The sequence below is a fragment of the Echiichthys vipera genome (assembly GCF_963691815.1).
Source record: "Echiichthys vipera genome assembly, chromosome: 9".
Lineage (NCBI taxonomy): Eukaryota > Metazoa > Chordata > Actinopteri > Perciformes > Trachinidae > Echiichthys > Echiichthys vipera.
The window spans coordinates 12,089,794-12,140,797 of record NC_139834.1 but is presented as its reverse complement, the minus strand read 5'-3'; the positions used below and the strand labels follow the sequence as shown (position 1 = coordinate 12,140,797).

General features: G+C 38.8%; 2 protein-coding genes across 4 annotated transcripts; both read left to right on the top strand.

Annotated features, from left to right (window-relative positions):
* Window positions 1-23,553: 23,553 nt before the first annotated feature.
* On the top strand, window positions 23,554-34,477 carry cdh26.1 (cadherin 26, tandem duplicate 1; the record flags this gene model as incomplete). The annotated part of the gene is made up of 17 exons (XM_083920505.1): window positions 23,554-23,589; window positions 26,104-26,163; window positions 26,497-26,589; window positions 26,693-26,848; window positions 26,946-27,093; window positions 27,740-27,909; window positions 28,029-28,157; window positions 28,253-28,438; window positions 28,580-28,851; window positions 29,128-29,273; window positions 29,385-29,615; window positions 29,699-29,920; window positions 30,380-30,504; window positions 30,624-30,764; window positions 32,262-32,339; window positions 33,218-33,289; window positions 34,259-34,477. 17 exons carry the CDS (start codon window positions 23,554-23,556, stop codon window positions 34,475-34,477), a joined length of 2,484 nt encoding a protein of 827 aa, XP_083776631.1.
* A 4,773-nt stretch (window positions 34,478-39,250) lies between these two features.
* On the top strand, window positions 39,251-49,362 carry LOC310951587 (cadherin-2-like). 3 transcript variants are annotated; one of them, XM_083919888.1, is made up of 20 exons: window positions 39,251-39,339; window positions 39,750-39,869; window positions 39,977-40,123; window positions 40,371-40,515; window positions 40,622-40,791; window positions 40,945-41,076; window positions 41,171-41,353; window positions 42,174-42,490; window positions 42,596-42,738; window positions 42,829-43,053; window positions 43,155-43,382; window positions 43,765-43,883; window positions 44,412-44,495; window positions 44,630-44,728; window positions 45,436-45,489; window positions 45,628-45,687; window positions 45,870-45,923; window positions 46,077-46,136; window positions 46,325-46,408; window positions 46,521-49,362. In XM_083919888.1, exons 1-20 carry the CDS (start codon window positions 39,304-39,306, stop codon window positions 46,794-46,796), a joined length of 2,736 nt encoding a protein of 911 aa, XP_083776014.1. In that variant the 5' UTR covers window positions 39,251-39,303; the 3' UTR covers window positions 46,797-49,362. The 3 variants fall into 3 exon arrangements, with proteins under 3 accessions (XP_083776014.1, XP_083776013.1, XP_083776015.1); XM_083919887.1 differs by having other exon boundaries at window positions 45,613-45,687; XM_083919889.1 differs by lacking the exons at window positions 46,077-46,136; window positions 46,325-46,408; window positions 46,521-49,362 and having other exon boundaries at window positions 45,628-46,013.
* Window positions 49,363-51,004: the final 1,642 nt, after the last annotated feature.

Genomic DNA, 51,004 nt, shown 5'->3' with positions numbered 1-51,004 from the left:
CTTCCCCCTCCTACCTTCTCTCATCTATAATTGATTGCTCCCACTGTACCAACTTCATTTGCTGGCTGTGAATAATGAATGAGACACAGAGTGGAGGCGTTTCTTCTTCTCCGCTGGTTTGATACCCGATTAGCCATTTACAGTGTATCTGTGCTATCTGTGACCAGGCCTGGGGTTCCTGATGTGTGCCACCAAGTGAGGAAATGCTGCCAAAAAAAGGACTGAAAAACTGGAATCAATCCAGTCGATTAGCATTTTTTAAGACCAAGAAACAAGCATAATTTATGAACAAGCAACAGGCATGTTGCTTATGGTGAGTGCTTAATTCCCATTATAGCAATCTCACCCTCTGTAAGCATCTTCACACATGCACACATGGGTGCACATACAACATACTGTACCTCCCACACATTCACATACTTTCAACACATGCAAATCCAACACGCACAAAGACAAACTGATCTCTGTCGCAGTGAGATGTGCCCTTTTGAGGTGCATGCCATGTGATGTACATACCTCCTCGACACAGCTCAGTGGACTTTCAAGCAGCGTACAACACGCGCACTCACTCACTCACACTCAACTCACACTTAACCAGGATTATTAATAGCGTGTTTCAGTTCCACAATGTGCTGGAGAAGTGCAAGCAAAGCAATTCAGAACTCTGGGGCCAAAGATGACGTGCTGTTTTTTTTTTTTTTTTTTTTTTTTTTTTTTTTTTTTTATTATTATCTTGAGGGAGGTAAAGTTACATCAACCAGAACAGCATTTCACACTTGCTGGAAGAGCTGACATAAGTGCCCCCCCCCCCCCCCCCCACACACACACACACCCCGCTGCTCCTGTACCATCCTTCCTTACTAACCCAGGCACATGCCCACACACACATATCTTCATTCATGGGAAAAAAAGAAGGATATTTGCTGACACAGACATGCATGCAAACACATAAAAGAGCCACATTGTTTGCAGTCTGCTGTTGGAAAAAGTTGTGGCTGACAGAAGGGGCTCGGTGTGGGCAACAGAGGACTGAGGACACAGCAGCTGTTCGACTTTCGGCAACCTGATGGACTGAGTGTGTTTGTGTCTGGAAGGTCATTGATGGTGAATACGATGAGAGACAAGATGATGGGGGTGTGGAGGAGGAAGACAGCAGTAAAGAAAATGTGGAGGCTGCGAATGAGAATTATATCTATTGTGATTCCATCTTCAGCTTCAACAGAAGTGAAATGTTTAAATGTTTGCAAAGCGCCAATATCCTTTTCTTTCAATTTCCATCTCTCATTTTTCTCCTCCCTCCATCACCTTTGCTCTTCTGTCTGTCTCTTTCTCTGGCCACACATATTCACAGTAAAAGAGACAACCCTAACACAAAGAGACCCTGAGTGTCTGTCTGAACCGTATGGAGTTAAAGACAGCCTGAGTCTGAATAAGTCTTGATCTGCAGAGGTAGATACACAAAGGCACAGTTATAAAGAAAGGCGGAGGAAGGGTTGCAAGAGAAAAAGATGAAGAACACAAGGGAGTGTGAGTGCGTGAGAAAGAGATGTACTGTAGGGAGCTGGAGGGAGAAAGTAAGAGAGAGACTGAGGGAGACTAGATGAGCATGAGATTGTGTGAGAGAGATAAATAGAGACAGAGCGAGCAGGAGGAGGGGGAGAGTGTAAACAGCAGAAGGTTCACTGGGTTCAGTGTGCGGTAGAGGAGCTGAAAGATGGGCATCAGAACTCGAAGCCCAGGGGGCTGGATAGTGGTGTGTGACTCACATACTCATGCACATATTTGCTTGCACACACACACACACACACACACGCACACGCACACGCACATGCATGCACACACACACACACAAAACATTTAAATGCTATTTTATTTCCAAACATGAGCTATTACACCAACCGTGACACATAAATAATATGCCATTGGAAAAGTGTGACACATTGACACACTTTTTTAATTTTGTTTTATTTAATTTTATTTAATTTTATTTTATTACAGTATCACCCCACAAATGCTCCTACAAGTTCTCATTAGTATGTTGAAAAATACATTACAATACTTGCAGAAAATATAACATAAATGCCTTTCCACAATGGAATATGCTGTGTTTTTTGTTGTATTGACACACAATCTGACATTTTCACAGACAAGAAGTAAAAAATATAGTTGGCCTTTATATTTAGGGGTCACCCAAACAATTTTACTGTGCGGTTTGCTTTTTTTCTTATCTGACAATGACTAATATCCACAAGAAAATACTTAGTTCACTGCTGTATATCAGTGGCATTGCTCAGCGATACGAGTCAAACCGATACTGTCAATCCCCCAGTCCAAGCAGCCTGTTTTCTCCACATGAGTCATTAGATCTCATTTTGACAGTGAAAAACACTGCACACGCTTGCAAAACTGACATCACAAACCATCATGTTAACCCAAAACTGATCTTTCCAAGTGCACACTTTCACAGCTCATCCACAGAGACGCAAAACACAATCATAGAGAGCTGTGACTATTCCAAATATCAAACATTATTGAGTGAACAAACATACACATTCAGAGTGAGCAGAGAGAGGATACACAACATGAGACATTACATATAATAGTGAGCTCAGTGCTGTTAGAACGTTTTAATGACATAACAGCTAGATATACTGTAACGTAAAGTATGGAATGTGAAGTATTTAGAACGCATTGCTGCTTTCACAGAAGCTGCCACTCAATATGTTGCATTCTTTACTCTCTCTGCCGAGACAAAAGCTCTGTTTCACACAAGAGGTTATGCATCTAATAGCTAAAGCAAGCATCCTCACAACTTTCTTGTCACACAATGGCTAATTAACACCTTGACAAAGCTCTGAGCTCCTTTCTCTGAGAACAAAGGCATTGCTACTGTCACCTCTCTGTCCCGCCACATTTAGCAAACAGCACCTATAGATACTGTCTAACGGGGAGGCTCAGAGGCACAAGTTGGAACACTGGCAGGCAGGTGTGCACATCCGTGCATTTGGCACTTGAATGTCTGTTGCTATGGTGACCCCAAGAATATCCCCATACAGCCCAATGTGATATTTTTAATAAAGTCTGACTATCTGGTGCGGCTGTGAAAATGTGATGTCAACTTTTTTTTTTCTTGTCTGTCACTGAGGTTTAGCTGTGTGTTGTTCACAGGAGAAAATCCAGCAGCTTATCTCAGCAGACTCTGTGTATTGCTCCACCAAAGAGTAACGTGAAGGCAAAGGGAATACTAACTATAGTGACTGTGAGAAGTGTGTGTGTAGATGTGAATGCATGTATCAGGGATTCTGTCCTTATGTGTGTGCATGCGCAAATGTGTATTCTTACCACAGTATGACTCACAAGCCACATCAGAGACTATGCTGCAGAGACAACACAGTTTCAAAAGGGAAGCCAGCACTGATAAAGCTGAAAGAGCAACAGGCATAACATAATATCACTAACTGTCACTGGAAATCCCCTTTTGTTCACCTGAATGAATTAAACCTGGGAGTATCTGAAACCTGAAATGCAAATTGTGAAATGTGATTACGATTAAGTTTCATTGCCCAAAGAAACCTCTAATCAAAAGCACACACTTCGAAGACAAATCTGAAAAATACTTGAGCTTCCTGATAATGACTCCAAGTATTAATGATTCTTATTTATGGCATTTCACTTACAGAGTCGGCAACATTTAGTGTTGCAAAAAAAATGTTTGTTGTGCTTGTAGCAGGTGATCCTTTACTTTGAGCTAATGTGTAATACATAATATCTACCAACAGATGTCAATATTGACTCAGCAATGAGGAAGATAAGGAACCTCTACAGTGGTGTTAGTATCACTTGTCAATAGTCATATCAGTTCATAGATGACCATAGAAAGAAGCCATGAAACCTTCCATATTATATCTCTCTATCTCCTTACATAGCCTATATGACTTTTCCATGACATTAGTGGTTAGACTAGAGCAGCCTCCTCCAGCTGAAGTGTGATGTAACTGGCTGTTAGAAGCCTCTTATTAGGGAAGGGGGAGTCAAGACCTGCAAGAATCCATGCTGCTAAGTGCCTATTAACCCCCTATGTGTGACAGTTACAGTGTGTGTTTGCAGCAGTATGTGTATTTGTGGGACTATGTGCATTTTTTAATGCTGTGTTAATATGTGTGAGTCTGTGTGTGCGCACTTAATTACAAGTTAGTCCATGCTTATGTACGCTGTTGTCCACGCTTGCATTAAGAGATCTCTTAACAGTGGCAGCAAGAAGAATAGGTTTTTATTTGCAAACAGCGAAGAATGGATGTTATTCTTTTTATTACATCTTCCTAATTATATGAAACCACAAATTTCTTTAAACTTAATCGATGCATTAATAGAGGATCATGGGTGGTAATATCAGCTTCTGCTGCTATTAACAATAATGTACTTTCTAATGAGTCATCAAGCATAAATGTTTTCAAGACATTAGTTAAAGGCAATGGGTTTTTTCACCTTTTAATTAGACAAAGCAATGAAGGAGAATTTACATAAGCTAAAGGATTTTCCACAACCTGGGGTATCAAGATGTATTGATTACTTATTATTTATCCATTAATGAATTATACCTAATTTGCAAATTTGTGTATGACTCTCTATCCATCTATACTACTGTTAAAGTTTGGGCTACTGAGGTGAGGTTGTGTAAGACAGTTTCATGTCACATGTCATACACCATCGCAAGACTGAGCAAAGCAACAAGACACAAGGTAGTTATACTGCATCAGCAAAGTCTATCCAAACACAGATTTCAAAGCAGACAAGATATGCTGTTCAAACTTTTGAAGTAGAACAAAGAAACAGGCATCGTTGAGACTCGTAGTCGCAGTGATCGGCCAAGGAAACTTAGTGCAGCAGATGAAACACACATCAAGCTTATTCACCTTCAAAATTGGAAGATGTTCAGCAGTGCCATAAGCTCAGAACTGGCTGAAACCAGTGGGACCCAGGTCCACCCATCTACTGTCCTGAGGAGTCATGCCAGAAGTGGTCTTTATCGAAGAGTTGTGGCCAAAAATCCAAACCTCCAACGTAGAAACAAGGTCAGGAGACTCAACAATGCATGAAAATATAGGAACTGGGGTACAGTAAAATAGCAGCAGGGTCTCTGGACTGATGAGTCATAGTTTGAAATATCTGGCTGTAGTAGAAGGGAGTTTTTTGCCGAAGGGCTGGAGAGCAGTACAATAATGAGTGTCTGCAGGCAACAGTGAAGCATCCTACATCCACAGAATAGCTTTGGTTAGTTCTCCAAGATGCTTGGAACAAGCTACGAGCAGAGTACTTAGTTTACAGCATTCAACAGTAATCTATCTATCTATGTATCTATGTATCTATGTATCTATGTATCTATGTATCTATCTATCTATCTATCTATCTATCTATCTATCTATCTATCTATCCTCTTTTCCTCCAACGCCACCATGAGGTTGATGTATTGACAGCTTGTCAAATATTAGATGAATTGCTGTAAAACCTTTTGCAGTAATTCAAGTCGCCTAGAAGATACATTCTAAGAAGATTGGTGATCCCTGACTTTTAGTCTGGGGCCATCATCAGGTCAAAATTTCTTTTTTGTTTTCTTTTTTTGCAATATTGCAAAAAAAAAGTTGTGATATTGTAGCATGCTAATAGAATAAACCAAGATGGTAAACATAGGTAACATTATACCTGCATCTGCATGTTAGTATTTCCACTATGATTAGGTTAGCATGGTACTGTTAGCATTTAGCTAAAAAATGTGCCAAAGTACAGCCTGGCAGAGCTACTAGCATGGCTGTAGCTACTTAGTCTAGAAACTGTGTCATGGATACTAAATTCATTGACCACTCTGATAATAAGGCCATTACTTAAACTGTATAAGTAATTAGAAAATGGTACTATTTAAGACAAAAGTAAAAAAAAAAAAACTATATAATGAAAACATTAACATGACATGCAGTGATGTAACACAACATTTAAAAATATTGAAATGTATATATATATATATGGCATATAACATGGTGCTAGAGTTAGTTAGTATATTTTTGATTTTATTTTTTCTTCAATTATGCTGAGACACACTGAGGTGATGTATTAGGATGCAGTACATCTTCTCTTATCACGGTACGCTTCTTAAGCTTTCAACCTCCAACAAAGTCAATATATAAATAAAAATATATAAAGCAAAGCAGTGATGACTGAGACAGGGGGGATTAATCCTGGTATATTCCTAAATATTATGTAAGAAGCCGTAGCACTTCCTGATCCTGTTGACCCCCTCGTTGTCAGCAGTTGGTACAGGCCACAATGCCTTAGCCCACTATCACTCTCCCCCCATCCCTAAGCTGCACAGTTCTCTACAACCCTACTGAGCCTGTCTGAGAGAGAGAGCAAGACAGCGTGTGTCCATCTGTGTGAGTGTGAGAGAGACACACACAGAGAAGCAGCCAAGATGATAGTGTGAAGCAGTGAGAGGGAAAACCTAGAAAGAACAGCAAAGGCGAACAGAAAGGGGGAGGAAGAGAGCAAACACAGCAAAAAGGCAGAGCAGACTAGAAGAAAGAGGGGAGGGGGATTAAGTGTAATGTGAATGGACTATCTTTGATAGGGCCAAAGTCAAGAGATGCAATGACTAGATGACCAGTCACTGCACATACACCAGCATCCTGTCCTGGAGCCTTGACAGGAGGGGACAAGAAACATCCAAACACACACTGAAAGGAAAAACACTCTTTTCAACCAGTCCCTCATCCACTGGATCATGTCGTCTGGGTCAACTAACCACAACAAGCGTCTGGCATGTAAGTATCCAACAGCGTATGTGTTAACAAAAATATAGCTGAAGAGAAAGTGGTATTACACAGACTTGCTGTGAACTACTGTATATTGTAACATGTTTAGGGATTTACTCTGCATTGTTGTAATTAAACACTTTATGTGCTTGTTTCTCATTCTGTGCCGGTATTTACCACATTCATTTACACAATACATTCCTTTAAGATATCTTTGAATATCGCGAGCAAGGGAAAGTGTTACTATAAACTGATGCAAAAGGATACATTCCCTACCACTGTTTGAGCTCTACATGAATCACAACAAACAGTTAAATCTTCACGAGAAATGTTTCATTCAGCATAAGTAAGCTCTTTATTAACATAACAGATCAATGTTAGCTATGCATGTTACACACGTGTGTATATAGGTACTGCATGGCTTGAATCAAGTCTCAATAGCAACTAATCTAATTGCCCAATGTTATAATAACAGCCATGTGCTTTCTTTTTTTAACTAAATTAGCCTGACAATCTTGATAGTGGTGCAGCACTGTTGATGCTGATGAGGTTTAATCACAGTGAAGGGATAACAACTACTTCTAGGCTGACTAAGCTACAGGAAGGTCTTTATATAGAACAGGAAAGACAGGCTAACTGTTACCTGCTTGCCAGAGAAACATTGTCTTGCTTTCTAATTGAACATATGACCTCACAAGAGCTTGAGAGAAAATAATCTTTGCTTCTATAATGAATACATTTCTGTGGGGTGCATGTGAGTGTTTGTTAATGTGTTCAGCGCTACATATGAGCTCCGTGTAGACTACTGAAAGCCCTGTTATGACTGACCTATATTAGGAGTATTGGGCATTGCTGGAGGTCATCTTTGCATTTAGCACAGAGTGAAGTGCCTTAATGGCTTTGGGAATGGAAATGGGACTGGCCTGGGAATACACAATCTGATCAGACACTTAGGGAGCAGGCAGTCCGACAGGTGATAAATCACATCCCCTCATAGAAACCTAAAGATGAGAGTAAAATAATGTAGACTTGATTTAAATGTGTTCATGTATAGTATTTGTAGGTAGAGCTTCTTGCAGTATGACGTAGTATGACGATGGTGACGGTGGGTATAGTGGAAAGAGGTGGTATCATAAACAAGCTGTCTGGATTCACTTTCTACTTCATGACTGTGTGTTTATGGATATGTGTGTGGGAGCGGTGAGGGGACTGGGGAAGCATGGCAGGGGGAGCTGGCTGTTGTGGTGCAGTGATCTCACTCATAAATGATTTATGCTTGATGGACTGAGGTGGCCACAAGGCCAGCATAGGAGAGCAGTCAGCTCAGTAAATAATAGCAGTAATACCTAAAAATTATGTGGCTGCTGTATACTGTTGAGAGCCGGGTGACACTATATTCGTCCCCAGGGGGAATTACAGTAGGAGCTGCAGGAGAGGAGGGGTGGAGTTTGAGATAGATGGGCTGTCAACTGTGATTGGCCATGCAGTGCAACTGCCTTACTAGCACTCTCACTCGCACGCACAAGCACCCAATCTCTCTGTTCACTGGAAACAGAAAGATGATCATGGGATTTCTTTCAACTTGCCACAGGGGGACTGAATGCTTCATCATGTGACTCTTTGGTTCAATGGGAACATTTGTTCTCTGTTACAGTTCCCTGGAATCTTGATGTATTGCACTATAAGAATGACATAAAGCAGCTAATGACGCATATATTGTGTTGATGTTTTTATTATGGAAAATATAATGATAAGTTAGCCAAAAAGAAGACGAGAGAGAACATGCATGTTGGAGCAAAAATAAAACAACCCGAGAGAGATTAGCATGTAATTTTCCTAGTAGTGTGGATTATTGAGAGCAGAGCAGTGAAAGCGGCAAAAAAGATCAGGCCATGAAAGAATAATAAGAAGGATGAAAAAAATCATGTGCTTCAGCTCAATTGTCACCTCTGGCCCTGGAACACCCAGCCCCACCCATCTCTACATCTTATGTCAGATTCCTTGACATAAAGAAGTGTTGATGATCTGATGATTGGTAACGAGTGAAAATGCCTGAACAAGAAAGAATTAGGATGGTTGATGAAAGAGAGTAAACAAAACCAAGAAGTTTCCTTGCAGTTCTAAAGCAAATGAAATGCCTTCTATCCACTATACGTGTGTGTTTGCCTTGACACACAACAAATGTACAAGATGCATGGCGTCACTTTAACCTTGTTTTTGTCAGTATGAGACTTAGTTGAGGCAGGCAGACGCAGTAAAGCTATTTGCCTCAAATCACTGACACTACAGCTACTTTATACCGTGAATAATGCACAGCAGGCTCAGGTTGCATAACATCACTTTCTACTTTCTTTGACAAATTCCCTTTCTTCCTTCATTCCTTAGTCAGCCAACACAGCAAACCTACATTCATGTACACACAACCTAGGCAGTAAGCTGTGTAATCATGCACTACAATCCAGTAGGAGTCCAGTGTTGTAGGGTGTGCAGTTGGAGGATTGCTCCAGCATTATGTAACAGTAAGCCCTAGGTAATTATGTTTCAGTGTAGGTTGAAATGGTGCAGGGATTTCTGGGTAGGGGGGCATAGGTCCTGTGACAGATCACAAGTGTTACCGAATTTCAGAGGGCCGCTTTAAAAGGAGCTGTACTCAAAACACTGGGGTTGCTTCCACACAGCTCTCACAGACCGTTCCCAAATACGTAAAATACCGACATTTTTTGACAGCCAAATGTATTAACATGCATGCACGGCCGGGAAACACACAAGAGAGGAACTCGGATTACAACACACACACACACTCACAGAGGGAAAGTGAGTTAAATCACTGCTCAAGATGCCATTACTCCACTACATCTCAACAAAGCAAATCATTGTGTGCTGCTAAATTAAAGCTCTGAATGTTGAGTACAGCTCCTTTAAAATACTCTGAAGTTTAACTCAGTTTGTGGCATGCAAGATTTGTCTTTCTGTCTCAGGCCAGAATAAAATTCTCTCTTACATTTTTCCAAATAGTGCCCCAGTATTAACTGTGTTGAAATGCATCTAAAAAATAGCATGTAAAACAGGTCAACATGTCTATGCCTTTTAAGCTTCTTCTGCCCATCGAATGTCATCTGAGAAATGAGTCAGCAGTTGGAAATCTTTTTGAAATGTGCCACTCATTTACCTAAGGAAGACATAGGCGTCAGCCATGTGCCAGTCATATTAACCTAAGGAAGACATACTGTAGGTGTCAACCATGTGCCACTCATATTTACCTAAGGAAGACATACTGTAGGCGTCAACCATGTGCCATTCATATTTACCTGAGGAGGACATAAGAGTCAACCAAGTAGCTACCTCCAGTACTGAAGCCAATGAGGAAGTGCCAAAAACTGCAGTTCCTAAAATGGCCACTTGAGGCTGGCTCCTATAGAGAGTCAATAGACCCCCATGTTAAAAAATTTCCAACTTTGCAGCAGAAATAAACATGTTTGCAATCTGAGAAAATAAAAATAAAATAATTTAATTTCCCCATTCATGACTAGAGGGGTTGAATGTTAATATAATTCACCCGTTTAAATTATTGTAAGGCTTAAAATAACACATAAAGGGCATGGCTTCATTTTGCCCCCCTAAACTTCATCCACCCTCCACCTCTTTGCCCATTTTTGGATTAGTTGGAGTCAGGCTTTATATACATATAGGGAAATGGACAGTTCACTAAATGCTGGTATCTTTTTTGTAGCCTTTACAACCTAAAACACAACCAAAGTGGAAATAAATGAATTAAACTATGTTTATCTGCTGCTAACTAGCATTAACTAGAGCCAGCCACAGAACAAACTGGAAAACCCATGGTCATCCAGGCTTTAACTGAAGTGAATGGGAGACATATTGAATTTACTCAGAGGTTGGTGCTGAGGGTGGGACCTTTCAGTATAATGATGCTCTGGTATGACATCACAATCTCATTTGTGGATGAGGCCTTTAGTCCTCAGATTAAACCTTCATACTGCAAACTCCTTATTTAAAAAAGGAGTTGTGGTCCCTTAACTGAGATTTTAATTCCTCGATCCTGCGGTAAGGGTAACAACAGTGCTACTGTGTCCCAGTGTAATCATCAGCAGATTCACTTTGAGATGGAAACCACTGCTAGGACTACCTTTGCATACAGAAGTCATAGTGATTTATTAATTATTTGGTTTTCTTTTTAAATAATATAGTTTTCACTGTCCATCAGCTGTTTTAACGAAGCCATGATGTGTTTTAGTGCACTGTCAGCAGTCACAGATATCTGGTAAATCGGTGTGGAACCAGTAGATTCCTCTTTTAGATGCAGCGACAATGCAGCCATCCCAGCTGTCCTTGAACCCAACTACAGTCAATTCTTTCCCTGTGACCTGTACATGAATTTTGTAACTCAGATAAGGGTAAAGCAGCAGCCTTAAATAAGAATGTGTTTTCCTTGTTTAACACCAAGACTACAGTATTTCATGTTTCTACAGGCTCTGTGCTCTACAGTGTCACCTAGGATATATTGGCATTCAGTGGTTATACTTGTTGTTATTCATTATGCAACAATTGCTCATTTTCTCAGGATGGGTTTATTTTTTCTTTGGACTGCCTTAGATAAACTAAAACTTATTTGAAAGTGGGAAAAATACTTTACTTGATGAGCCAAACTGCCACATAAGGACCGTTGTCGGTTAATAACACTTGTCAAAGCAAGGGATTCCCCCTTGGAGGCTATGAACACCATCTGGGTCTCAAACAGAGCATGGTAGTAATGTAGCCTTAACCAATTTGCAAGGAGACCTCCTACACGTCTTCCAAATCAGGATGGTAGAAAACGCAGAGGTTATGTGGATGAGTCAGCCTTTTACATACATGTTTTTCTCGCACACTGGGGCAGACGGATGGAGACATGCAGCTGAGCTTGTGCGTGGGCTGGGCATGTCCACTGGCAATTTGAATAGCTAAATTTGATTTTTAGAGAAAGAGACAAGGATAGAGAGAGGAAGAGAACATACTCACGGAGAGAGAGAGAGAGGCCGGCAGGCAAAGCTGAAGTTTACGTAAGCTGGAAGTTTCATCAGAAGCCTTGTTATTGCTGTGACTGTTTGTAGTAACTGTCTCAAGCTGCCCACTGCTACCAAATAATGACTGCTGAACATAAACACTGGCAGGTGGCAGCAACATAGCATGGCAAGGGTTTTTCTCAGGGTTGGTATGCTGAAGCCAAGGGTCTCCCTACAGAGTATTTCTTTAAATCAGATGACATACCTCAATCTGCAATGCCAAATACCATACAAGAAAATAATCACAAATAACTCAGTCGCGCTATTGTTTTTTTAAAAGCGGTGTGCAATCTTGCTGCACTAATGAGGCAATGGACTGATGTAGTAACATATCTATATTTCTCGGGGTGTTGACTAGATCTTGTGTCTTAAAATTATTGTAAACTAATTTTATTTTTGTTTTTTGGACTTCTGGTCGATCGAGACATGGCATTCAATGACATTGCAGGGGGAATTTCAGTGTCATTTTTATGTTTTATAAACCACACAGTCAGCAAAGATTATGAGCAGCCCTATTTTTGCCAATTTCAGAATTATATATATGAAAACACGCATATGGGGAACAAATTGAATGGACCCCTGACATCTTCATAATCAATTAATCTGCCGTTAATTTTTTCAATTACTTGATTAGTCATATCGGATTCTTGTGCGGCCAACAGTCAAAAAAACATACATCCTCAGTTTTATGTTACATGTATGTTTACATTTATGTCTGGACATTGGTTTCTATTTGACAACCCTGTAAGCTTGCACTCCCAGGGGTTTTACCAACTGAAATATCAATCAGAGGGACTGTGAACTGCAGAGTGGTTTTTCCGGAGATTGAGCTGTCTGAAAATGCAGGATGGGTCACATACATAGATTAGTTTGTTTTCAAACAAGAAGAAAGGTAGCAATCAAAATGTCTGTAGATGAAGATGAAGTGAATGTTGTTACTGTACATGCTGGATCCATCTGCAGGCATCATGTTAACGTTTTGGTCATGGAAGCTTGATTGATGTTATACGCACTGGGTGACAAAATGAGCATAAACTAAACTCAGAGGCACACACACACACACACACACACACACACACACACACACACACACACACACACACACACACACACACACACACACACACACAAGCTCACACTAAAACAGTGATGACATGAGTCAAAGTGTCAGCTCATGGAGCCCAGTGGGAGAAGGCACAAAGTGTGCTGAGGAGGATGCAGCACAGTTACACAACCACAGCTGGTCAGCGTGGCAGAGGTCAATGCTGGCGGTAGACCTAAGGACAGATGTTTTCTTGTTTTTCTTAACATGTCTGCAGTGTCACGCATTGAAATAAAAATATAACCCAGTAACGTCACACATTGGTAGCTCTGGGATCTTCAGAGATTTGCAAGGGTTTGCAACAGCTGACTCTTCCTTTTCTGTTCCCTTTCTGTCCCAAATGAGTCCGCAAACACTGAGAAAGGAGCATCTGCAGCTGAAAGATGGTGCATGTTGATAACACACACAACTGAAGGCCAATCAAAAGCTACTCTGAGAACACACATGGTTTTGGCATACCAACCAACATCCGCGAACCATAGCACTGTTGACCTTTGAGCAGTTTCCATAAGCAATGATATGTACTGCATCATTTTAAAAACAGGGCTGCTATTTTTTGTTTTGTAAAAAAACGCCTTTACAACTTATATATATTCAGGCGGCAGTTTATTGGATGTTAAATGTGTGTCTTTCGGATGAGTGCTTGACACTTTAAATGCATACACTGACTTGGTCTAGACACCAAACCTTTTACCGGCTTTGTTAATAGTTTTACCTAAGGCAACAATATAATCATAATCACAATCATAATCATAATCATAATCATAATCATAACCATGATCTTAATCTTTTAAAGTCAGTTTGAGGTAAGACACTACAGGAATACAGAACATTGTTTGTTCATACATGGTTAATTTTGAGATGTTGGGATATTTTGTTTCCATAACATGTCTTCTTTCAGATGTGTGGAAAGAAAATATCCGTTGGGTAAAAAGACCATGCAGCCATATGAACTACAGTAGGATGGCTGCAGTACATTTCTAGGTCTTTCTAGGTCAAACACAATTGAATTGGGTAGAGTTCTATTTAAACTAACTGTTTATTTATGTGTTATTTGTTTTTTTATGGCTTGTTTGGGTGGTCAGCAGAGAAAGACAACTCTCAGCGGGTGTTGGACAATGATTCTACGCAGCACCTGAAGCTGAGGGAAAGACAACGCTTTTTTGAAGAGGTCTACCAGCATGACATGGACAACTACCTGCCCTCTGCTCACCTGCAGGTCGACTGCAGGAAACGTGAGTGACTCTCCGGTCTTGGGGGCATAAATCCTTTTTTTGATTGATGGAATTTACATACTGATGGGCTTTTTTTTTTCAAATCTGCCTTACTCTGTAGAAGATTTAATAGCCTATATGTCACTATTTATTAACACTTCTGACATGAACATCGAGTATTTTATATACATGCTGTTCTGCCTGTATATGCAGCCCCCATGGGAAGTATCTCTTCTATGGAGGTGAACGTGGACGTCCTGGAGCAGATGGACCTAATGGACATCTCTGACCAGGAGGCCCTTGATGTGTTCCTCAATTCAGGCTCAGGAGCAGATGAGGGAGCATTAGCATCTCCACTACCAGGTGACCTGTCTCTCATCAATTAGATGATTATCAGTAATCAATTTTCACATGTGGTTTTTAGAAATAAACGGCCACTATATGTGTCATTAAAAGTGCCAAAACCCAGAATATCAAGATTTATGATATTCTAGACTTCTTTTGTACATTTATAATCACTATTTTATTTAATCTTTAAATTAATACTAATATTTCAAGCAGCTTTGATGGACAAAAGTAAAATAACGTTGCTGTCTGGCAAAAACCACATATCTCCATATTTTGACATTTTTCTTTTTCTTCATAAATCAGTGCTATTGGTCAATATTTACGCCTGTGTGTGAGTTTGTATAACGTTTTAACGAATGAAAAGTATTAAAAAGAGCTTGTGGCTAAATCTTGTAACACCATTGGATCCTAAAACTGTCAGCAAGGTTTCTGCCCGACAGCAATGATAAGTAACTTCATGCATTTAAAAATGGAGGTGATTCTTTATATATATATATATGATCTAGGTTTCTAATGTGGTTTCACCCTAAACAAGAAGAGCCACTTTCTACGACACCAACAACACAACTGTAAAGTTAGCTGCAAAACAGCATTGCTTTTCATTAGGGACGGTTAATTTTTTTTATCCAAATCAATCCTAACCTCCATGCTTTCAGGCCCAGAACTTTGCCTAACAAATATTGTAATCGATTTCGTAGTTACTGTGGTTAGTTTTTGTAGGGCAGCAAATCAATCTTATACGTTGTATATGGAAGACTGAATAGTGCTGGGAAAACTCTGCTGAAATAATGAGCACTGACAGAACAAGTGCACACATGTCCTAACAGCTTCTGTTCACAGAGGGTGAGGATGAAGAAGAAGAAGATGAGGAGGATGAAGATGCAGAGGTTGTGTACAGGGAGCATGCACCTTTGAAGCTCCAAGATGAAGTGCACCACGGTTCAAAGTCTCGCATGTCCTCTACATCATCTGGTTCCAGTGAAAGCAGCGGGGGTGGAGTCGACACACCTGTGATCCAGTCGGACGATGAAGAAGTCCATGCCGACACTCTGCTGCTGACCTCTGTTCCCCATACCAGGGATGAAGAAACGGAGGAGGAAGATGAGGAGGAAAGATGCCTTGCAACTAAATCTCCTTAAAGACTGTGTTTTACGCTATGTAGAGGTATATAGAGTTTGTGAAAAGAGTCCAACATATCTGTCTCAATGCAATACATTTTTTTTTGGGGGGGGGGGGGGCTTGGCATGGTTGACCTGGTGGTTGACCTGGCTGTGATTTGCTGCATCTTTTGAATGTTTCCCTGAGAACATTGGACTTTTATTTACAGTACAACTTCAAATGTATGTTTCCTAGTAGGTGTTAAACTCTCTATTCGATTTTTTGTGGAAACTCTCAGTCTTGTACCTCAAGTTTCTTAACATATGTATGCAGATAACATAGAGTAATCTCACTTACATGCACTAACGTGTTCTGGCAGAAATGCAAATTGTTAATTAAAGTTTTGTTCATATCACTGCCCATTTTGGATCTTGAAAGCACAAGAGCCGAATGGCCATGTGAAACTGCAAAAGATCCTCATATCTAAACAATCATAGTGCAATTAATAATGACTCCTAAAATGACCCGCAAGACTGGTCTATTTAACGTTGTAAAATCGCAGCATGGTGGCAGTTTAAAACACGTAACCGTGGTGATCACATGAGGATATCTAAATTTGTGACTTTTGCCCAGTACACAGTGTCCTGAATGAAAATCCTGTGTTTGTTTGACCCATCCTCCGCCTCTGCTTCCTTACACTATACTCCTGATTTGCTTTCCTTGATATCTATGTAAATATGGATCATTATAAGCTGCTTGCACAATCAGCCAAGATGGTAATGTTTTTCTAAGAAACAGGAAGGCTGGAGAGCATCTTTGCTTTACATACTTTCTGGGTAATCCATAAGTAAAGAGTAAGTCAAGTCCAAGTCAAGTCAAGTGCAAATACAATAAGTAAAAGAGAAATCCAAGACATTCTATCAGAAGCGATTAAAGCCTAGTAACTTTTACTACATCTGAACTCTATGGACCTTGGATTTTCCTCTTCTTTATTGGCATTACATTACAGTAGATAGCAACCATCTCACTGACAGCTCCATGAGGGCAACCTGACTGGACTGAGTTCAAAGAAGCAAAGATGCAGTTTAATCATGAATCTTCTTATGGTGTTTCAGAAGATCAACATGAGGCAGAAATCAGGCACAGTGAGCAAAACCCAACAAAAACTTGAATTTATTTGACAACGTCATCGTGAATCCATTGTCATGTGCATGTACAAACGATTTACAGTATCATGAATGGAACCGTGTTTGTAACTGCATGCCATTTTGTTCTTGTTACTGACTGCACTACATGTTTTCAATTATGTAACTACAGAGTGTTGCATTACTGTGATAATAATACCAAGTTGTTCCTCTCCTTTATGTTGAGTGTCGCTTGGGAGTTGGTTATATTTGACGACGGGGCGGTTGAGTGATTCAGCTGACAAAGAGTTGTTTTTTTAGCATAGTGTATCTGTTTGTACAGTATGCGTGTGTGTGTGTGTGTAAGTGTGCATTTGTGTGTGTGAGAAAGAGTGCATGGATGGTAAATATTACAATACAACAGGTGTTCCCCTGGTTTAGCCTATGGCTACTTTCAAAATAACCTTTTTACAGTGTTAATCATAATGTGTATGCCTTTCCCTACTGAACTTAATAAAAGTTAAACAGGTTAAACCACTGAATCTACTGTATGTTTTTATGTTGCCTGTCTGTTTCACTTACTGGCTTTTAGTTTATCTTCTTAGAGTATTTTGTGTTGCTTTTTCTCAACCTTTTTCTAACATGATAACAGCAATATTGCAATACTGTGTCAGGGTTCTGAGGAGGACCCAGAAGCAGATCGGACAAAAAGGCAGTGTTTAAACAGTTTATTTGATAAGGGTGAGGTGGTGAAGAACAGAGAAGCTGGCAGGCGAGGTTTGGATCCCAGAGGTGTGGAAGGTCCAGAGAGTGGCTGGCAGACAGGCGGTGAGGCTAAGCGGACTGGGCTCCCGGGCTGACTTCCTGGAGTGATTCCTGAGGCAGAGAGACACGGTTAATTGCAGACACGGATTGCAAGGGACCAGCTCCAGCAGGCTGAGGCAGACAGACAACCAATAGTAGCACGACGAAAAATGGCTGGAAAATGCGGTAGCATACACAATACTTCACAGCGATCCGGCGTTCACTGCATGTGTGGCTGCTCCTTAAGTACTGCAGGGGATTGATGAGGAGCAGGTGTGTGGGTGATCTCAGCCAGGTGTGTGAGCAGCCAAAGAAGGACACGCCCCCGAGCACTGTCAGGAAAGTGACAAACACCACAAGATATAACAAAACACCCAAACAGACCTCATGGCCGGGGATTCGTGACATACTGTGCTATTAAAAAGCCAACTGCAGGGTATGGCAGCCACCCCAACTGCTATAAACGCTATGTTCACATTTTTTTCAGGCCATGCCCTTCTTGTTTAACACTTCAATGATCTTGTAACATCGGATAAATTTATAATGATAACAAGAGTTGGGGCCTGTGTCATAGCATTTTTTTCCTGAGCACCAGTGTCTTTTTTTCAATTGTTTCCAATGAGGAGAAAGTGTATGCAGCAGCTTAGAGAAAGGTGCTAGACCTTGCGTCTTTTGCGACCGCACCAAGTGCTAAATTGAAAATTTGGGATTTTTTTTCTTCAGAAAAGTGCTAGTTTAATCACAGTAGGAAACCTATCACAATAAACTAATTTATGGGAGCAGATCAAATACACACTCATTGTTGCTGGTGAGTGTTATGCTCCATTGGAGATTTTAATATTCATGTGGATGTCGATAATAGCATGCTAATTGGCTTATTGTTCTAACATCAGGACCTGTTAGTAAGGGTGGACAGCTAGAAGTTTCCAGGAAGAACTTGTGCTTGTTATATTTGACATTAGGTGCATCAATCTATATGTAGACATGCAATAAATACCGCACACCATGCTTTTGAGCCAGGGAAGTTCCTTCACTGCAGCAGCCTCAATAGAAAAAAAAATGGAACGTTGAACATGTTACCAGCAATTCAAACAATGCTGAGAGGTTTGTATGCTATATACTTAAACATACTTACTTACTTATTCTTTTGCTTGTGTAATTGTAGCCTAATTCAGTGTTTTCTTGAGAACCTGATCATTGATTTAAGACATAGTTTAATATTATTGTTATTTATAAACCTTTAAAACTGACAGATGACAGGTTCACCCTGTCAGTCTTCAAAATGACTCATATCAACATCTGAAATTTATGAGTGCCCAACATGGAATCCACAGGAAAGGTTTTATTGTGATTCTTCTCAGAATGTAATTGGTTGTTTTTGAGCTTTCTTTTTCTTCTAGTTTTTCAAGTTTGCCTCTATATCAATCTGTCTTAAACTGCATTTTCTTTTATACCACTAGGGTTGTTCGCTCGTTTTGCACAAGAATGGGTTGTGTTCGCCTGTGCTGAACTGCTGACAAGCTACAAGACCCTGCATTGGGCCCAAAATGGTTTGATTTTTCATCATCCACTCGATGACACAAATTGTTTCCCTAATTCTCTGCTTTGCAAAGTGCTTGCACATTATCTGTAATCATACACCAGTGAGTCCAGACTTGCTGTTATACGTTTGGGATTTTTCACTTATAGACACACAATTAAGAAAATTCCCAAACATAGTGGGAAACACACCGAAACATATGTACCCTGTGCAGGCCAAAACTTATTAAGAATATTCTATAAACCATCTTCAACTATTGGCCTTCAACTCTGGTATGCTAAGGATGCATGGAAGGACATACCAGATGTTTTTTTTCTTTCCCCATGAGTTTACCAAACTCTTTATCTTTGACCACATAATTGTGTTAACCAACCTTTCCTGAAGCCAAGCACTAATATGTTTTCAAACCCCAGGCCTGAATAAATGTTCATTCCTGAACCTGAAACCTTGGGCTTACTGTCGACGAGCTTGCATAACAGGACTACCAGCAGGACTAATCTTCCAAGAGGCACATTCAACCTTTTACTCCAATATTTTCAAAAAAATTGTCCAATGAGCTCCTACACCACATGTGTCGAACTGATCCAGTAAAGGGCCGCTGTGGTTGCAGGATTTTAATCCAACCAAGCAAGAACACACCTGATCCAACAAATCAACTGTGTGAAGGCAATTCAGGTGATTGAGTAAGTCGAGTCATGTGTGTTCTTGCTTGGTTGGAATGAAAACCTGCAGCCACAGAGGCCCTTTACTGGATCAGTTTGACACCCCTGCCCTACACATTAGTGCACAATTTCACAATAGTTAATCCATTAATTGTTTACAGTTCTACAACTTTGCCACCCCTCATTTTTAATCCATACGTATAGCTCCAGCAACTCCCTCCCTTTATCATTGAGGTCATCCAAGGTGAAATTGAGGGCATAATCTGCTTGATGAAACAAGCCTGGTATGCCTTTGGTCCTTAAAACTACAAATAGATCGGAAGATTCTACCGGCTTGAGTATCTGGAAATTTCACAACAAGCACCAAGGTTCCCACAGAAGAAAGGAATTCAATAGAACTGATTTCTGTAAAGTCTTAAGTGAAATAACCATTGTTGCCATCAGAAGAATGGTCAGTCAGACTTTTATTATATTAGGCAGCACAATCGGCTTAACACACAAATGTCATTTACCAAAACTAATGGCACATAAACTGTGTGGACAATGACCTCAACAGAGCATAATAAACCTTTCACCTACAGGCTTAACAAGTCTTTAAGGTGACTTGAAGCCAAATCAATCAGATCTCTCCTGTGAAATGACTGTGACAAGAGTTTTTCTTCTCATTAAGCTGTTGTGTTGAAATGAATTAAAACGTTACCAGATTCCCACACTGTCACTAACAATAGCAGAACAGGTTTGTTTTTTCTTCCTTTCTGAGAAGACTAGAACATCTTTCTACTGGACTCATAGTTGACTACAAACCATCTTCTAATGCAACGTCAAATCAGACCAGGGGCCTCTGGGGTGGGGGCTGGGTGGGAACTTGACCTTCATATAGACAGGGTTCTAAAATAACTTTTTTGATCACCAGCCAATGTGGCTGGTAACTTCCTAAAGTTATCTATCTATCTATCTATCTATCTATCTATCTATCTATCTATCTATCTATCTATCTATCTATCTATCTATCTATCTATCTATCTATCTATCTATCTATCTATCTATATATATATATATATATATATATCTATATATCTATATATCTATCTATCTATCAAGCATACAAGTCACTAGGGTCTCCTGATGACTTCGGGCACTCTCACGGTCCTCTACTACCTCGACCTAATGACTAGTTCCCACCCCGGAATTGTTTGTTTTGTTTTGTTTTTTTCACGTACATGCATGAAAAAGTCATTCTCAACCCGCCAGCCATCTGGCATTAAATTTTATTTTCTTCATTTCTCTGTCAATATCCTCATTCTCTGCCTCTTTCCTCTTCTCGCCCCCAGAAGTCTGTCCCAACCACCGCGGCATTAAGTTTAATCTTAACTTTTTGACTATACATTACTAACATTAGCTAACTCCCTCCTCTTTAGTCATTTAGTTAAATCTTAACTTTTGACTTTACTTTACTAACGTTAGCTAACTCCCTCCTCTTTAGTCATTTAGTTGAATCTTAACTTTTGACTTTACTAAGGTTAGCTAACTTTTCCTGCTTCGGCTCCGTTCGTTCTTCTTCTCCTATGTGTTTTCTGTTATTATCCACACCCTCATTCTTTCCTGTCTTAACCACTTGCTTAAATGATCAGAAGCAATGAACTGTCTACAGCTGGTTCAGAACAAAGCAGCAAGACTCCCCACAAACAATTAAAGAAGAGAACACATCAACCCAGTCCTGGATGAATCCCACTGGCTCCCCATTCGCTATAGGATTCAATTTAGGATTTTATTGATTATTTTTAAATCCCTACATAGTCTGACTCCATCCTACATTTCTGAACTTCTAAAACTCTCTAACACTCCGAGATCCCTCAGATCAGAGAATCAGATGTTGTTAAACATCCCAAGATCCAGGCTGAAAACAAAAGGAGATCATGCTTTTTCTGTTTTAGCACCAACACTGTTGAACAAACTCCCCCTCAACATCAGATCAGCTGAGTAGGTGCCTCAATGTCTAAGGTTCTAAATACCCACCTGGTCAGACAGGCATTTAATAATATTTTTATGTCTAATTTTAATGTATATTTTGTTTGTTTTTACATTTTTCCTTTTTCTATAATGTTTATTTTTTTATACGGTGTTATGTTATATGTTTACGTATGAATGTATATTTACAGTATGTGTGTACCAAAAAGGTTTGTGTGTACCATCCCTTTGTGAAATCCCTATATATATTGCATTTTCTGTGTACAATGCGCTGTTATTTTGTTAAGCACCTTGTAACCCTGTTTTTGAAAGGTGCAATAAAAATAAAATGTATTATTATTCTGAATATGTTAGATGAGTAAATATAATAAAGGTTTGGTAAAGTGCAATATATTACAAGATCAAACAAACTACATGAATCAGTGAAACCGAGAGATTACTGAGAGGGAGAGTAGCGTGAATGTGTCCTTTTGTGTGCATGTTGTGTGTACTGTATGTAGGTGATTGTTTTAACACTCAACCACTACTGCAGAGCAATGACCTCTGGTGGCATCCATGTTCACATAGAAAAAATAATTGGAGAATCTGTGAAAATCTACCAACTAATGTTCCATTTAGTGAGCTGGACGCAATAACTTATTACTTTGCTGTGAGTAATCTAATTATTTGAGCGATGAGTGTCTATGTCTATTCAGCACGATAAAAAAATGCAGACGTTTCTAGAACGTATGGTGTGTATATCAAGCTTGTGTATGGGAATACGCATGTTGAAAAGGACAATGTGTACCTAACGTATGTGACTGACAGCTGGGCTTGTTAAATGAGTGTGAGAGTGACAAATACATAAAGGTGGGTTTCAAATGTTATTTCGGTCACCTTATCCAAAACCTACAGGACCTATGGAATTGAGCTACATTTGCATGTGATGTAGGCCAGGCATAAATAAAACATGGTAATGTGAGCTACAGAGCTACCTGAGCTGAGCTCTTTTTCTAAGCACAGCCACAAAGCCCAATAAAGTCCACCTTATTGTATTGACCAAAACACTCATTGATAAATCATATTTAAATAAACCAGCCAACCTGCTGCCTGCAGGCAATGTGGGCTGTCTTCTGTGCACTCTTATTCAAGCTGACTTTGACCGTTTTGGAGTACTCCCACAAAGGACATCACACAGTGAACTAAGATGAGGACCGTTTTCCTGCTTCTGTTGGTAGGCATGCGTTTCTACAATTATTTATAGTTTTAAGAAGGCACCGTGCTGTTTTAACAAGCAAAGATTAGCAAAAACAAAGCAAATGTTTAAATACTTTCAGTGCAAAATATTTTTGACAGAGTTGTTGTGCTTGTGATTATGTTGCAACTTGGAAATAACAGCAGAGAATGTCTACATACATAAACATAGATCTTATATTTTCAGCTATGTTAAAAGACTGAAGGCAAATGCGTATGGATAAAGTCATCAAACAGTTCTATGCATTTTATGATGGAAATACAGGTTGTGGACATGCGTAACATCAGCTCCTTACAGTATAATGAGTCACAACGTTTAACAGGCAAGAGAAAACATTATAAAGAGAGTTGTTCTCCTACCGTGGTCTCATCTTTTGCAGATACTGTATGATGCAACTAGAGAGTTTCTTTCTCTTCCTTAAAAGCAATACTTTGCTCCTGGTGCCTGAATTATTTAACCATTATATTTTTGGTATGTCATTGTTGCTATTTGTTGATACACACCTATTCTAGCTAAATGATGACTCATAGCTAGGCAATTCATTGCTGCCGACGCCAACAGTTCAAAGGAATTTCAATAAAAAGAAGGCGACTATGCTCTACAGCGTCCCTGGTTCAGGTACGGCTGGGGTTGGACTGTCAGCTATCTTAAAAAACAAAAGTTACTCAAGGTTCACTGAGTTTAATTTGAATTTTTGGAGGAATTGTTTGGTCTCTGTAAATCAAAACTTAGTCATGGAGTGTGGTCTAGACTTGTGTTTTATGTAAAGTGTCTTGAGATAACATTTGTTATGATTTGGCACTATAAATAAAATAAAATAAAATAAAATAAAATTTAAAGAGGGTTTTTTTATTAAAGGTTTAAGAGTTAAGGCGAGACCATGAACAGCAGTCCCTGGTTATCATCCGGGCAGGGACCTTTGTTGCATTTCCCTCGCCTTCATTTCCTGTCATCTCGCCACTATCATTATTTAATAAAAGCATAAAACAACCGAAGCAATCATAGAAATTAGGAATAAGCGTAGTGAGGTACGTACTGTCGCTCAGTGGTTAGAGCAGGCGCCCCATAGGCATAGACTGAAAGTCCTCGATGCGGCAGCCCCGGTTTGGACTCAGATCGGCAGGCCTTTGCTGCATGTCATCCCCTCTCTCTCTCCAGCCAGTCTCCTATCTGTCCTGTCATAATAAAGGCATAAAACGTCTAGAAAAATATTCTTTAAAAAAAGTGTAGTGACACATGCTTTGCTATTGAAGTAAATTTTGTTAGATGATTTTCCATTATAATTTCCATTATTGTCTTATACACAAATTCAGAGGTAATTATACATACAACCCAGCTACTACTGGTCTTGTACTAAAATTAATATTATGCTCAAACACTGCATTTTAACATATCACATCGAACATAACTACCCACATGAACAAACAGTCTTTTGTTATATGCAAAGTCAGCCAACCTGCTGCCTGCAGGCAATGTGGGCTGTCTTCTGTGCACTCTTATTCAAGCTGACTTTGACAGTTTTGGAGTACTCCCACAAAGGACATCACACAGTGAACTAAGATGAGGACCGTTTTCCTGCTTCTGTTGGTAGGCATGCGTTTCTACAATTATTTATAGTTTTAAGAAGGCACCGTGCTGTTTTAACAAGCAAAGATTAGCAAAAACAAAGCAAATGTTTAAATACTTTCAGTGCAAAATATTTTTGAAAGAGTTGTTGTGCTTGTGATTATGTTGCAACTTGGAAATAACAGCAGAGAATGTCTACATACATATACATAGATCTTATATTTTCAGCTATGTTAAAAGACTGAAGGCAAATGCGTATGGATAAAGTCATCAAACAGTTCTATGCATTTTATGATGGAACTACAGGTTGTGGACATGCGTAACATCAGCTCCTTACAGTATAATGAGTCACAACGTTTAACAGGCAAGAGAAAACATTATAAAGAGAGTTGTTCTCCTACCGTGGTCTCATCTTTTGCAGATACTGTATGATGCAACTAGAGAGTTTCTTTCTCTTCCTTAAAAGCAATACTTTGCTCCTGGTGCCTGAATTATTTAACCATTATATTTTGGTATGCCATATTTGCTATTTGTTGATACACACCTATTCTAGCAAAATGCTGACTCATAGCTAGGCAATTAATTGCTGCCAACTTCAACAGTTCAAAGGAATTTCAATAAAAACGTACGGCTGGGGTTGGACTATCAGCTATCTTAAAAAATAACAGTCACTCAAGGTTCACTGAGTTTAATTAGTCATCTCGCCACTATCATTATTTGATAAAAGCATAAAACAACCCAAGCAATAATAGAAATTAGGAATAAGCTTAGTGATGTACGCACTGTCGCTCAGTGGTTAGAGCAGGCGCCCCATAGACATAGACTAGACATCTGTCCTCGATGCGGCAGCCCCGGTTTGGACTCAGACCGGCAGGCCTTTGCTGCATGTCATTCCCTCTCTCTCTCCAGCCAGTCTCCTATCTGTCCTGTCATAATAAAGGCATAAAACGGCTATAAAAATATTCTTTAAAAAAAGTGTAGTTGACACATGCTTTGCTATTGAAGTAAATTTTGTTAGATGATTTACCATTTTAATTTCCATTATTGTCTTAAACACATTTTCACTCTTTGTAGGATTTCATCAAGATCTCATAAAAATCTAAATTGGTATTATATTCTCAGTGCTATAACCGTAACTAATGTACCACAGCCTACACTGCACATGCACTGCTTCAGGCAAATAAAGAGAAATCTGTTGGTTGTCCTTGTTAAAGTGTTCTAAGGGTGCAGCTTAAATGAATGAGAAGCTCTAAGTTGCCCATACATGTGAGGGGCTCTCTATGTGGGTTTGCTCTCACATGTGTTTGCTCTTTGATAGGCTAACCCAAAAGGGTGTGTTCATCTTCTTCTACCCACTCCACAGGATGAGTGGGTATAGAAAAAGGATGAATGGACACATCTAGGTCTTTTATCGCTGAAGCAATATGAAATGGAGAGAGACAGAAAGGCAGACAATGAGACAGTCATAATTTAACACTAAAAGGAAAATTGAGTAAATGAGTAAATGAGCAGTGAATAACGTGTGACAAGGTACCTCCTTAAAAGAACGAGTATTATTATCCATTTTTCTGTTGTAGGTATCATTGATAGCCCTGGCAGAGTCACAACGAGGCCACCACATGAGGCGTGACAAGCGGGTAACTGATTCATGTTTGGAAATGCTAATAGAGTCTTGCATGAATGTTTTTAGATTGACCCAGAGGCTAGCATCACTCTGGTTCCCTCTATAAAAAGGAGATTTTTCCATTGGATTTTTTTTGTCTTAACTACAGCCATTATTTCAGGCATCTAACCAAAACCCATTCTAAAATCCCATTGACATCAAGACGAGGGAACCGGAAGTGCAAGAATGCCAACTCATGTCATGGGTTGTAAGACTTATCCCTGCAGCACTTTATGCCTGCCAAAGTTTTGTTTTAAACATAAAATCATAACAGTTGCATGTTTGATCTATATAATGGTTTCAACAGGAGCTTTTGGTACGTTCCAAAAGAAGGTGGGTTTTGTCGACGTTTGAAATAGTAGAGGAAGATACTGGGCCATTCCCCAAAGAAATTTCCCAGGTAAGGAAATAATTTTGTAAATTAAATTACTAATCAGTGTAGAAGCTCAATATCCTTTAACATTTGGACACTAACAGCTCAATGGTTTGTGTCTTGACACTAGATGTTTAATGATAAGACCCATCATGAGGGGGAAAAGTACCGTTTAAGTGGAATGGGTGTAACTAAGCCACCACTGGGGGTGTTCTCCATCGACGAAGATACCGGAGTTGTCTACGCCCTTAAAAGTGTCGACAGAGAGCAATCTGAGCTCTTCAGTGTGAGCTATTACTGGATTACCAAATGCCTTTGATGATAAATAAATTTTATGTAGATTTTTAACCATTAAAAATAATTTTACATAACTCTACCTACAGATCGAGTTTGATATCTTGAGCAAAGAGACGGGCCAAGTTATAGACAAAGAACTAGCTTTTAACATTGAAGTAAAGGACATCAATGACAACGCGCCAACATTTTTCCACCCTCGATTGGAAGCCAATGTGAATGAAAATATGGCAGAGGGTGAGTATACACTTGCCAAAATGACTAGTCACTGAGTCATTTGTATACCTCAGCTGCTATTCTTATTTATCTGTATATTTTATCCTTATTTATAATATGTATATATATGTATGTATATATATATATACATACATATATATATATATATATTTCCTTTCTTATATACAGTATGTTAAATTTGTTGTTGCACCGTTTGGATGACATTTAAATTTTGTTGTACTATGTGCAATGACAATAAAGAGATTCTAAATCTAAACAAAAACTACTTAATGATGTTTAGTTTAGCAGAAGAGTTGGTTTGTTTTGTAATTTAAGTTTTACTTTCATTCGGGGCACAAAGGGGACACAAACTGCAGTCTCATTGGTGAAAGTCTGATGTTTGTTGATCCATCCACCACCCTGACCTCCTTCCTACACAGAGTTTGATGCTCATTATACTATGTCTCCTGACTTCTGGAAAACTAGCTCTAAATGTCTCATATATGTTATTACACCCAGTGTGTCTCATACAGACTGTAAAGTATACCAAATACATTCCACATCAACACATCTGTGGTTTGCAGAAATGTACAATGACAGCATTTTAGCGCCTGGGCTGCTATAACACATTGACTCTCCTTTGCTTCCTTTCATCAACTTCTTGAAGGATACTTGCCGGTGCAGCTGCTGACCACAGACATGGATAAAAAGGACACACCTAACTCTACAATCACGATCAGTGTGATTTCACAGAACCCACAGGAGCCTAAGATTGATTTGAAGCAGATCGATGACAGAATGGCCCAACTTACCTTTAAAGGATGCTTTAACTATGATGTGAGACTCAGTGACATACAGTACCTACATAAGTGGGCAGCTACGTACACGCACAAGGACACCCACATCCTGATTTGTCAACATAACATCTAAAACATCATCTTTTATATATTTTTCAGAAAGCAAAGAAATATGAAGTTATTGTTCAAGCAAAAGATCACGGAAAACCGTCTCTTTCCTCCACTGCTGTAGTTACTCTCAATATTGTTGACACGAACAGTCATCCACCGACATTCAAGGAGACAAAGGCAAGGGTTTCTGTATTACTATCATTATTAATATACCTGCTTTTTAGAGTTATGTTAGGTATGATGTTAAAGACGAAACTGTTGTGCCTATTCAGTACCAAGGTGAGGTGTTAGAATCAATCACCAAGGACGATATTTTGAGAATTGCTGTAGATGACAAAGACACTCCTAAAACTCCCAGCTGGCGTGCCAAATACTTCTTCATTAAAGGGAATGAGGGAGAAAACTACAAACTTGAAACTGATCCTGACACTAATGAGGGTATTCTGAGTGTCATCAAGGTAATTCTCCTTTTCTCACGCTAATATAATCTTTATTCATTTACAGTGGGCCAAGCTAAAAGTCCAAAAGTCTAAAAGTTGTGTTTTTATCATAATCAACAGCTGCACAAGAAATGACCTAAACTTGTGTGTTTCTTTCAGGGCAAGGATTTTGAGCATACATCCCTAATTAACCTACTGGTTGGAGTAGAGAATGAGGAACCCTTATTTGTATGTAAAGATAAATTAGTTGGTGCAAGCAAACTTCCACCTCCAGATACTGTCAACATCACAATAAAAGTGATTGATGAAAATGACCCACCTTACTATGAGAAAGATACATTTGACTTGTACCAGAAAGAGGAGGAGGAGCCGGGGAAGGTGCTACTCATGCCAAAGGTTGACGATGTTGACTCTGACGTATCCAAAATCAGGTTGGTGTCTACTGTACATACTGTATGCTTGCTCTCATCGCGACATTGTGAATAGACGCTGACCCATGATGGATTTTTCAGGTGGTTGATGATATCAATGTTACTACCAGGACCAAACATTTTTATTTAACAATTTGGTTATCAATGAATTATGACAAAGATGTTGAACATTTTATCATTAAAAGACTAAACCTGTCACTGCTCACTGGTGGACACACATTTTCTTTTCCAGCTGCTGTAGTTATTCTAGTTAATATTTTCTTCTCCTGTGATTAGACATGTGCTGTTGGAAGACCCAGCTGGCTGGGTGACCATTGATGAGAAAACAGGCAAAATCACATCAACTAAGAAGATGGACAGAGACTCACCCTTTGTTGATGACGATAACGTTTACAAAATTGTTATCAGTGCCATAGATGATGGTATGAATGAGCCCTTCTGTCTACTCTAATTACACACAAGCTAGATAATGTGGTCCACTAGTAAACTATATGCCTAGATTCATTTGGTTTGCCTTTGCTGTGGTTACCTAGGTGAGCCTCCAGCCACAGGCACATGCACTGTCAATGTCCACTTGGGGGATATTAATGACAACGTGCCTAAGTTGGTCAACAATGGCATCATTATGTGTGGAAACAAGGACACCAAGGTCATGGTGGCCGTCACGGATGCAGACGCCCATCCTTTCAGTGGGCCCTTTGCCTTCTCGCTGGGGGATGATGACAAAACTCTGACGCAGCGGTGGAAACTAGACCCCGCCTTTGGTTAGTACAATCCTCCTCACAAAAAAATACAACAAAATTGTTGAAATCAAAGAGCCTCTATACACCTATCTTTCCTTCACCAGGTGAGGAAGGTGGGATTGTTAGCCTGAAGACACTTCCTTATGGTAACTACACAGTGCCCCTGGTGATTCAGGACCAACAGGGCTCGGCTGGACATGATACAGTGGAGGTGATGGTGTGTGACTGTGAAGGGGGAGATGTTTGCCGTAGCAAAGAACCAGCCTCATCTAGCCTTGGTGCAGCGGCTATTGGACTGCTCTTTTTAGGACTCCTCTTATTTTTGTGTGAGTATGGCAATCCGTGGCAACATTAAAAAAAACATAAAGTTCACACTCAAAAAACTTGCGGTGAACCCTTGTTAATATGCAAATCAACTTCTCTGAGGCAATAAAACTGGTCAACATTGTTCTTGGACACCTCCATGGTGGTAATGAGGGAGAAGCAAGAGCTGCTCTTTCACCGTCCCCACCCAGTCTTATCTTATACCAGTTACTTTAGGCCACAATCGCCCATATTTTTGTAATTAGAGTTAGCATTGGTTCCACACCTTATTTCACTTATTTCAGGCATTTCACCAAAAGACCCATTCAAAAAACTTTACTTTAAGATGAGGGAACAGGAAGTGCAACACTGATGAAACATCCCCAGGTCTTAGGACTCATTCCTGCTCCACTACTGTATGTGGCAATTTGGGGACCTTGTAAATTTTGCATTTCAGCAGTGTTGTTTTGATGTGTCTGCAGTACTGCTCCTCCTCTTTAAGTGTCAGTGTAGACGAAAGGATTTCCAGCAGATGCCCGTTGTGCAGGATGAGGGCAACCAGACCCTCATCAAATATAACGAAGAAGGAGGGGGCTGCGCATGCATGGTGGGTTGTCTTGTGCAAATTAGAGTGAATAATACAGTGACACTACGATAACTCCATCAATCCCATAAATTTTTTGAAAGGTCTAACTTATATATTCTTTTTTCTCTCTTCGCTGACAGACTGAGCCCACACTGCTCTTGACACCTTCTAACAGTGTGGCTGTGTCAAACGGGATAAAAATGGGCACAATGCAGGTACTCCAGCCTCATTCCCTTTTTTTGTGGTTGACTTTTTCACACACAGGCCTAAGGTGTGTCCATGTGAGCATAATTTCAAAGTATGTCAAAAGGCAAAAGTCTAAAAGGCTTCAGTACATAAAGATCCTAATCCTGTTGAAAAATGGATGACAGCTTTAATCCAGTCACTTTGTTAGTGTCTCTGCTGTATTGCTGACAGATAAACAGCTATGTCACATAAGATTGTAGTTAAATTGCATGTATATACTGTATATCAGTGCTGCCAACTTTTCAATTTAGTTTGGAGTGAGATTTGGTATCGGTGAGGTGCATTTTACGAGTAGTAAAATGCACCTCACACAGTTAATGTAATTAGCCCATATGCTTGTCTGTATGTATAAGATTGTAAGAGGTTTAAATGATATTGAAATATTAATCACACACAATTTTCAGATTTGTCAGCTGTTTATTATAAACATAGGCATGACGCGTGCACATAAGCTGCTTTGCGTGTTATAGATATAGTTAAGATTTCAACTTATAAAGTTATGATTTTGTTTTTCTCAGTGTGAGAAAATGGAGGTGTAGCGTGAGGTTGTGTAAAATGCGTCACTCACAGTCTATGCATGACAGTAGGCAGCCCTAAATATGTTGTAGACACATTTACAGCATAAATTATAGGGTTTGTGCAGCATTGTGCAATACATATCTTTAGGTTGTATTGTATTGTATGTATTATTCATTTATTTCAGACTTGTAATCCAAAGATGAGAAAAAAAAAAAAAAAAAAAAAAACAACACATTGAGAAGAGAAAAAAGAAGAATTAACAATTTACACATACAGTCTGAAAAGGGGATGGAAGGAAGCAACGCTTATAAATTTCCAACCCCTCACCCAGCACCACCCAACCCAAAATAACATATTATAACAATACAATATATTGTAGTGACACAAAGATATACATGACAAACAAAACAGACATATAGACAGACAAACAGACAGACAGGCCCAAACTTTTCCTGCTTCTACACCCCCTCTTCCCTCCAGAACATATAGGCAACAGAGCAAGTGCCAGCCAGGCAATTAGCAGATAGACAGGCATTCAGACAGACAGGTGTTTAGACAAACAGACAACAGCTCAATGCATGCCATGGTGAGTAACAGCTCCTTAAAAAGTCTCCTTTGTGTTTGTAATTATACAATACAGCTTTCCTTTAATCTCTTTACAAAAAAGCATGCAAATGCACCACTTTAAATAGTTCACTTTTTTTTTTAACCAGCGATGAGCTCACAGGTTTTGTAAAAAAAAAAAAGAAGTCACTTAGCATGAAAAAAAGCATTACAATGACCAAAGTAATCTTAGTCGACAAAGACCAAAATAACAAATCAGTGGACTAATCGACAATATACAAGAAAACTAAATTACGATGATTTAAAGCAATGATAACATCAGGACGCAAAAAATTACACTGTTCACTGGTGCGTGTAGATATTGTATGACCTTGAAAATGTCACTGGTAAAAGACTGTCCTCTACAATGCTCTCCTACTCTGATTAACCTTACTGTATATCCCCTGCAGATGAACTCTAACGCGACTTCAATGGGAGTGCAGCATGCAAGAGACACTATCAGAAGTCAGGGAGGAGGGCAGAGCATGGTGAGTGACTACAGATGTGATCTCAACTATAGCTGTCCTTTTTTGCTGTGTTTCCTGATGGATGTGTTATGACAAATGCCTATATTCTCATTTGTCCAGATCATCGTTATCCCCAAAGAAATTTAAGTCAAAAGCAACTGGACATATGACATATTATTATTGCTCTGATTACTGCCTCCTAATATACACAAGGGGGTGCCATCGCCTCTATTTTAATACTATAAACAATGCCTATTTTCTACAGTCTGTTAAACATACACAGTACAAAAGGGTTTTTTTTCTGATGATTTTTTGTTTGTTTTCTATAGTTCATATGATATCTTAATAGTAGATCCCCAAAGCCTTTACAGAAAGACAGAAAATCGGTGCTGAATACCTTTATACATTTCTTTTCTTCTGACATAATATATCTACATGTGTCTAATAATACTATTTTTTTTACTTATTTAATTGCACATTAAAGTGCTCTAGGAACTTAAAGAAGTTTACAATTTATTACAGATTTATTGCATTGCATTAAACTGAGATATGTTTCTAACATTTAGTCTGTCCTTACTTATTTAAACGGTTTGAATCCTGGTGTACCTAAAAAATGGTAAAATGTTATCTGGTTTCAGTATTTTTTATTAATCCACAAAAACATTGAGGTCAAGATAGGATAGTAAATAAGTAAGTAAGTAAATCTGGTTCCTCAATTACAGTACCCTACATGGACTGCACACAGATCGAACACCTTACAGGTAAGTGGTGCTCTTTATTGAATAAGTACATTTTAATAAGTAGAAAAATAAAAACCAACCATATGCCATATGTTTGGAAAGCCCATACATGTGCAAATACTTTGGCCATAAGAGCTCACGATCCTTCTCTCTGAACAGGGAGGCTTGTCAAAATACAACCAGTCTCTCAGCCTGCGGTCAGATCATCACATCGCAGATCACATCAACAGGGTAAGAGAGATGTGTCTGAGCCCAGTAAGCAAGTGTCCCTAAACACTGAACCCCTAATGGCTGCCGATGGTCAGACAAGCACATTGCATATGTTTATATGAATTTTGAAGCAAATGTAGAGTACTTAGCTGAAAGCTCTATATAAGACGCAGCCATTTATCAAATGGACAGCCATTGGTGCTGTAGTGAATGGGATTAAGTCAAACTTCAATAATGCTTATATACATAACATGAGGTTGTTCAGATCTGCTTCAAGCAATGATAGAAGTAGTTAAATGCAATGAATATAACATTATACATTAAGACTGAATGTCTTAATGTATAATATATATATATATCTATATATAGATATATAATATAATCTGTTTTTTACAGAAGCCCTTAACAGTCATAAATTACATACATTTTATTTCCTCTGTTTTCCTGTGAAACAAGATAATTTCCCTCCGTTTTCTCGTGATAACGCGATAATTTTGATCCGTTTTCTCGTGATAAGAGGACGAAGAACACTATAGACAACAGATGATTGCATTTGATTATTTACTGTTGTGAAATTAAACTGTAATCTGTATATTTATGTGTATATTGTAAAAACTCCTCCCTGCTCTGGTATTTATGTTGTTGTAATATAATACTGTTGACAATAAAGTTTGTTTAAAAAAACTGTAGTTAATGAGGACATCAGGCCTCTGTTAAAGCTGAAGTCTTGCTAACGTCTTCTTAGTTGATGCACACAAATATGAACATTATCTGTAATAAAAAGGCATAAAGCTGTTTCAGCCTGCTCCTCTGACATTGCTACACTGATTCTTCAGATCTCAAATTAATTATCTTGTTATCACAAGAGAACGGAGGAAAATTGTCAGGTTATCATGAGAAAACAGAGGACACAAAATGTATGACCTTTTAGGGCTACCATAGTTTTTGACAAAGTGACCCAGAAATCTTTATGGCTTCTTAACCCCACAGAGACTGCACACGATTGATGGAAACCATGTGGACCACCCTGTGTACCTACCCTACGAGTATGCCTACGAGGGACAGGGGAGCAAATGCCAGTCACTGGATGAGCTGTCACTCACCAATCTGGGAGATGATCTGTTGTTTCTGAATGATCTGGGGCCAAAGTTCAAGACCTTGGGGGACATCTGTCACAAGACAATTCTAGAAAAGAACATACAACTTTAAAAGGCACGGCTGGATAGGTTTTTTAATTTTTTTACATCAAGCAAGTTGCTTTTTGCTCCAAGTTTGAGATTGTGATTATGGGCTAAACAAACTGGATCCTTGGAGAAAAGATGTACCACAATGGGTGGATTTTGTACTTGTGCATTTTGTACGTAAGCATCTCACACATTTAGAGTTAGAGACTGGCAAATTGGCATGTATCCACGAAACAAGGATTATGTAGTAGAGGGTGTATTCTTGCATGAAGATGGTATTAATGCCCTGCACAAACCGTCTTGCTCTGATGATTTTGAAAAGTTAGGTTTTGACAGTGAGTGGGTGTGTTTGCTTGTTTTTTGACTTTGCTACTTTAGGAGTGATTGCTGCAACGTCTCAATGTTTTATTGGCACATCATTTCTAGCTCTACAGGTAATTTCAGGATAGTATTATTTTTACAAGTTTATTAGGTTTATCTGTGGAAACTGGAATATAGTATAAGAGGGTTTTATTCATGTCAGTCAAACTTACAAGAGTACCTTTTTCTCTGATAAGGACTAGCAGAAATCTGGAAATCATTTCTGTTCAACAGCATTGGAACAGTGGTATTTTTCTACTAAACTAAAATACTGTAAATGTGTGTGGCCTGTTTTGAATATTCTGGTGGAACACGTTAGAGCTGATAGCACCATGATTCAAACATCAATTGTCATCTGTCCCATCTCAAGGTAAGATTCATAAAAGATATTGCACTAATAATATTACAGCACAAACTCACGTGTTTAGTAGTACAATCTGCAAACGTGGCGGTGCAACATGGTGGACGAAGGTGGTAAAGAGGAAGAACTCTGTATACACAATAGATATTAACAGCTCATTCTAACCTAACAAAAATGCATAATTTTTATTCTCAGGTGATCATGCACCAAAGAGAACATTTAAATCATGTTCTGTTGTTGCCAAAAGGATGCCCCTAAATCCTAAACATTCTCATTTAATTACCATCAACTTTCTAAAGATGTCAATAATTTCTCCGTAACTGTGTGTGGCTATAAGTGCTGATCTGTGAATTGGACTGTTTTTGCAACATGGCATAGAAAGGGGACGGTTTTGCACCAAATGCATGTATGCATATTATCAAACGCATGCAAACGCCACGCAATGCTTTTTCGATTTTGCGTGTCTCGCAACAAATCATAGTTCGGCCCTTGCTTTCATTTCTGGTGTGCATTTTTGTATCTGCTGCCTGCTGCCTTAAACATGCGTTCTTTTTTTTCAGAATTGAAATGCAGTATTCAGAATTTTCTTCTTTTTTTGCCGCCACTAAAGTATATACTGGTAGCAACCCTTGGGGTGAAATATTTGCCTTCATTTATTGAAGCAATTATCATAGAATGGTATCAAACAACATACTGTTAAAGTAGTTAAAGCCATGCATAGAATTACTACTATACTGCTATACTACTATACTTCCTGCTAGATGAAGAGGTTGTCAGCAAGAAACTGGTCATGCAGTTTGAGTTGCATTGACTGTTTTTTCACCCTGCATAATTCCAGTAATAATCCCATTTAACATTGTGTAGTTTACTTTCTGAGTGTGGCTCTTTAAAAGTGATGACAGCAGCTGTCTACAGTGTTGTTTCTGTATAAAAGCTATGTGACATGACGGTTGTTCATATCATCGACCTCATCATCGTGTCCTGCCAAAAAACAATCTTACAGTATGTTTTTTTATTGGACATTAGTTGTGATAGTTTGACTTTGTGTTGCCTACATGTAAACTGTTAATGAAAGTTACAGGGAAGCTGTTCAGTCTGTCAGCAGAAGTGGCAGAACTTGTTTTTTGATTAATGTATGTACAAAGTAGAGTCATCAGATGCTGTTAAGGTGTGCCAATGGTATTTATGTGCAGATCTGACCTAGTTTGATCAGCGCGGACATTAAAAGTGCTGGTACTTCAGGCTACAGCAGAAAATAGAAAATATATGTAAGCAACAAACAACAAAAAGCTTTACAAAGACCAATGAAAACCAAAAAACACAAGGGAACATCAAAGTAATTCAAAGTGTTAATTTTCTTTCTTTCCCATTGATATGACATACAGGTTTTGAATCTCCTGTGCAGGATGTTTAATTACAGTGCATTTTTTTTTCTTGAGAAATGAGTTTCTCAGAAGCTAAGTGATTGATGAGCCGCACTCTGCTCTCTGTGTTTACCTGCGGTAGGTAAAAGAATGGCTCAGTGTTAACGAAATATGATTTATTTTCACCCTCCCAAGTGAGTAACGTGTGTGTGTGAGACAGATTTTAGTATCGTAGATTTATGTTGCATATTAAAGAAGTATCTCATATAAACTGTGCCAATTCCACTGTCTGATGTGGTCTACAGTTAATTAGCAAATCTGTTATCTGAATTCATCTCTTAATAAATAGTACCAAGATATTAAACCACAATTTAATTTACTTTTCTGCTGTGAAAAGCTTAACAGCTACATAATAATGGAACATGGGTGAAGTGAAATATTCCTGTGGCCTGCACATCCATTGTTGCTGTACACAATGAATTAGATTGTGTTGACTAGAAATATATGCAAGCACTAAACAACAAAGCACATATGGACGGATTAATTCATCTGTTGATGGAAACAAAGCTTTAGTTAAAGATATAATCCGTAAGATTTTCATCAAGTTAATTGTCTGTTAAGTAACTATCTATCAAAAAGTGAGTTAAAACAATGATGATTGATCATATTACCCACTAATGAAAGCACTTGTACTTCCCCTTTTGCAGAGTATTCCAATATGTGTGTGTCTGTGGCCACATAACCTCTCTAGATGTAAAAATAATAAATGCTCCGCCATGTTAGTGACGCTGCTAACCGCGTTTGATCAGCCCAGGTGGAGCTCATCACCTCCGATTATGCTGCGTTTCATTGAAATCAGAAAGTAGGAACTACCAACTTCTGAGTCAGGTTCATAGTAAGGGCAGAAGTGTAATACAGATGTGTGTATGGATTTAGGATGGTAACATATAAGGGACTGATCGGGAGTTGAGAGGTGAAGGTGTTTCAATAAAGTTTACAGAAGAGCAAAAAACATACAGTGACCGCGAACGTGACAAGATGGAGGGCTCTGAAAGAACAGGCTCGCCTGCAATTAAATCTTACTGAAACGTGATGGGAATAAAGGGCTTTGTAATTATAGTTATCACTCTTAGGGCTGAAATGACATTTGTAGTTTGTAATCTGACCTTTAACCTAATATTAAATCCTCATCCATTCAAAAATACATTAGAGCTTTATTTTGTCTTATAAAGATAATGATGTGATAAAATGTAATACACCGCATGGTATAATGCATGTTTTTATTTCTAAGAGATAAAACTTTACTTCTCAGTTCCTACTACTACACATAGTAAAACAACTGCTGTAAACAGGACAGCCAAAATACTTTTTTCCTAAATTCAACACATACAGTATGCTATAAAAGAAAAACAGTGTCCCTAAATAAAACAAACTCCTAACTGTGACGCAAGGTTAAGGCTATAAACCAGAGAAGCCTTTTGATTACCAGACCATACTTGAGCTATCGTTCTGGTATAAGGGACAATCACAGTCGTCTTGGGCGGTGGTAGGACTCAGATGCAACGATGTTACACTTGCAACACATACCAACAGTTTCTTTTTTTTTTCAAATCTCTCTTAAAAGTGCATTTTTTCAGAATTGCTTTCTCCTGTATGAGTAAATCTTCCATTTAACTTGACTTATTTTTATTGTGTGTAAGTAATTCATATCTCATTTGTCATTATTACTGTATAATTAGTTTTTCTCGCTTGAGGTAATTCTCTCTCGTTTTCAAGTCTTTGTAAAGCACTCTGAAACTTGTTTTGGAAAAGTGCTATATAAATAATAATTATTGCAATTATAAATGGGATAACTTCCAAAAACAATTTGTGTATTACTTGCCGTCATTTAAATGTTTTAAAGGAGAAGATCAAATAAGCGGACTTCAGGCCTTCATAATCTGCCAGATCTGATTAATCCAGGGAGCTAATTATTAAAAAGCAAGCCCAGTCAAGTTCATTTGATGAGCCTTTTCCCAAATTTGGAACTACAACATTTGTCACGCAAACGCAAATTAGTTTATTTCATAAACACCAGGGCTAAACCTATAAGGTGTGTCAACAATACATTGCGGCTGTTTACAGGCTTTGCAATAGTTTTGGGGCTATGGAGACACAACTAGTTCAGTATCAAATCAATTAATACATTATCTTTCATAGTCCAATCCAATAATCCTATAATCAATACTATCCTGCAATAATCCAAAATATTTGTAAAATCAGGGTATACTGTATTATACAATTTTGTCTTGGCTAGAAAAGCTCATTGTTTTTAAAGCACTTTTGAAAACCAATTAGTTTTTGGTTTTTCAAAACCTTATTTAGATGAGCTTTTCTTCACATGGTCTTTTATGTATTCTGGCCTCACATCTGTTGTTTTACCCATCTTTCCTTTAACATGAATCATTTTTATGTGTGTTTGCACCATTTTTTGTAACCATGGAAAAATCTTAAATAATTATTTGAATAAAGATAATGATAATAATCACATTCTGTAATGCACGGTGAAATGACAATGTAATCTCTCTCTCAATTGCACACACCCAGTTCCTATGAAGTGTCTTAATTCCAGGCAGGTCTTATGAGGTTGGTGTGAGATCATTTGTTGTGACACAGGCCCTCCCACTCACAGGTATACTGCAGCCAGAACCTGCATTGGCTTGCAGTTGAGCGTAGTTTATCAACTACAGGAATATACTCTATAACAACACATGATCTGGATACACGATGGAGATGATACACCTCATTCTTTTCCTGATGCTGGTAAGATTTTATTTTTGGTGGCAGTCTTTCTAGATAAAAGGGTTAAAAATATTCCACATGACATTTTCTATCAATACCCAAAAGTTGAAAGAACAATATACAGATACAGAGACATTAACTACTACAAGTCTTTTTTACATGATAGTCAACAGTCAGACAGCTATAAAATAAACGCAATTAAAAAATATGAATTATTCTTCTTCTTATTATTATTATTTATCAATCATAACAACAACCAATGCAGCAGATGCCCATCATAGAGATATTGACCTACAGGGAAGTGCTATGTTATGCGTACAATCTGAGTGACTTGTTTAAAAACACCTTCAGAGTTTAATTGCACATTTTTTGGGGAATTATAATAATCATACTCATACTAATCATACTCATACTTCATGATGTATTTGCAGTGTTTGGGAGTGTACTGGTCATCTTCAGAAATGTTGAAGCGACAAAAAAGAAACTGGATTATTGATTCCTTTGGTATTGATGAAGGCTATAAAGGCCCATTCCCATACACACTGGGAAAAGTGAGTATTGAACGAGAGTCACGATGCATGGATATGTATAGTATATATGACAAGTTGTGGGAAGATCATTACAAAATTTGCTGATTTTGTGTCTTGACTCCTTCCAGATTGAAGTTGAGAAGAGTCTCACCTTTTTCAGGATACATGGTCAAGGTGTTGACAAGGAACCTACAGGCATATTAAAAATCGATGAAAACACAGGGGTAATTAGTGTCCAAGGCCCTGTCGACTATGAGAAATTCAAAGTTTTAAAGGTGTGAAGGAATTTACTAAAACAGCATAATACAATGACCTCCTGGATGTGTGTGTGTGTGTGTGTGTGTGTGTGTGTGTGTGTGTGTGTGTGTGTGTGTGTGTGTGTGTGTGTGTGTGTGTGTGTGTGTGTGTGTGTGTGTGTGTGTGTGTGTATGTGTGTATGTGTCTGTGTGTCTGTGTGTACTTGGGGTGTGAAGCACAGTAGAAGGTTTCGTTATTTCACAATTCTTGCAATTTGCATTACAGCTCACGTTCCAGGCACTTGATAGAGACTTACATGTCATCGACACGCAGCTTGGCATTGAGATACTCATTATCGATGCCAATGACAACCCTCCAAAGTTTGACCGTGAAATGTACGAGATTCACATAGAAGAGTCAACATCACAAGGTAACTTGCTCATTTAAAAAAAAAAAAAATTGTTATCTTTACTGCTACTCTTATGAAATAATATTATAAAATAAATCAAACAATTTCTTTTTTGTGATACTGACAGGCACTGGAGTGGTTACCCTTAAGGCAAGCGATGATGACAGCAATGAGGAAAACAGATTATTTGATTTCAAAATAGTCTCAGTCACGCCTAAACCACAAGAGCTGGAGTTCTTCTTAACCCAGGTCAATGATACTGCAACCATTTCCTTTAAAGGGTGTCTGGACCATGAGGTGAGAGACTTCATTGCTTGTTGGCATATTTCAAATAAAAAATACCAAAATCTGTTAATCTTGGAACATTCATCTCCTTCAATTTGAATAATATGGCCACATCAAATATGCTTGATAATCATTTCTGAGTAACTGTTCTTTTGAACCAATCAGAAAGAAGCGCAGTATACCATTATAGTGGAGGCCAAAGACCGTGGAGACAAAATACAGCTCTCCAGCTCGTGCACCCTCATAATCCACATAGAAGATGGAAATAACCATCTTCCTGAGATAACAGGACAAATGGTGAGAAATTACTTATTTAAATTACCACGAGGAACTCATTGACTATAACACGACAGTCTCTTTTAGTAATAAAAGTTGTCTTTTTTCATTCTAGGGTTCAGGAAGAGTGAAAGAAGGAAAGAAAAATGTTCTTGTTTCACGTCTGCAAGTTACAGACAGTGACAGCAAAGGTACTGCGGCCTGGAGAGCCAAATATAAAATCAAAGGTGATGCAAAGAACAACTTCAGAATCTCCACTGATGTTAACACAAACGAGGGACTACTATTTGTTGAAAAGGTATTTTGTCTGTGTTCATACATATAGTGATATTTTCTGCAGCCCAATAATTACAGTATCTGGTAAAAATCAAAAACAACATCTGAAAACAGCCAAAATGAAGCCAAGGCAGAGGTATCAAAAACTGCAGTTCGTCTAATGGCCACTTGAGGCTGGCTTCAAAACGAGTCGATCCCCATAGACCTCCATGCCCAACAAAAATACTCATTTACAGGTTCAAAAAATTAAAACAACTGCACTGGCAGCGAGCATAGACATAGACTTCATTTAGCCCTCTTCAGATCCATCCACACTTCACCTCATTTTTTGGATTAGTCAGCAATTACCCACCCACATTGAGTTTCACAATGGCTCACTCCACCTTGAGCTCTTTCAAACCTAAGTGCCATTTGTTATCTTAAAAATATAAATAATTAGTGAACCCATACAATAAAGTCTTCGTTTTATGATGATTATGATGTCTGTCCTTGAGATATTGTGCCGTATTTATATCTACGTACATCATGCTCTCACAAAGGCTTGACCCACAATGACTATGTTCCACTGAACTTTCCTCTATAATGACCATGCATTTCAAACTCTGGCTTTTCCATCAGACATTAAAACATCCCTCAAAAAAAGAGTCCATTGTGTTTCATGTAAAGTATTTTGGCCTCTGTGACAAGATGAAATGCTAAAGAGAGTGATACTTAAATGAAATGAATATTCTTGAATGTGGTAATTCATACTATTTCAAGGGATTTTCGAAACGCAGCATGATGAAGTTACATTATGGAAATAAATTTTACTATAACATTTTATTTCACTTTTTTTTTAACAGCCTCTGGACTTTGAAAGCAGTCCACTGGAGAATTTGACTATCAGTGTAGAGAATGAGATCCCCTATCACACATGCAATGTGGTGAATCGCGGCACCACTGGCCTTTGGAAAGTAGTCACTAAAAGTGGTGCAACTGGGACAGAGAAACAAGGTCTGTCCACTCGTCAAGTGCCAGTAATTGTGGAGGATGTCAATGAGCCTCCATTCTTTGACCAACCTTACCAACGAGTTACGCTTACTGAGAATGTCAAGGTGGGACAGTATCTCGGGACATTTACAGCTAGAGACCCCGACTTCAACAATGTAAACACATTTATGTAAGTCATGGAGATACTAGCTACATGTTCGTCTCACAAGATAACATTCTACATTGTTAAATGAGAACCTGAAAATGTCTAACAAAACACAATTGTGTGTTTCAGATACAAAAAAGGAGACGATCCAGCTAATTGGGTTACAGTGGACCCAAAGACCGGAAAAATAACCACATCAAAGATCATCGACCGAGAGTCATCTTTTGTGAAAGACAATACCTACAACATCACAATACTAGCTGTTGACAGTGGTATGGCCTACAGGAGTATTTACAGACTCTATGTATTTTTTCTTTTTTTATCACATTACTGAAAATGCACATATTTGTTCACTACTGTAGGTCAACCCCCAATGACAGGCACTGCAACCCTGAGCATGCTCATTACAGATGAGAACGACAATGCTCCATTCCTGGCTGTAAGCACAATTGAAATGTGTCAATCTGATGGACACTCTCTGGCCAACATCACAGCCTTTGACCTGGATGAAGAGCCCTATGGTGGACCATTCACCTTCCAGCTACAGGAAAATGAGAACGGCAAGTGGAAGCTTGACCCTAAGCAAGGTAAGCAAACTATCTCACTACTATTAAAACAAACCTCAAAGTCCAGTTTATATTGTATGTCTCAATGAATCTTGACATGACAATTCATTTTGGATGCACAGGGTATTCAGTCAACCTGGTGAAAGAGCATGCTGTACATTCTGGACAACATGAGCTGTTGCTGGAAGTGTTTGACCTTCAGGGTTTGAGAGCTGTGCACAACTTGTCTGTTACTGTGTGTAACTGTATTGACACATCGAGGCCAAACTGTCGCATCCGCAAAGCTATTAGCTCCACAGTAGGAGGAGGAACTCTTGGGATCATTTTTGTCAGCATGCTACTGCTTGCAGGTAGGACATATATTCAAAATGCTTTGATTATTACCTGAAGACATTATGTATTTGGCTCTAAGGTAGAACCCATTCAATTTTGGAGAGGATCCGAATCACAAGGCGGATATGCAAACTATTTTACACTGTAATGTTAACATTGTGAGACAGGGCATTTGTGCTGCATTCATGTGGTGTCGGAATAATTGGAAAAATTAGTTCCTGAAAGAATTACATTCAGTTCACACTACAATAACATTGTGGCGGTCTGCGCTTTACTATTCCACTTTGTGTTTTAGTCTAAAAAATGTTTTGGTCATGAGCTCTTCCAAAGGTAAAATAGTAATAGTATCATTTAGGACACAATACTGTATGATTTGATTTGTGTGTCTTTCTATCTTAGGTTTGCTACTTTTGGTTGTGTTTCTATCATGTAAGAGAAAAACCATAGAAATCCCTGATGGGGATTCAGGACAACATCTGATGAAGTCTAACACTGAGGAACTGGGAACTGATTGTAAAGTAAATATTTTTTATTGCAAAATGACCTGTTCTTCATCATTATTGTTTAACACACACACACACACACACACACACACACACACACACACACACACACACACACACACACACACACACACACACACACACACACACACACACACACACACACACACACACACACACACACACACACACACACACACACACACACACACACACACACACACACACCCACCCACCCACCCACACACACACACACACACACACACACACACACACACACACACACACACACACACACACACACACACACACACACACACACACACACACACACACACACACACACACACACGTTTCAATTTGTTGTTTTCCATTTTCTTTAAGTTGCGTTTTACGTAATAATTACAAAGGGAACAACAAAGTCATCTTTCTCTTATCTGACAGTGTTCATCCTACAGCAGCAGTATTGTACACACTACAATGATAGAAATCTAATTGTCACTTTTTCCTGTAAAAATAAGACTTTATTAAAATTTTCAACAGCTGGCTGTTGAGTCATCAAACACAGGATTCAATCAGAATGGGGAACAAATCCAGATAAAGTCTCAAGTTCCAGCAAAGAAGCAAGTAAGTGATTGAAATAGACATTCAAACTTATAACACAAACTTTTCTGATTCGGTTATACATGATGACAAATGGGCAGTGATTGTTGTCAATAACATGTGGTCATAAGTGATTCATGAAATTCTCATTTTTGCAGTCAATCACTACGTCAACAGCTGTGGGATTGGGAAATGCCCAGTCAGAGCAGGCCATGTACCAAACTGAAATACTAAAACAGCCAAGGGACAGAAAACGGGTACAGAAAACCTTATTATTATTATTATTATTATTTTTATTATTATTATTATTATTGATATTGCTTTTCTTATTAATGATTAAATCAAAATTGCAACATACTTTAGATTAAAGGAAGCAATATTGCAATATTGTAGAACTTTTTATTGTCAATAAAATCCCATGAAAAGACCAAAGCCAGCAATGAATTGATCCTACTGTACTAACAAGCTAGGTCTGTGCAGCCAAAGCCTAATATACTGTAGTTTATTATTCTGTGCTATAGAAAATTCCACATTGCACTGGGTGACAAGTTCCTCCATTACAATGAATGAGGGTACTGTAGTTTACATGAAGTCGATCCAACATACGGTACATCATCCTGCTGCTGTAAACATTCAAGCACACCAAACCAAGACTGAAAATAGTCCTCAGTAGATATGATTTACTCTCAAGTAATGTTTTCTATGCAGAAATATAGCAATTAAAAAGGAAATCATTTAGCCATTTTTTAAAAAGAGTAAAAGTATACAGTATATTCCTGAAAAGTTTAAAATGACCTTGGGTCACTGACTAGCACACTCATCCATTTGGTTCTTTTCACAAGATATATTTGACAGCTACAAAAATACACAATATATTGCCAACGTTATTACTTTGGTTGTATAGTGATAAATTGACACTACTTAAAGTTATTTCAAAACTGAAGTGTGTACTTTTCTCCCTCAGTTGACGAGTGACTCAACAATCGCAGAATTTACACGTGGGAACTCTATGCGTCGGGTACTTATCATTATTATTATTGTTATTATTATTGAATCTGAGTTATAAGACCAAGATTAAATAGGCAGATTTCTCTACTTTTACCAAGATGTGACACTTTGCATTAAACTCAATGAATTACAGTATTGGATTTCCAAGTCAACAGGTTCATCGTCGGAGATGAGAACAGGAAATCAACACAGAAGCTCTATGCGTGGGGTACTGAAATCTACACGACAATGGCACACTCATCCATTTTGGTCTTTTCGATTTGTTGACAACTACACCAACACAGAATAGATTGCGAGCATTATTATTTTGTTGTATAGACTAATGGACATTACTTAAAATGATTTCAAAAGTGAAGTGTTGTCATGGATTGACATACTTTTTCCCCCCAGCTGACGAGTGACTCGACAATGGCAGCCTTTACACGTGGGAACGTAATGCGTTGGGTACTTATTAGGATTGTTATTATTATTATTGTTATTATTATTTGATCTGAGTAATTAGACCAAGTTTAAAGAGCAGATTTCAATACTTTTACTGAGCTGTGACATTTTGCATTAAATTTAATTAATTAAATTTGACTATATTTTATTTTCCAGTCATTGGGTTCATCATCAAAAATGAGAGCAAGAAATCAACACAGAAGCTCTATGCGTGAGGTACTGCAATTTACACTACTATGAACCCTTTTCCTAAAGCGAAACTATCCATTACTACGTCTGACGAGAACACACTATTTATTTATTTATTTGATATCCATATAGTTTTACTATGAAATTGTATGTTGGGTCTCTGGTGTTATTTAAAACAATCAAAATATTACACCTATCTGCTTTTGATTTTTTAGACTTTGGGTGGACACAGGAGATATTCTGCAGATCAAGAGAATGTTGTAATCCCACAGACATTTCTGATCAAACCACTTAATAAGGTAACAACAATAATGGACCAATCTTTCAAAGCTGGGGTAACTCTGTTCATTAAAAAAATAAATATATATATATATAGTCTTTTTCTTTTTTTCTCTCCCCTGTATACTGTAGATGCTGAACAAACTCCAGACACCAGGAGAGGAGCTGGGTGATTATGCTCCTCATGTGTATGCTGAGGAGGGAGACCCAGAGACCAACCTTGAGCTTGATGCCATCTCCATCCCTGATATTTCCTTTGACCCAGGCTTGGACTTGGATGACAAGTTTAAAACTCTGGCCTCAATCTGCATGCCTAATGGAAACGCTGTAAACAGTATAACACCTCCTGCACAAAGAATATCAGAGACTAACAGAGCTACTCTGATCCAAGTAGAAGGCCTAAAATGACTCACTCATCATATTTGTGTTCGTGATCAAGTTATTCATCCTTATAGCTGGATAGGTGTTTTTAGTAAAATCTTTTTTGGCGACTTACAGCAAGTTATGCTACACAGCAGGAGTCTTCACTAAGAATAAGTTTGGATGTCCAGAAGACATGTGTACTCCTTCTTCTCTGATGCAAGCAGTGTTGATGGTGAATACGGAATTAACATAGTTTCTTAAGGACTAGCAAGCATGAAATGATGTCTGCCATACAGAATGGGAAACAAAATGTAATAACCTGAAACTTAATCGGAAAAAGCCTGTGAATGTTCTCATTCGTCCAGGTCATCGTTATCCTCAAAGCAATTTCAGTCAAAAACAACTGGACTGGTTGTTTGTCTAGGAAGACGTTTCACCTCTCATCCAAGAGGCTTCATCAGTTCATGTACGCATCTGACCAGGCTGGGACTGGTCCAACTAACTGGTGTGGAGATCCAGGTATTTAACCTCTCACAAGGCCGATGATGTCACTGAAACCCTTTGTGCTCCAAGTGCCCACGCCCGTCGTTAGAGTGACAGTCGGTGGTGGGCAGTTGGTTTCGACGATGTTGTCCTACGATGTGACTTCCTTGTTCACCTGTATTCCAACCATGGAGGCCTTGGCCACGGTAAGAGAGCGGCTCACACAGGACATTTCCTTACAAAACCGAACAAATCTCAAACCAGACCACATTTGCCAACTTCTGGATTTATGCCTGAATACCACATATTTCCAGTTTAATGGCATTTTTTACAGACAGAAACACGGCTGTGCCATGGGTTCACCAGTGTCCCCGATTGTGGCAAATCTGTACATGGAGGAGGTAGAGGGCAAGGCGTTGAACTCCTTTAAAGGAGTAACCCCAAGCCATTGGTTCAGATATGTGGACGACACATGGGTTAAGATCAAATCCAAAGAGGTGCAAACTTTTACTGAACATATCAACTCAGTGGACAGAAACATCAAGTTCACCAGAGAGGAAGTTAAAGACAACAGCTTGCCCTTCTTGGACTGTGACGTCCATATGGAGAATGACAGGAGCCTCCACATAGGGGTATACAGAAAACCCACTCACACGGATCAATATCTACTTTTCGACTCTCACCACCCTTTGGAACACAAGCTTGGCGTTATCAGAACACTGCAGCACAGAGCTGATAACGTACCCACTAGCTCACAGGCTCAAGGGGAAGAACGCAAGCACCTGAGAGGCGCCCTCACAACTTGTGGCTACCCCAGCTGGACCTTTGTTAAAACGGCAGCTGCCTCCAGAAAGAAAACCAAAGTGGATGAGAAAGAAAAAGATAACAGGAGAAACAACATAGTCATCCCATATGTGGCTGGGGTATCGGAGAAACTCAGGAGGATTTTCAACAAACACTGCATCCCTGTGTATTTCAAACCCAGTAACACACTCAGACAGAGACTAGTACATCCGAAGGACAGAACACCACACCACCACAAAAGCAACCTGGTTTATGCTGTCCAATGCAACGAGGAATGCAAAGATCTCTACATTGGAGAAACAAAACAACCACTGCATAAACGCATGGCCCAACACAGGAGAGCTAACTCCTCAGGCCTGGACTCGGCTGTCCACTTACACCTCAAGGAGAAAGCCCACTCCTTTGATGACAGCAATGTCCAAATCTTGGACAGAGAGGACAGATGGTTTGAAAGAGGAGTAAAAGAAGCCATCTATGTAAAAGTGGAGAAACCATCGCTAAACAGAGGAGGGGGTCTGAGACACCACTTATCTCCAATTTACAATGCCGCCCTTTCGTCCCTTCCCAGGAGATTCAACAATCTAACCTCAAAGGACAACTGTTCACACATGGCCCGGGTGACCCCAACGACTGTCGTTCAGACTCAATAGAGCACCAACGACGTCGAAACCAACTGCCCACCACCGACTGTCACTCTAACGACGGGCGTGGGCACTTGGAGCACAAAGGGTTTCAGTGACATCATCGGCCTTGTGAGAGGTTAAATACCTGGATCTCCACACCAGTTAGTTGGACCAGTCCCAGCCTGGTCAGATGCGTACATGAACTGATGAAGCCTCTTGGATGAGAGGTGAAACGTCTTCCTAGACAAACAACCAGTCCAGTTGTTTTTGACTGAAATTGCTTTGAGGTTAATCGGAAAAACCTTGGACAAACCAAGTTAATTGATTTTATACCGTGTTTTATTTTATTTTCATAAATGGCTTTTTGATGATCATTGGGTGTTTAAAGTCAGACGCTACGGTTAAGATAGTGTCCTAAGGAGGACTTTTTTATATTCATGTACCAGAAGAATACAAGGGTCAATATTTTCTAGAGGTCAGAAAGAGTTAAGAAATAGAAATTCAGAAATAGCTGAATGTACATTCAGCTGAACCTGCACTGATTTTTACCTGTAATGAATAACATAAACAAGCACATAGACACTGATGGGGGAAAATGGCTGTCTATCGCATCTATGCACGGCTTCTTTTATTCATTAATATAATTTTTTTTGCTGGTCAGTTTTGAATAGGGCTCTATAAATAAAGTTTTTTTAATATGATGTTTTTACTGTGTTCATATTGCATGACAAGAAAACCAAACACTTATTTTAAACAATGAAAGCTGAGTTTGGGACTGCTACATTATACAGAACTTTGTTTGTCATAGAAACATTTCATCCTGCATAACCTTCTGTCTACAAATGTCACTCAACCTGTTTTCAAGCACAGTGGGTCTCAGATAAAACGCTGACATTCAGGGGCAACAATTTCCTGTTGTTGGCCAACACTCTTTTCCATGGAACAACAGATGCCAAGTGTGACTTGAACGAACTGAACTGCATAAAATATAGAGACCAAACAGGTGTGCGTGCGTGGGTGTGTATGTGTGTGTGTGTGTGTGTGTGTGTGTGTGTGGGGGGGGGGGGGGGGGGGCAGAATAGAGACTTTTTCTAATTCAATATGTTGGTTTCAATTTAATATTGAAACACTGATGTAATGACAGTAATGGCTGGGAAATGGCTGTTAAACTTTCTTTCGGCCCTATTGGATCTTAAGGAATTGTTTTAACGTTTGCTATAGTTATAAAGTACGGACGAACAAGCATGTTAAAAATATGCAGGAATGTCAATGCTTGTGAACCACTTTAAAGAAGGTCTGATAATTACTACCAAGGTAGAGATGGGTGTGTGTGGGACTGGATATGGTTTGTGGAGTGGAGATATGATCTCATAACACAGCACAGTGTCTAAAGAGCCGTGGAAAACTCCTAACTTGCACGTAGAAAATAGACATAAGTCAATGTGGTGAATATATTTCACTACAGGTTACATTGAACAATAAAACACTGATGATGTAAAGTAATGGCAGGGAAATAGCTGTTTGACTTAGTTCAACTTTAGATTTCTAATTCGCTGTTTAAGCCTTTGCTATGGTTTCACGATACTGTACAAGCTGATCTTTCATTCACTTTTAGTAAGGCTTTTCAAAATGATGACCATTTTTTTAAAGGGGAAAATTTCAACCGAATCTTATCGATGGTTACCAAAAACATGCAGGTGTGTCAGTACATGCTGTAAATAAAGCACCTCCAGGGAAGCATGACAATACTGATGCCAAGCAATGAATCTTATTTCCAAGGTAAATTCAGTCAAGCTTATCAAACAGGTTTCCTTTCATAGAATTTGTTTCACTCAAACACTGTTAACGGGCCTTATTTTGTTTTACTTACATCAAATGTTTGGCATATGAATATATTATGCATAGATGTAGTTAGAAATGGCCACAGATCAAACGTCAGTTTTGATAGATGAAACAATTTTCTTTCTGTTTTTTTCTTTTCTTACCAAATGCACATACACCCATGTACTGTGCACATGTCAAGATGTACATTCCCATAAACATATGTCTGCTGTTTATATGTCTGATGCCACTGATTACTCCAACATTTGGCCTAACTTTCTCAAAAAAACAACAACAATGAAATGAATTACGTTTTTGATCTATTTTATCTATTTCCTGTAAGATACTGCTCCCTGTGGTTATACAATGATAGTGACACAACCTGTATCCACTGCTCCAATTAACCATGTATTTTAATTTTTAAAACGGCACATGAAGATATTTAAGTGATTCTAAATGGGAGTGAAATTAACCCTATGAATTCACAAATCAGGATCTGCTGTTTGGAGAGGTAATAAGTTC

Excerpts from the sequence above, each read along its gene's own strand:
- LOC310951587 (XM_083919887.1), top strand. The coding sequence starts at position 39,304 with ATGGAGATGATACACCTCATTCTTTTCCTGATGCTG. Across the intron at positions 41,077-41,170 it reads CTGAGATAACAGGACAAATG|GGTTCAGGAAGAGTGAAAGA; the intron begins GTGAGAAATTAC and ends TTTTCATTCTAG. Across the intron at positions 43,383-43,764 it reads CAGCATGCTACTGCTTGCAG|GTTTGCTACTTTTGGTTGTG; the intron begins GTAGGACATATA and ends TTTCTATCTTAG.